Genomic DNA, 70,542 nt, shown 5'->3' on the forward strand with positions numbered 1-70,542 from the left:
TGGTACAGTATTGTGTGCAGCTTGCTAGAATTCTAGGAATGGTACAGGCATTTTGTCCACAGGAAGGGAATGTCCACAGGCATGTCTCTGACCCACATTTAAGCCCACATTCCTGGAAACCCAGGGAAGACCTCTCTGCCCCGGATGGCCCTACTTTCTGTGACCCCGGGGATCATTCATTATATACCCAGGGGAGGAGTGTGCTATATCTGTCTAGTACCAAGTCTTCCTCAAAATCATGAAATGATGGCAGTGCTATGCAAACAATAACCCTAACAGCAACCACCATCGCCATGGCAATGTATGCTTTCATCGCCAGTCTTATTGGTTGTTACTCTGTGAAGGAGGTATTGTGGTCAGACGGTTTTTTATGTTCGCAGCTAAAACACAGGGTTCCCTTTGATTAATCAGCATATAATTTTATACGTCATGTGCAGTCATGTCCTTGATGATGCACATGTTTTTATTTTCGCCATAGCTGTTTTTGTGGTCAATGTAGTATTGCAGATACACCCCTACATTTAAAATTTGTATTGAGGTAAATTGGAATGGCCGAGAAAAACCCGTTGTTTTGAATAGCGGGGGAGGGGGGGGGCATTGTTTTTCTCAAGCAGATGCTAGGTGTGGGTCGGTAATTAGAACCAGTTCCGGGTTGTCTGTTCTTAACGTATGGGGCTGTTTTTCAAATGTAGGTCGCAGCAAAAAATATATAGTCGTGTCCAGAAGTGGTATTTGTCTAGAGGTGCATGGTCACTTTGTTTGTTTGTTTATTACGATCTCCATTAGTATGGTTAATTCCATACTATTCTTCCTGGAGTCCACAGAAAATTTAAAAAAAAATGCAAATAATAAAAACATAATAATAATAATTACTTTTAGCAATAATCATAATAAATAAAACATACAAAATTATGTTCAAATTATGACAAACTTGCACAAGTTTGACTCTATACATGTACGTCATGAACATACATGCACTAAGTACATCAACCACTGACTGCTATACCCCCTCCCTTCCCCTCAGGGCTCCCCAGCCATCAGTAGACCACAGTCCAGCCAGTCCACGTCAGCGCTGGCCCCTGCAGCTAAGGGCTCCCCTGCACAGCAGAAAAAGTCAGCCACCATGGACCTACTGGGCGATCTGGGAGGAGACCCCTTCGCTTCAGCTGCACCACCTGTTCCACAACAGTCTCTTATACCAGGTAATTATTGTGATAACCACCTATACCACAACAGTCTCTCATACCATGTAATTATTGATACAGTGTATAACCACCTGTACCACAACAGTCTCTCATACCAGGTAATTATTGATACAGTGTATAACCACCTGTACCACAACAGTCTCTCATACCAGGTAATTATTGATACAGTGTATAACCACCTGTACCACAACAGTCTCTCATACCAGGTAATTATTGTTATGTCCTACCTGGGCCGCGCTTACGTTCGATACGGGTGTTCCGGCCCATGTGGTAACTAGCGGTACGGCCCGGGGGTTCTTTACGCGTACGGCTTGGGCCTTCCAAATGTTCCATGCCTTCCAAATGTTCCATTTTAGACCGCTTCGAACGCGTTTCGGCCTAACCGTGTGCACCGATTTCAATTTCGAAATTCGAATACAGAATCCGGACGTTGGAATTGATGTTGTCGCATTTTTTGGGTTTAGGGACCAAAATTTTTTCTCATTTCGCTTGAAAGGCGTGTTTCTTGGGTGGGTATGACATAAATAAAATATAACACGGACTGGTGGTTATAGAATACAACACGGTGTATACCGTATCCCCCTCGGTCCCAGCCCTCCCGCGGATCGGATCTCCCTCCGGCCTTCGGGCGATCCGACTCGCGGTCGGGCTGGTACCTCGGGCGATACGGTATACACCGTGTTGTATTCTATAACCACCAGTCCTGTACCACAGCAGTCTCTATACCAGGTAATTATTGATATAACCACCTGTACCACAGCAGTCTCTTATACCAGGACTGGTGATGAAATAACCACCTGTACAGGATTACCTGGTATCAGAGTTTGTTACATACATGGAAGATTGATATTTGACACTCCTTTTTAGTAAGGGGGATAGAGTGAAATCTGCTGCATTCGCTCCCAAGCAATGTTGTTCTTTCTCATGATCCTGTGTTTGTTGTTATTGTCAGGAATGGGAACTGCTGCACCACCACCGGCTGTAGGAGGAGGAGCTGGGGGTATGAATGGGGGTTTTGCCAACTTCGACCAGGCTTTCTCCTCGGGCTCTGCACCTGGGTTTGCTGCTCAGCCAAATGCAGGTACTTTACTAGCCTAGCTGTATTCTAATAACAATGAATCAACTGTATACAGGGCTTGAAATACCAACATGCAACTTGTAATTTGCATGTGATTTGCAGGTGAAACTATATATTCTTTAGGCCTAATTTTTCTTTACGCCTAGGAAAAAAGAATGTTGTGTTTCCTGTTTCAGTCCTGAAAAAATTAGGGTGGTATGTAGGATCATCAACATGGAAGTTCATCTGAGTTGATGAATTATATTATGAAAAATTTAAACTGTTCTCCAACTCAAAATTTGACTCACCGGAATTTTCAACTGAATCACTCAGTCTTCCTCAGCTATCTGACCCAAATGCTGTAGACATGTGATTTTTCCCACGTGTGACGTCAGCAAAGGGTCAAAGGTTGTCTGAAGTTGATATCGCCCCCCGTCCCGGTTGAGCTTCAGACAACCTTTGACGCTTTACTGATGTCACACGTGGGGAAAAATCACATGTCTACAGCATTTGGGTCAGATAGCTGAGGAAGACTGAGTGATTCAGTCGAAAATTCCGGTGAGTCAAATTTTGAGTTGGAGAACAGTTTAAATTTTTCATAAGGACTAGGATAATCTTTTTTTTCTTTCTTTTTTTTAGACTTTGGCCAGATCTCTGTATAGTGATTTAATTTATACAATACAGTTAACAAAGTGAAACTTGCAACAGGACACGCATAAGGCTTTCGAACCATGATCAATGCTTTACAAATGTTACCTTAAAGTTTCTAGATTTGTATGTTTCATCAATCTGTGATGTAATGTGTTGACAGGAGGCCTGCCCCCCGCTATGAGTAGTGCAGGCTCCATGGGTTCTGGAGACTTTGGTGCATTCACCTCCTCCACCCCCGCAGCAGCCTCCAGTGGACCGGCCCAGGGGTCAACAGGGTCAGACAAGTACGCGGCGCTGGCTGACCTGTTCAGTACAGACTCCACCAATCAGACCAGGTGGGTGGTGAAATCTGTAAGGTTTTCATACTGTAGGTCAAATATGTGATATTATTTGTTATATTAGGCCCCACCAATTTAATTTCTTGGTTAAAGAATTTTTCTAGAAAAATAATGGAGCGGGCAGGAGAAAAAAATAAAAACAGGCCTAGGCATCCTATTATGGCCCAAAATGGTACGATAGGAGCCATGAAGTCAACACACCAGGCTGGTTCAAAATTTAAACAATGAATTTTGAACTTTTAATAATACCACTGCATTGAAAGATGGTATAACTGTAACAACTAGGGGAAAAAAGGACTATTTTCAACTGTTCAGGGCATTTAATATGAGCATTTTGCAGTTGATTCTGAATTTTTTTTTTTGCAAATCGGAAAAAAATTAAGCGGGCAAATCCATTAACCAAGAAATTAAATTGGTGTGGCCTTATTTGAAATTCTGACGATAAGCAATCTCACATTTAGGCCACACCAATTTAATTTGTTGGTTCTCGGATTTGCCTCAGTCTTCATTTTTTTCTGATTTGAAAAAAAAAAGATTCTGGTTCTGAATCAACTGAAAAAATGCTCATATTTTGCCCCCAACAGTTAAGGAAAGTCCTTTCCTTCCTACAGTTTTTCCATCTATCAATGCAGTGGTTTGATTAAAAGCTCAAAATTTATTGTTTGAATTTTAACCCAGCCTTTTGTGTTGACTTCATGGCTCCTATCATCGCATTTGGGGCTATATTAAGATGCCTAGACTGTTTTTTTTTATTCTTTTGCCCTGTCGCTTCATATTTTTTCTGAAAAAATCTGAGAACCAACAAATTAAATTGGTGTGGCCTTGGTGGTGTTTCACACAGAATGCATTCTTTTTGTTTACTTGTGCCTGTTTTTAACTCCATATTCCACCACTAACTCAGTCTGTAGATGTTTTCCATCTTGGTGTGTTTTGAATTGTAAGATCATATTAACATGCATCACTTCCACTCAATTAGTGTTGTTTCACTGTGCAAAGATCTAATGTCAGGCTAGACCAAGCATATGCTAAAGAAACAATAAACTGTAACTGTTACAGTTTAACTGTAGAACATATGGAAATTATGGATTCACAGGGTTTGAAATGCCACCTGAAATTTATGTACAGTCATGTACATGTAGATCATAGAAGCTGCATTATGTAACATTGGGCCAATACAAAAAGTCAATTATTTTAAGTCATTTCTTTACAAAGTACTTTGAATCAACCCTACGCCATTGCAAATAAGTGCCATTCTGGAAGTGGAGGGTCCAAAATATGACACCTTACAAGTTTGTTTAAAAGCTGGAAACACAGCTGTCACCCATGTTTGTTTACATTTGGTGTCAAATTAATGTATTCCAGCTTTTATGTTTACCCTCATACCCTTATAAAAAAAAAGTCCAAGATAATTGTACTTGTAAGGGTTTCTCCCCATATCAGTCGGTCCAATATAATACTAGTAACAAAATTAATATTCGGTTCATTCTAGCAAAAACAAAAATGGGTGTCTCAATGTTTCTAGTTTTATGAAGTTAAATGTACAACTGTTGTACAATGTACCTGCTCAGCTGATCATCGGAATACATTGTATTCCGATGTATTCCAGCTTTTATGTTTATCCCGAATGCCCTTAAAGTAAAAGATAGTTGTACTTGAGAAGAAGGGTTTCTGCCCATGTTAGTCAGCCAATTAATCTCTCTTTAATAACAAATATTGAGATTATCCTAGCAAAGGAAAAATGTTTCTAGTTTTATGAAGATTTACTTGTTCAGTTCATTGTATTCCAATGTATTCCAGCTTTTATGTTTACCCTGATGCGCTTAAAGTAAAAAATAATTGTATTTGAGGCGTAGGGTTTTCTCCCTATGTACTAGTAAGTCAGTCCAGTATCTCATGTGCCTGGTTTCACACCATTAGCCTTGTGTCTGGATCCCCAAACTTTGGGGCCACCTTTTCTGGACAACCTGAGGGGTTGCAGGCTGCCTCCAGACCCTCTTCTAACCCCTACAAGTATGTTTTGTATGTCTTCATCTAGTCTAGCCATGGAACATCTCACAGGAGGTGGTAAATGTCAACAAAATCAACAAAATTCCAGCTTCAATTGATGTTTTGCTTAATTAAAGTCACCTAAAGTAATTTCAGGGCATTAAAACTGGATTTTCTAGGTCAATTTTAAGGTCTATTTTTAATGTATATCTGTGACGTTGCTAACAGAAAATGGTTGCTTGTAGGCTTGGTTTATTTATTGGTGGTACCAAAAAATAAAGGGAGTCCTCACCGTACCTTGTTTTGAGCTATTTTAAACACTTAAAGTATAAAACTATGATTATGAATAAAGGATGCAAAAAAACGGCAATAAATGCCAATATCAGACAGATTTTCTTATGCAAAAAAAAAATTTCGTTGCTGCCCTGAAATTGCATCAGATGACTTTAAATGCAATGTACATAATTATTGTACAGTAACTAAGCTCAGAGTACCATGATTGCAAACCAGTCTTGTCTGTCATGTGATGTTTTGCCATGTGTTAACCAACTACATGTAGAGCGGTGTACCTTACATTGTATTCAATGTACATTTATACCTGTAAAATTATTTAGGTACAGGTCCAGACCTGAATATCTAGTGTACCTGTACCAGTGAATAAAACACAATGCTAGTGGACACCACTTTTTAAACTCAAGATAAAAATATTTTCAAGTGACATTGTCAGAATGACATTTGACTAGTACATGACTTGTCTAATTCTGCCAAACTTGTTAAATGTACATTATCAAGTAGAAATACCCTATAACTGCTGTACATGTACAAGTACCTGTTCCTCTTCTTGAAATTTGTTTTACAGTATTGAAAAGGTACACAGCTGTACTCTAAATGTGTACATTACCAACATTATACATTGCAAATAGTGGAAGCTGAGCTGTTCGCCTGGCATGCAGCACACATTTTTTCAGGAGGGCCAACCAAGACAAGTTTGGTCACAGTGCTTCAAGTTTCTAACACTACACAAAACACATTTACCACTATGTAGTACATACACTAGAGTAGCTTGTAACATACAATCTCTGTAAACATTGTTGCAAAAAATGACTGTATTTTGTGTGGTAATTCTTGTAGCCTGGACTGGGGCTCTGGAGGGGGTTCTGCAGGCCAGCCGGCACTTGGTGGAAGCTCCAGTACAGGCATGAGCTGGGGACAGACATCCTCTACCACATCCTCCATGGCCAGGACAGTAGCTGCTCCAGGTATGTCCCTGTCACATGTATAACCTGTCATCACTACTCTCCAAGAGCACATTTGCAGAATGTACTGTGCTTGATTGAAACTGTGAAATCTGGAATATACATGTATTGTCACAAAAGATATTGTGAGGTTGTTGCATACATGCATTTAGGGATGGCATCTCGTTATAGTTTTCAAATGTTGTGTCAGAAAAGATGTCATCTGCAACAGGCAAAATTGTGAAGCACAAACACAGATGAAAAATCTGGCTTTTGTGCAGGTGCAGTACATTCCGCCGATGCAATTTTTTTTGTCGATGAAAAAACGGTTTATTTATTTATTTCATCTTATAAACACCTAGCCTGGGTTCCAGACCCATAGCACACTGGACACAAATATCTCAGTGAGCCTGGGTCTGGTAGGGTCAGATAGACCTGCCACTCCAACGCTCAGTATTTGAGCGTAAGGCCCAATTGGTGGCACAGCAGGAAGCAATTCTACACCTCTGCTATGATTGGTTAAAAACTCCCAGCTGGATCTTTGAATCTTCACCAGCAGATGAGATAAAACTGTAGATAAGGTGTATTTTGTCCTAATGTGTTAGAGGACTGTTACCTAAACAAACAGGAAAGCCTGGGCTGTACACTACTTCTACTATTAGACTAAGTTCTGCTGTTATTTTGGAAAATAAACTCCAAAAACATTTAGAAAATTGACTGGTTAATGATTAACTGTTGAGGCCAAGATTGTCTCCTGCTGACCAATGGTGGTACCATGTAACAGGCTACCTGTGGTGTGAGGGGTCATCAATCACAGCTTCTCCACCCTTTGCTCGAGAGCCTTTCCTAAGAGACCCTACCAGACCCTTGCACACTGAGATATTTTGTGTCCAGTGTGCTTTGGGTCTGGCATCCAGGGTAATAAACACCTAGGTGGCCTCTTCAACAGAAAATTGTTGATTTCCAAGAGGGCCCAGTTACTTGTTTTGTAGGCAGGTTCTAGCTATTTATTGGTGGTACCAAAAAGTAGCAACATTTTGGGTTCTTGCAAACTCTTCATTTACGAAATGTGATAAGAAATGGCAGTAAATGTTCATTTCAAATCAGATTTCCCCATAATCTTTTAGTTTTGCCGGCCCCAAATTGCGTGGGATGCCTTAAGATGATAATTGAACGAGTAGAATCTGTTAAACCAAGAAATTAAATTGAATTGTGGCCAGTCATAATTGCAATTGTTAGAATTATACACAAGACAAATGTTTTTGCCCCCCTCCCCAGGACCTGCCAACCCCTTCCTCAGTAGTACAGCCCCTGCAGCAGCACCTGGGACTAATCCATTCTTCGGAGGCGGCGGGGGTGGACAGCCTAACGGGGCGTTTGGAACACAGCCACAGACAAGCATGGGGGGTAAGTCTAGATCTGTAGGATGACTTTGTGTAAAAAGCTGTGTAACATGTGGTTGAAGTCCTGCAAAAGATGTGTAAACCATTGTGTGGCTATCTTTATAGCACATAACCACACACAATTACACAAACTTCTACACGTTTTACATGAAAATAAATCCAACAAAGAGTAAGTTGCTTTTGCACTTGGTTTAATCAAATTGAATTTTACATATTTGAATAGTACTAAAAGGTTTTTTTAATGATTTTTCATTGCAATTTGCAGACTTTAGACAATATATTAAGTAGAACTTTATTGCATGACAATTGCACATTGTACAATGTATGGCAAAGTACAAAAACATGTATAACAAATAAGTAAAATTATTTATATGTATTGAATAAGACCTAAATATAGAATAAAATCTAACATATCCTAATTACTTCAACAATAAGGACTAGCACAAGTCTTTGTTAAAGTGTTACAATCGAGTGGGCTAATCACGAGTTTCAGTATTTTTTCTAATAATGAATGAATATTTACATACTTTTGCATTGTGGGAATCATTTAGATGGGATATTATTTGAGATCTGTATGGTGATTTGATTTTGACTAATTTTTTTTAAAATGTATAATCTTACCTCCATACAGGTGGATTTGGCCAGCAGGCACAGAGTGCTGTTGGTGGTAATTTTGGGAGTTTCGGCGGTGTTCCTACCAGTTCAGCAGGGTTTGGTGTTCCGCTGAGTCAGACCGGATTTGGCGGGAGTCAGGCAGGCTTTGCTGGCGCCACGAGTGGAGCGGCCCCGCCCAGTTACAACGCAGCGGTATATGGGGGAGTCGGACTGCAGCAGGGGGCCCAGCCCGTGTCTAACGGAGGGTGGGGCAACTTCAGCCAGGGGGGAGGGGTGCCGGCACAGATGGGATACGGTGGACAACAACAACAACAGATGAACCCATATGGTAAAGATAATTTGACTGACTAACAGAAGAAGTTCAATACAGATCTTGATTAACCTCACTTCGTACATGTTTCACATGCAGTTTTGTCTTGTGCAAAAGTCACGTACAAGTAAATTGTAGTTAAATTAAATTGAAAGCCATGTAAAAGCAACACACATGGTTAAAACTTGTGCAAAAGCCATGCACATGTAGACCACGTGCACTCATTCAAGTGTGGCTGCATGTATCTATAATGCACAACTCTATATTACACAAACATCTACATGTTTTACACAGGAAATGAATGCAATTTTAATTTTGTACAATTTTGTCCCTGATTTGCACATAATCTACATTGTACATGTAGATGGGAAGATATTCCAGATCTGTTCTGTAACTGACTGATATAGTTGCTTGATGATATGATGAAATTTAATCATGCATTGCTTGCATAATTGTTTCAGAATAATGCATGTTACACTTTCCACGATTTGTTCTTACTATGTTTTCAGTGGTCTCACATAAAAGTCAATGAAAATGCCAATCGCAACCACCCTGCATGGTGAAACAAGACAGTGAATAGTTATAAAAATAGCCACAAGATCTGCATCTGGGATACTTTGTTATTATATTTCAGTCCATACCATGGTATGGATGAAATATATTGTGTTCTCTGATGTTTCTTCTTCTCCTCCTTCTCCTCCTCCTCCTCCTGCCACACAGTCAAAGGGATTCAACTCTGTCATTTTTTAGTCAAATGACCTGAAATTTGGCATGGAGGTAGAGTGGGCCAATACCCCCAGGTGTTTTTTTTTCATTTTTTGATAAATGCCTTATTTTGAAATTTTTTTATGTAGTTTTTTTTAGGCATTTTTCGACAAAAAATTGGACTTTTGGATCCTGAGCCCTGGTATTACAACCAAATGATCTGAAATTCGATATAAGGGTACCTTGAACGTGTGTCTACAGAATAGCAGACACATATTTGGCATACACCATTGGCAAATGACTAATTTTTTCATTTATATTTACATTTACATTGTATTAGTCTATAGGATTCTCAACCTAAAATTTCCATGTACTAGGTGCACAGGAAGCCATGTTGATTGTGTTTGTGTTGTTATCAGGTGCAGGTGGTTTTGGTGGTGCAGGGATGCCGGGTGGTCCACAGGGCGGGGCCATGCCACAGGGCGGGGCCTACACCCAACAACAACAACAACAACAACAGTTCACAGGCTGGGGACAGAAACAAGCAGCTGGAAACCCATTCATGGTCAGTACAGCTTGTGATTTGCCATGTTGATTTGATTATATGGATGACATACGCACGTGCATGAATTTTCGGCTGTTCAAAAAAAAAGTTTTCAACCATACTGTAAATCGTACAAAACAGTTGCAAAATGAGCAAATATATACCGTGAGTTTAAAAAAAAATTTGAATAAGATACTAATGTCGTAGAATGCCAAAATTAAATGAAAAAGACGAAAATGTAAAGAAATGAATTTTTTTGAAGACTAGATTATTTGCCAAACCATACTGTGTCATTTGTTCAACCCTCAAAACCATGATTGTAGATTTCATAATGAAAGCAACTTTTTGGGGGGCCAAACTTTTTTTTATTCGCACGCTTGCATCAGTTTTGGTGTTCCAAGAGGATGTCAATCCACATATTAATTATTTAAATCAACATGGCCTTATCAACAACGTTAACAGGGCTCTATTATAAGCAGAACCTGTTTTTCTGTTTTTGAACGACGACCTTTATTGCACATATTTTCCCCACTACGCTACATATAAGTGTAGGTCACAACAAAAAATGACTAACAAATAAGGTTCGGCCACACCGACTTAATTTTTTGGATGACATCCGTGCGCACATTGATTTTTGCATGTTCTAAAAAAAAAACTTCTGAGGCTCTATAGTTAGCGACAATATAGAGGTGGTACATGTAACTCTGGAGGATGGCACCCAGGCTACCAATGCTTTACGACTTTAACTCAGTACATACATGTACATGTACGTACAGTGCCGATTCATAAATTCTGCACAAAGCCAGCATGTGCCAGCTTGTCATATACATTGTTGTGTACTGCCGCTAATTCATTTATACTAGCTTTGTATTCCTGTATACATTGTAGTTTAGTACCTTTTTTATTTTTGGCCGGAATTTTTTTTTTTTTCACTAGTTTGGGGGTCTTCAGGGGATGTCGCCCATAAAATTAAGTCGGTGTGGCCCTAACAGATACAAAATGGAACAAATAATAGTATGATTATCTAAATTCATATTCTCCTTTGTTGAAGAGATTCATTTGTCACGTATAGATACAGTTCCTAGTGAATTCTTTCATCAGTGACAACTTTGGAAGGATAAGGATACTAACCTCCAAATTTTCGATGGCTATCAGTCCATCTTGTTCACGGAGTGGCCTAATCTCGCGAGAGCGCATGTCTCGAGAGATGCAAGTCTCAGGCCTAGTCTCGCGCTCTCGCGAGATTAGGCCACTCCGTGAACAAGATGGACTGATAGCCATCCAAAATTTGGAGATTAGTATCCTTATCCTTCCAAAGTTGTCACTGATGAAAGAATTCACTTGGAACCATATTCTCCTTGTTTTTCAGTTATTGTAGAGCTACCAGTTAGCAGAAGTACAAATGTACATGTACAAATTGTACATGCCAGAAATTTCTAGTTTACAAGTTTTGATCCAAAGTTCTTGTTGTTTTCCCTGACAGGGAGCTGCACCACAAGCCAACCCCAGCAATCCCTTCTTGTAGCAGCAGGACTCAACAGAACCCGCGCTGACTGCCGACAACCAACCGTTCCCCCTATAGCAGAACAATTTTACAAGTTGTACATAGAAGTCCTACAGTATGATACAGGTATATCAATAAGCTGCAGTATATAACATCAAGTAAAACTCAACCAATAGAGTGGAGTAATGACTAAAAAAGAAGCAGAACTATACATGTACATTCATCAATAGCAAACCATAAGGCCAAAAACAGGCATGTACATGTACATGTAGGTACAATACTGATATTCATGTACATGTCAGGAATAGTTTTCTTCCTGTAGAATGTAGGTACAAAAATGTTACCCTTGGTTTTATAGTCTTTGAATAGCAGCTACTATAAAATGCAGCAGGCTTGCTTGTCAAATTTGAACTTCATTTAAGCTTTTCTTCTTAATCTATTGGACTATTCCAGTATGATTTTCCCCATTCATTATGATATAGGAAATTCATCAATATATCCCAAATGTAGACATTTTTTGTCCTTCATATAGCTTTGTAGTACACGTGAAAAAGTAGTTTGTCCATTTTTTGTTTTTTTCCTTAGCACTTAATGACAACAACTGACATATTTTGTGAGTTGATAATTTGACATGAACCTTGGACACACTGTTTTGATAACTTTCCAACCCCGTGAAGAAAAACTAACAAGAAGAATAAAAGAGTAAGACCAAAATTGACTGGCGTACGATATGAGATCCACCTGTGTGCACTGTATATACTGTAGCAACTACCATCAAAGAAAACTGTTTGAAAATGTATAAATCTCCTTGAGTATATTTGTGAGTCGTTGCCACCCAATATATTGTTGGAAAACACGTTTAGTGAATTAAAATATCACCTTGTACTTTTGTTTTGGAATCCTAGGCAAGTCCCGAAAAAATTAATTCATTGATCTGGTAGTGCAGCTTTACAAAATTTCATTCTCTTTGGAAATGTTTATAATTTTTGTAGTCATGCTGAAATTAAAGTTGAATTGCCCTGTCTTTTGTGCCCACATTCCGGTTTATCGTATGTTGTTTACCGTCTCTCATTATTTGAATATCTGTTTATCCCCAAAATGTTTAGATTTGAAGCTAAGGTCACACCAAATTATTTTCTTGGTTTAGGGACAATTTTAAACAAAATTTCAGAAAGATACCAACTAAAATGAATATAGATTCTTGAGAAAAAACTTCTCGCACTACATTCACTCTTGATACTAAGTAAATTAATTCTAATGTACAAACTATTCTGCAACAATAATATTGTCCTTTTGTATTGATATTATATCTATCATATTCCTGTTTTTCGATATGAGAATCAAGAAATCAAGTTGGTGTGGCCTAACAGTGGTGAGAAAAACAAATTTACAGAACTTTTGTAGTGCTATATTTTTGTGCTTTATCAATAACTCACTATTCACAAAGTATGTTAGACCCTTCATTTTATAAGCATAGCACTTATAGACTTTCTGTTACTTACAATACATATTGCTTTTATACATGCATTGAATATGATTATATTGCCTTTAAAAATAAAGCTCAGCATTTTTGTGTCACAATGTCACTTTCAAAGTATTGATTTTGAAAATATCCATGCAACCCTCTCATAATGTGGTCTTTGGGAACCAAACTTCTGTCAGTTTTGAGGTTATTTACTAAGGCCACACCAATTTAATTTCTTGGTTAACGGATTTTTCTAGGAAATAATGGAGCGGGTGGGCGAAAAAAAAATAAAAATAAAAACAGGCCAAGGCATCGTATTATGGCCCAACATGGTACGATAGGAGCCATGAAGTCAACACACCAGGCTGGTTCAAAATTTAAACAATGAATTTTGAACTTTTAATGATACCATTGCATTGAAAGATGGGATAACTGTAACAACTAGGATGAAAAGGACTGTTTTCAACTGTTCAGGGCAAATATGAGCATTTTACAGTTGATTCTGGATTTTTATTTTTATTTGCAAATCAGAAAAAAATGAAGCGGCGAATCCGTTAACCAAGAAATTAAATTGGTGTGGCCTAAGAAGAAGGTTGAAAACTCATTTATTGTAGTATTGGTCCCTTAATCTAAGAATATATTGTCTAAAATAATTTTGTGCTTCAAAGTGATCATCTTTCTCTTTCCAACAAAAGTTATTTTGAAATCATTGCTTAGAGGAGCTTCTCTTGTTATGTTACAGGCTTGCATTTTCTTGTTTGCTAAGGCCACACCAATTTAATTTCTTGGTTAATGGATTTGCCCGCTTCATTTTTTCTGATTTGCAAATAAAAATAAAAATTCAGAATCAACTGCAAAATGCTCATATTTTGCCCTGAACAGTTGAAAACAGTCCCTTTTCATCCTAGTTGTTACAGTTATTCCATCTTTCATTGCGGTGGTTTCATTAAAAGTTCAAAATTCATTGTTTAAATTTTTGACCAGCCTGATGTGTTGACTTCAGGGCTCCTATCGTACCATTTTGGGCCATAATAGGATGCCTAGGCCTGTTTTTTTTTTTGCCCGCCCGCTCCATTATTTTTCTAGAAAAATCCATTAACCAAGAAATTAAATTGGTGTGGCCTAAGAACTGAAAAGTAAAACGAAGTGATGATTTTCACTTGTTAACATTTCTAGTGACCTCAATGTTACCATGTGAAGAAATGTGTCTCAGAAATGAACCATGGTTTAGAATTTCCCATCAATGTAATGTTAATATATGCTTAATATTTTAATGTGTATGGAGCTTATTTTACTTTACTTAATGGCTTACTGAATAAATGCCAGAAGACTCCACTGTTATCAAAATGTACTTTATTGTTAAGGTTTAGTTACAGTTAGGCCACACCAATTTAATTCGCTGTTTCTCAGATTTGCCCTGTCCTTTTTCTTCTGATTTGCAAAAAAAAATTGTTCTAAATCAACTGCGAAATGCTTGATGAAAGACATATTTTGGCCCCAAGGGTTAAAGAAAGTCCTCTTCTTTGTAGTTGTTAAAGTTTTTCAATGTAACAATGCAGTTTTGTTTCGTTTCAAGTTCAAAATCTATTGTTTTAATTATAAACCAGCCTGGTGTGTTCACTTCATGGCTCATATCGTAACATGGGGTGCCTTGGCCTGTTTTATTATTTTTTTATTTCGCCCTGTCGCTCCATATTTTTTCTGGAAAAAAATCCGAGAAACAACAAATTAAATTGGTGTGGCCTTTTAAACATTTGAGGCACCCAAAACAATTTGAGGGCTGTAGAATTGGATTTTCATTTTTCTAGTCATATTTTAAATGTAGTAAGTTAAATCAATCCTTTTCCATATTATTCTGATATCTCAGGCAAGAATCAGGTGTCACTGACAGAAAATATTAATGTTACATGTTTTGTACCGTAGGCAATTTATTAGTGGTACCTAAACAGAAGGGACTCTTAACATACTTTTATCTTGTTTTGGGACTATTTTTAATGCTTAAAGTATGATAATATTTCATAGATTTCCTCATCCAGAATATTTCGTTTTGCTGCCCTGAAATTGCATTGGATGCCTTTAGTTGTTTTGCATGTAACATTATTGTTCAGGCCACATCAATTTAATTTGTTGGTTCTCGGATTCGCCTCTTCGTTTTTTTCTGATTGCACCCACAACAAGATTCTGGTTCTGAATCAACCTAATTATGCTCATGTTTTGCCCCCAACAGTTAAGGAAAGTCCTTTTCTTCCTTTAAAGTTAGTTTTTACAGTTTTTCCATCTATCAATGCAGTGGTTTGAAAAGTCATTGTTTAAATATTAACCCAGCCTTTTGTGTTGACTTCATGGCTCCTGTTGTAGCATTTGGGGCTATTATAGGATGCCTAGACCTGTTTTTTTTCGCCCTGTCACTTCATATGTTTTTCTGAAAAAATCCGAGAACAAACAAATTAAGATGCTGTGGTCTTAGGGCATAATTTTACCACTTCTCTGACTTGGCCTCAACCCCACCGTAAAATGATGTCATTCAGCCTTTTTACATGCATACAATGTCTTCGTCCAATATGTACGTATACAGAATATTTGTATATCTTGTGTCTTGGAAAATGCTTTAAAGCTGTACTTACCTTATACCGAGTGAAAAGTAAGTTGATTTTCAAACATTTAAGTTAGTAGTTCTGTTAGTTGATGCCCCTGAAATATGACTTTGAAGCATGCATATTCTCTTAACTCACGACACTACATGTGGAAAAACAAACCTTGATTGATAATGACCATGTGTGTTCAATAAAGTTTCAGCTCCGTATAAAAGGAATCGGATTATGTATTTTCATTACCAGGAGGCAATCTGCAGTCCTGGTTTTCCTATACTTTCCGCCAGGGGGCAGCTAATGTCAGGTGAATGAACGTACATAAGGAGTATGCAGTGATTTTTACGGAATACAGTGTAATTTTACGGAATACAGCGCAATTTTACGGAAAACAGTACAATCGTATCAGTACACTGCAATTTTTTATGGAATACATTGCAATTCTCATTTTGCCATTGGTATACAGTGCAGTTTTACGGAATACAGTAATCGTATTAGTATACAGTGCAATTTTACGGAATAGAGTGCAATCGTATAAGTATGCAAAATTGCACTGTATACTAATACCATTGTACTGAATTTGTAAAATTGCACTGGATACTAGTAACAATTGCACTGTACTCCATAAAATTGCACTGTATACTCTGGCACCCCTGTACATGTAAATCATCCACAGAAAGGGTAGATGCGGTGTGTGTATGTGTCTGTGTGTGTTTGTGCGTGTGCGCGCGTGCCCATGTGTGTGCCTCTCTCGCTGCGCCAGTTAACTGTAACGCTTTTGCCGCCAAACATCTGCTTGGGGATTAATTCTTGGTACAGACGTGAATGTGCGGTATTAAGTCAACGACGGCCATAGATCTTTTTTCGTCTATAAGAATCTAAAATAGTCTCGCAAAAATACTTCCAAAAATACAATTGCCGATGCCTAGAGATGGAAAAAACTATAGCCTCCACCAGGCCTTCTTGCAGGTTGAATAGCTAGTAGAAATCAGCCTAAAAGGAATGTAAGTGGCTAGGGGAGTCCTTTTTAAGCTGATTTCTACTATTCATTTAGCCTGCAAAGGCGTCTGCTGTAGACTAGAAAAACTAGTACGTGCAATGGTTTAAGCGTTCGCCAATGTCAATGATTAACTATAAGGAAGTATACAATGCATTACGCACAGTAGTTAGAAACACACAAAGCGTTTGTCAATGATTAACAGGTGAGTGCATTAGCTTTATATCAAAATGGCCGCTACTCGGCCATTGTAAACCCTTGAACAAAAAGGACACGTCATAACTAATAGCGATAACAGGTTGAATGTCCACTTCAATACTGGACTCATTGTGCTAAGCATCATCTTGAAGCCCAGCAAGATTTCGAAGTCTCAAATGGAGATGAACTGTTTGGACATTTCTTATGGCGTATTGGAATGCAGTTCGGCTGTCGTCAACTCTTGTCTACTGGTAAGGAAGTTACTAGTAATCTGGCAATACATGTGCTCTTTTTAATACGTAGTGACTGAGCTGTTCTGTAAAATATTAAGATGACGTAAAAGCTACATAATTTTACTAGAATTGATTAAAAGCAAAGTTACTCATTCGGCAACTAGATAGAGTTTGAACCTGACGTTTCAAGAAGAATCTTCTACTGCTATTCGCCAGTGACTGACGAAATAACAATGAGTGAAAGACCTTCTTTATTGTACGCTAATGCTCTTACAAGCTAATTACATGTCATAAATAAACAGAACACAAAATTACAGTAATATCTTACTTAAACAATACATATATATATATATATACTAATGTGAACTACTATTTACTTGCTTCTTGAGGCAGTTGTAAATGTACGAACATATGAAGCTAATGATACATGGTTTGTCAACTTTCATAAGGATTTATCTGGTTCATCTAGAAGTCTACAGGTGGGGAGCTCATCTTATATAAGTATAGATGGAATCCCTCTCATTTTTATATCATGTACAATCAACTACAAAATGACTCTCTTCCTCATTTTTTCCATCTTTTTCTGTTTAGGAAGGCATGCGGTTATAATTATGTCTGCTTTTTCTATGTGGAGTTTGTGTGAACTATTTCGGACTTTTGTGATGGCTGTTCTGTGTCGAAGTTTTGCAGATTTCTTCTTTCCAGCTACATCACTGACGAGAAGTAGCAAATGCTACTAGAAACGTTTGGCTGTTTCCAACTCTAAACTCTATTTGTTTAAGTAAGTGTTTCTTGCTTATCTGATCACCTGAATGTCTAACCTTCTCCGATTTTACTAGCATCTGAGTCGGTAAAATACATAGTAAGAATTAAACTGGGAATTCTTGACTTAGAGAACAGTTTGATTCTTATGAAATAAAGACTAAGCTTCCAACAGATAGACTACAGAAATGGGACTTACCCCAAATTTTCGAATGACTCCATCAACCTTGTTCACGGATTGGGGTACGGGTAAGTCCCATTTCTGTAGTCTAAGTGTTGGAAGTTAAAGCTTAGTCTTTATTTCATATTGACTTGTACCAACACAGATGAACTTTCATGCCAAGTTTAATTCTTATTATACCTTCTCCAATTTCTTATTCCTAAGTTTGCTGGTACTGCTTTATTTGGTGTTGGAGCATGGGTAAATGGAAAACAGCCAGGATTGTTCCGTCAGGACGCCGACAGTCCGCAGTCTGTAGTACTGTGTTCCTGGGCCCTCCTCACCACCGGGACCCTCACCATGGCTGTCGGACTGCTGGGCTGCTGGGGGACCGTCCGGGGAAACAGACGTGTGCTGACTGTGGTAAGTATACAATTTCGTTTCATTTTTACCTCCATGAAAAATGGAGGTATTGTTTTTGGTGTGTTTGTCTGTGTGTGTGTGTTTCCGCACATTTCTAAACAGCATAACTTCAGAACGCCTTTATGGACTGTGATAATATTTGGTATGTTGGTAGGTCATAGGAAGACAAAGGTCAAGGTCAAATATGGGCCTCCTGGTCATTGACCTTGGTACTGCAGCAGAACTTTTTGTTTTTGTACATGTACATATTTCATGGAGGTATGATATCTCCGGATTCTTGTTATTTATTCATCCAGGGGCAGCATATCGCCAATGGCGGTTTCCAACGCTCTCTGCTCAGAACAATACATAATATTATAACAGAAAAGTAAAAAAAAAAAAAACTAACTAAGATACAATTTACAATCATAATCGTCGTGTAAAAGAAACAAAGAAACAGGACAAATTATTACGTACAGAAAACAGACTAAATAAATATGACAAGTGATGCAAATGATGTTGACAATGGAACTGAATTTGCATATTAATGTTTATGTACAAAAATGCAAAAATTAACAAAGAAATCATATTAACTGCAAAGTGATGAAAATGTGGTACTTGAATTACTTGGTTTTTAAATATCTTATTGGACTGGCTGGATGGTTTGCACCGAGAACAACTGAATATTCAAAACAGTCCGCCCTGGTTTGTACATATATTTTAGCAATTGTTGACAGTCTCTAGATCTAGGATAGATAATTGGATGAAGACTTCTAACCCTATCTCCCCCACTCTCTCTGTGTATGTATGTTTTCCTCATAGGATACAGTACAGTGCCCTTAATGCCCATGTCAACAGTGTTATGGCATTGGTCAGGATGTCATTTATAACTACACATACCGTAATTATGGATGTCAAGGCATGACGCCCCCCTCCCACTCGGATGATCTTTATTTTTGAGTTTATAGACGTTTCTCTTTTGTTATACTATTTGTTTTGTGACCTCTAGAAGACTGCGACATCCTGAATTGGAATCTAGTATATGGAATTTTCTTATTTAGAGACTACTTTTGAGGAAAACCCCCAGTGAAGCTTTTGAAATATGTTCTCAGCCAACATTACACTCTCTGCGATCGTTATCATCGTCTTCAGTTACAAAACCTTCAAAGCTGATGCAACTTCACCCGAGGATGTGATCTTGGACGCAGTTAGTTTCTCTGACAAGACTTTGTTCCGTACTATGGGTGTCTCATACTGTGCCTTAGTGGAGTCCATCACTCGTTCGTCGACCCGGAAGTCTGCTACCCTCCCAAGCTTCTGTAGACAACGACTTGTCCTCTTGTATCTTGCCAGCATTTTACTAAGTAATTCCTACGCACCAGAACCCAACCCAGGCCCCGAGGAAGCTGTACACGGAGCTCCTGTTGGCTCCCAGACTCACTCATCTTGGATGTGTGGAACTTGTGACCGGACAGTGGGCTGGGACGACAGAGGACTGGCTTGTGACACCTGTGGACAGTGGTTTCATGCCCACTGCCAGAGCATGGATACAGAACTTTACCAGCACCATGAGGATCTCGGAGACAACTTCTCCTGGCACTGTGCCATCTGTGGGAACCCGAACAGTAAGACAGTTTTTGACTTATATGGAGTAGAGCAAGAATCACAGTCAGGGATGACACATTCAGATGCCTCCATAAATTCTTGTTGGACTCCTACCGAGCTTCAAATGAAACGCCCACTTCACTCATCTACTCCAACAAGAATAAATCAACAGGATAAACAAATGAAAAGGCCTCTTAGATTGGTGAACTTAAACCTGCAGTCATCACCTGGTAAGAAAGCGGACATCCTGAACATGATTGACAGTGTGAGACCTGACATTATCATTGCCACTGAGACTTGGTTAGACGCTACTGTGTATGATTCTGAGATACTTCCGGACACATTATAGGGCAGTATCGTAGGGATCGTAACAAGAATGGTGGTGGGGGTAATCGTGGCAGTACGCACAACGCTCAAAAGCAGTGATGTACCAGAGCTGCAGGTGGATAACTGTGAGGTAATTTGGGTTAGGGTGAAGTTACAAGGTCGCAAGACCCTGTATGTCTGTGCCTATTACAGGCCTGATGTATCAGATCGAGCCAGTCTAGAAGGTTTTAACGCCTCAGTCAGCAAAGCAGCGCAGATCCCTAACGCTCACCTCTTGATTGGAGGGGATATGAACTTACCTTGGTTGGGATTGGACAACGATGCAGATGAAGCCGAACCCCCGATACCCTGGACTTCATAATATGTTCATCGACATACTTGGTGATCACGGCTTGGAGCAACTGGTGGACATGCCAACAAGGGGAGAGAACATTCTGGATTTGATCGTTACCACAACCTCAGTTGATCCCACGAGTAGAGGTCTTACCAGGTCTTTCCGACCACGACGCAGTCTTCTGTGAGGTGATCGTCCACCCCCAGAAGAGGAAACAGAATCCAAGACTCCTACCCCTCTACAAGAAGGCAGACTGGGATAGTATCAGGAAGTCTATGGCCGATCTAACTGACAGGATGGAGCTAATGAAAGACAATGCTACAACTGAAGAGTTGTGGTCCACCTTCAAAGACAGTCTTCAGACAGCCGTCCAAGAGTTTATCCCCCATAAGCTGGTCCGGATGAAGGAAAATAAGCCCTGGATAACTCCAGCTCTCCACCGCCTTATCAAGAGAAGGGATCGCATCTACAAGAAGATGCGTAAACGTGGAACACAAGATCTTAAGAACCAGTATAAGAAACTCCGTAGAGAAGTGCAGCGGCAGTTGCGAAGAGCTTACTGGTCCTACCTGGATAGCATCTTTTTAGAAGACGAATCTGGTCAGGGGGATAAAAACAAGAAGTTCTGGACGTATATAAAACATCAGAAATCGTCTAATGTTGGCATCGCTGCCTTAAGGGACGGAGGTCGTCTTGTATCCGACCCTAAAGAGCAAGCAGACATATTGAACAGACAGTTTCATTCAGTATTCGGAGATGGCAAGGCTTACTCCAAGGAGGAATTTCAGGACAAGTGTGATATGCCACCTGCAGATTATCCTATACTTGACAAGGTTAAGATCTCGGTTGAGGGGGTAAAAGCACTGTTACTGAATCTTAATCCTTCGAAGGCACCTGGGCCGGATAACATCTCCCCGAGGATCCTAAAGGAACTTGCAACTGTGATCGCAGAGCCACTCACCATGATTTTCCAGACATCAGTTAGCACAGGCACTCTGCCTACTGACTGGAAATCAGCACACATCAAACCGGTGTTCAAGAAGGGGGAACAATATGATGCCGGTAATTACCGTCCTGTGTCACTAACGAGTGTGTGTTGCAAGGTGCTAGAACATATTTTAACTAGCACTATGATGGATCACTTAGAAGGGCATGGTATTCTCTGTAATCAACAACATGGCTTCAGAAGAGGAAGATCGTGCGAAACACAACTACTTGAGTTTACTGAAGAGTTGTTTGAGAACATGGTAAGCGGTCAGCAGACGGACATTCTAGTGATGGACTTTGCCAAAAGCGTTCGACAAAGTCAACCATAGCCTCCTACAACATAAACTTCACTACTATGGCATCCGGGGGGAAGTCAACGTTTGGATCACAGCTTTCCTTACAGACAGAACTCAAGCGGTGGTAGTTAATGGGGAATGCTCAGACTTTGTCAGCGTAAAATCGGGGGTGCCCCAAGGCTCAGTCCTGGGGCCCTCGTTATTTTTGATATACATCAACGATTTGCCATCAGCACTGACTTCATCGGCACGACTATTTGCCGATGACACGGCTGCGTATAACACCATCACTTCCGTGCAAGACCAGGCCCTGTTACAACAAGACCTGGAGAGACTTGCTGAGTGGGAGCGGAAGTGGGATATGTCGTTCCATCCAGGGAAGTGTCAGACCCTGCGGGTGACCCGTAGTAGGAGACCCCTTCAGTACGACTACCAGCTCCATGGTCATACCCTCAAGACGGTTCCCAGTGTTAAATACTTGGGTGTAGCTATAACAAAAGACCTTACCTGGAAAGAACACATTAACAACCTTTGTAACAAAGCCAACAAGACCTTGGGCTTTTTAAAGAGGAACCTGAAGATCAGCTCCAGGCGCATTAAAGAATTGGCCTACAAGACCTATGTACGCCCCATACTTGAATATGCGGCGACAGTCTGGGACCCTCATTCCCAACAAGACATTGATAGGCTAGAGGCAGTTCAGCGCAGAGCAGCACGTTTCGTGATGAGACGTTACAGGCAAACGTCAAGTCCCACAGAAATGCTAGAGGACCTGAACTGGCCCAGTCTTCAGGCCCGAAGAAAGACAGCCCGACTTGCCATGCTATACCGCATACAGCATAATATCGTCTGCACAGATGGTCTTAGGGGTAAACTACAGCCTGCCCCAGTACGTGAGAGAAGGGTGCACGGCCAACAGTTTGTACAGCCAGGTGGTAGGACCCAGTACCGTATGGCCTCATTTTTGCCACGTACTGTCAAAGAATGGAATGCTCTGCCTCAGACAACGGTGGAAGCCACATCCGTTGACACCTTTGTGTCTAGGGCTTCCAAACTACATCAGTCTTAGGTTGGTGACCTCTCGCCTCCTTCAACTAAAAGTGACAGAATGATCAACTTGATGATAGCGGTCACTTCAACTGGAAGAGGAAGAGGAATTAAATGTACCCGATGATACTACAACTAGTGTATTTTACGCCCTACAGACCAGCATTGCAGCGGGTGTATTATCCATGTCTGTGGTGATGAACTCCTGCTATAGAAATGTAAGTTCATCTATTTCAACTTTAAACAGTCTTATAGCACTTCTACAATACTGATTTACGTACTCCTAGTAAATTTAAATGGTATCCATTACACAGTTGCAGACATGTTTCCATTTAAATTGAAAAATTGGATGTTAATGACCCGCCCAAAGTTAAATATGGTGTCAGTTGCTATAACCTTCGAATTAAAATTCCGAATTAAAAAAGGTACTTACAGCAATTCACAAGGCCTTCCATATACACTAAAATAGGTATGTCGTATAGCATGGAAATATTTTAAGGTTTTTAAACTAAATGCATCACATGCACATATTTCCTGTCCTTGTGATTGTTTTACGTGTTCTATTTGGGGTCAGCAACGGTCATTTGAACAGAATGCGTGTTCCATTTGGTCGCAGTGTTTATGGCAACCGATAAGGTCACGACGTCATAACCAATATGAAACGGCGACTTCTAATTGACCGGCGTTATCTGGCTATATGCTAATTATGTTTACCGAAGGAAAACATTGCTTTTGCTCTGTTTCTTCCTCTTATTCTTCTCCAGTGACCTCTGACCTGACCAATGACATGATTTGTTGACGTCTGTCACCATGGTGACTGGTGTTGGGTTACATAATGTTGCAATTTCATGGTCTGCTCTGCTCCTGTCACCATATACTAGTAGAAGTACAATGTATGTAAATGTGTTTGAGCAAGGGCGTTCTATGGTTTGAGTAAGAATTAATGGAGCAGACCATGTCTGAACATTATGCATTTGCTTTGCAAATGTTACTTCTCTAGTTCTTCCTTACTTCCAGTTTGACCTCTCATGGCGGGACGTTCCCTGGCAGGCTATCTCCATCGCTGTCGGAATCATGACGTTCACCTACAACTATCGCGAGACCAAGAAGAAAGAAACACGGCGGAACAAACTCAACCACATCAACGAGCAGCTCTCTAAGCTGTACGGACCTCTCTACGGGAACAGACTGTCTAATCGTAAGAGCTATCTTGAGGCAATCGAAGGCCAAAAAAATCTCCGAGACTATCTACATGTTGCTAAGTCAAAATGGCAGAACCCACAAACTAAGGATGAAGGTATAAGGATGTTGACTAGGTGGCGAAAGTTTCTGTTCTACATCACACACCCACTCGATCTTAAAGCAGAGGAGACCATAAGAGACAACGCACATCTCTTTGAGTATGGGGTAGAGGAAGCGGAACTCTTTCAGAATTTCATCTTTCACGTCAACTATGAGAAACTCATCGTAGCAAGTTGGAGGGAAGGGGAAGACGTTTTTGGTGTCAAACACGCTTTCAGCGAGGAGGATTTTGTTCGCGAAAACAACGCGGGGAAATCGGACGATAAGACGTCAAAAATGCTGACAGACTTGGTGGAACATGTCCGGGAGACATACGCTACGCTTGTCGCTAGGCAACAGAAGTTAATGAGGGAGATGGACGAGGCCTCGGGGTGAATTTAGCCTCTGGCAGTTGAACATATTTCCGCTAGGAGCCGCTGTTTATTGGTTAAATCATATTAGGCCACAGCACGTAAATTTTATGGATGACATCCTCCGCAGACTCCAAATCTAATGCGAGCGGGCGAAAAAAATCAAGACGGCCCGAATAAAACAAGGTTCCTACATTTTAAAATTTTGACTCAATCATGGTACAAATGGTTTTGATTCAGTGGGAACATCACATATACAGCCAGCATCACATATCACTGCATCAAAGTAAGAAACAAAACATTAAATCAGAGCCTTTTCTTGTCTCCTCTCTTCGTAGCTATCTGCCATCCACCTTCTGGCATGGCAAGAGACATCTTTGCCCATTTTCAGCATGGTGACCACTGTCAGAAGGCAACAAAATTTATTGTTTTTTATCCCCAAAATCAGGCAAAAATTAATGCGCGCGCTGATTTCATCCATAAAATTACTTGCTGTGGCCTTACTATCACGGTACGGTACAGTATGGTGGTGTAGGATTGGTTACAAGTGCTTTGCTGCTTTTATGTGTAACTGCTGTATCGTCGGCTATGATCATGCACAAAAACTAAGCACATTTAGTTACGACTCCTGTTTTTAGAAGCTAACATCATGGCAGTCTGTAATCTAGGCAGGGCTTACAAGCAAATATATACCAGTGTTCAATGACTTATGACGAAATAATGCTAATGCCTTATGGCAAAATATTTCTGTGTGGTGCTAACAGGTATAATTCGATCGTGATTCAACATGATTAGGAAGAAAGTAATAACGCAAATCATGCGATTCTGTAACGCCATATTATAATTATTATGATAAAGACACTAGATAATCTGAGCAGTCAACTGTTAGGACATTAACTCTACAGGCAAATGCAAATCTGGTGGTGCTCTTTCTAATTAGTTGAGGATATTGATATAATTTTCTTCAATTTCAATAGACCGAGCAAAATTATATATAAAGCTAAAAACTTACCAACGGCATGGTTTGGAGAGTTTTGTCATTTCAGATATCCGTGTTTTGTACTCTTAGTCATGGGCAGGTTTGTACCTAGAAAAAAAGTATAGCCGGTATAATACAGTACAACCAATTAGGCAACAACAGAACTTCATAAAACTGATGACAGTAAATAATTAAATATACAAATCAATCATTAGAGCTGTTTTTATCATATAGACAATTACTTTTATACGATGAAGGTCGATTGTAAAGTACTGATATCGATGCTTCTGTATATACATGTATTTAGATACAGACAAATTCATACTTATACAGGCAGCAACCCAAATACTAGCTAAAAACAGGTCCCAGTTGCAAAGAAACAGATCTATAACAATGCACCATCAGAGCTGTTTGTTCCATATTGGACAATGACTTGCTGATTAGCAAGCCTTCCCTCGTCTCTGACGTATGGATATCAGTGTCCATTGTTGTGCAAAAATTTACCAATGAATCCCTTTTTTCTTTTACATTATATTACTAATGAGTTTTAAATTGCCGATTTAAAATACTCAATAATAAAGGGTAACATACATAGCTAATCACAGGTCCCGGTTGCACAGAAACGTTCGAAACAGAATAATGCACCATCAGAGCTGTTTGTACCATAGAGGACAATAACTTGTCAATTAATAAGCTTTCCTTCGTCTCTGACGTGGATAAAAAATCAGAGTTCATTGAAAAACAAAAAATGTAAGAATAAGTCATTAGAGCTGTTTGTACCATAGTGGACAATGACTTGTCAATTAATAAGCTGTCCTTCGTCTCTGACGTGGATAAAAAATCAGAGTCCATTGAAAAACAAAAAATGTAAGAATAAGTCATTAGAGCTGTTTGTACCATAGAGGACAATAACTTGTCAATTAATAAGCTTTCCTTCGTCTCTGACGTGGATAAAAAATCAAAGTCCATTGCAAAACAAAAAATGTAAGAATAAGTCATTAGAGCTGTTTGTACCATAGTGGACAATGACTTGTCAATAAATAAGCTTTCCTTCGTCTCTGACGTGGATAGAAAATCAAAGTCCATTGAAAAACAAAAATGTAAGAATAAGTCATTAGAGCTGTTTGTACCATAGTGGACAATGACTTGTCAATTAATAAGCTTTCCTTCGTCTCTGACGTGGATAAAAAATCAAAGTCCATTGAAAAACAAAAAATGTAAGAATAAGTCATTAGAGCTGTTTGTACCATAGTGGACAATGACTTGTCAATTAATAAGCTTTCCTTCGTCTCTGACGTGGATAAAAAATCAGAGTCCATTGAAAAACTAAAAAAATGTAAAAAGAATAAATCATTAGAGCTGTTTGTACCATAGTGGACAATGACTTGTCAATTAATAAGCTTTCCGTCGTCTCTGACGTGGATAAAAAATCAGAGTTCATTGAAAAACAAAAAATGTAAGAATAAGTCATTAGAGCTGTTTGTACCATAGTGGACAATGACTTGTCAATTAATAAGCTTTCCTTCGTCTCTGACGTGAATAAAAAATCAGAGTCCATTGAAAAACAAAAAATGTAAGAATAAGTCATTAGAGCTGTTTGTACCATAGTGGACAATGACTTGTCAATTAATAAGCTTTCCTTCGTCTCTGACGTGGATAAAAAATCAGAGTTCATTGAAAAACAAAAAATGTAAGAATAAGTCATTAGAGCTGTTTGTACCATAGTGGACAATGACTTGTCAATTAATAAGCTGTCATTCGTCTCTGACGTGGATAAAAAATCAGAGTCCATTAAAAAACAAAAAATGTAAGAATGAATCATTTGAGGTGTTTGTACATTTGTGGACAATGACTTGCTGATTTTGCAAGCTTTTCTTCATTGCTGACGTATGAGAATCATCAGTGTGAATTAACGTAAAAATGTAACAAAGAATCATTTGAGCTGTTTTTATGGCTTAACCACACCACGAAGGGCCATGGATCCTGTCAATCAACATGTTTCAACAGCAGAAGGCATTGGAAGATTCTATTGCTGCATGGGTAACACTCCACATTTGGACAGGGGTGATTTATGAGCAATCTATTTGTGTGGGAGGGGGACAGGTTCATATTTAGTACGGGGGGTGTGGTGAAGCCATTTGCTGCATTTGCTCCAAAGCAAATGTCGGCCTTTCTAGTTTTAACTTATTTTTCGATAGGAGGTATAACCGCTCTCGGCGTGATGCACCATGTGGATTGAGGACGAACAGACAAACCCTGCGGTGTCAAATCTCCTGAGCTACGCATTAAATCTCTAGGCTTCCGCTTTAGTGTGTTATTACACGTATGTAAGTCACCATATTGGGACGGACTCACTTAGGCCACGTTGATTTTATTATATGGATGACATCCTCTGGGAACCCCAAAACTGACTCGAGCGTGTGACTAAAAAATGGCGTAAAAATGATTCCTTCATTATGAAATCTACGTGGTCATAAAGGGTGAACAGAGTATAGTATGGGGAATAATAATAGAATCTTTATTTTCATTTCTTCACATTTTCTTCTTTTCCTGAAATGATTTCGGCATTCAAATACATTAGTGTCGTTTTCCAATATTGTTTTTGCAACATACGACAAATATTCGCTTCCATATAATCAAATCAACATGGCCTACAATGTAAATTCCGTAGCCAGTAGCCGTATGTAGACTACCATGCATAGGCAACAACTGTATCGTATATATGTGAATTTTAACAACATGCATGCATTTCGTAAAATACTATTGTTCATTACTGGTATATTTGTACCGTTTTCAAATATTTTGAAAAAAATTTAATGCCGACTTCCAGCTCAAACTTGTTTTTTTATTTATTTTTTATTCCAACATTTCCTGACCAAACATGGCGACGGCACACTCAAGTTATATCAACTTATTTTATGCCGCCACCAACACAGGGAACAAATACAGGACAGGACAATACTCATTTTCACTTGAGTTAAGTGAGGAAAGTCGTGTTAAGTGCCTTTCCCGATGGCACAAGATCGGTGGCATGTCAGGACTCGAACCCGGGACCTCTTGGTTCCGAGTCGCGCACGCTGCCGTTGACAAACTTGACACGACCCCACGACAAACTTGTTTGTACATTGGTTTTTAATTCAGTTTGTTGAGCTGCAACGAACCCAAATAATACTTGCATCTGTATCCATAAACAACCAGTATAGCCGATCACGACACGCGGTTTCACAGAAACAGAACAATGAATCCATCAGAGCTCTTTGTATCATTGTGCACAATGACTTGCTGATTTGCAAGCGTCTCTGACGTAGGAATATCAGTGTCCATTGAAAATGTAACAACGAATCATTAGAGCTGTTTGAATCTTGTGCTAAAATAAGCCTCTAGCTCTTACTAAACTCTGGCTTTCCGCCGATCCTCAGCCAGTGCGATTTCATTCATTCTGGATTCTGGCGGTAGAGCGGCTGATTCAAGCAGGTCCTGCAACTGATGCCGAGCGCCGCCACGTCAATTGAGGCCCAGACTCAGTGCATTTCTAGAGGTAAGGAACAGAAATAATTGCAGATTTGAGAGACCTCGAAGGTTTTTCATTGGATCTGTTGTTTTTTTGTTTGTTTTGTTTTTACCTAGAAGTCAGAATGTATGGAATCAATTCTCAATGTCTAGCATTTCGATTCAAGTGATGCTTCTACTGGAGAAATGGAGATTGGAACACGCTATCTCAAAAATGCTGTGTCAGCTGTCTTGTGCCACTGATTCTTAGAGATTAACTAACTACAGGAAAGGGGATCAAATAGAGCAATGGAGTCACGAAATAGAGATTTAGTCACGTACAAGGGGTAGGTTGGGGAAAATGGAGTCACGGAATAGAGATTGCACCATGAATAGAGGAATCAACTTGACAAATGTAGTCACGAAATTAAAGCTGTGTATAGTGCTTTTTGCAAGGCTATTTGACTTTTGTGATATGTTGTTTTCAAGATATCGGTAGCGTCTCTTAACCATACATGTATATTTCGTTACTAAGAATTAGCTTGCAAGGTAGCACGGTGCTAGAATTGTGATGCTGTGTGATTAGTGATGCTATAGTGCGTCTTGGTAGTTAGTGCGGTGCATTCGGGCATGGGCATTTAATTTCTGTACTGCTCTGTGTAACTGGATGTGAATTCTATCGGATGTTTCGTGGTAGATTCATGACTTTGATGGTCGACAAAAAAAAACAGAGACGTGGGGTATGTTTGTATCCACACTGTTCCAGCATATACCTTATAAAATTTAACCATAGGGATTACAATGTAGCTGCATTAGCATTATCAACCTAGTATCAGGGGGAACTACAATACCACCTCTTTACGAAGATACTGTTGAGCGACCGCTGAACAACAACAACAAAAATCAGAGCATTTGCACGGAAATAGCTTTATGGCACCCGACCTGCACTGGGATTTTCGTATGCTTAAAAAACACAGAACGATCGCGTATATGTGGTCGCCGTTTATGTTCATTGATTAGGATATTTATTAGGAGCAAAATGATTATGAAGAACAGAGAACATATAATTTATATAACCTAAACATGGTGTTTTGAAAAGTCAACAATGTGCAGTACAACAGAAAACCGTGACGCTGATATTGCGTTCCGTAGTTCAGGTCTTATTTTTTATGATAAAAAAAACACATATTGTACAGTAACTATAATTGCTTTATTTGAGCCCGCTTTGAGCTGGAGGGAAATCTACCTCACATTTTGAAGAAAATCCTCTTAAACATAGCATTACCAACTTTTTTGCCCGTTTTCATCTTATTTACATTGAATGGCAAAACGATGATTTTAAATTTACGATCGACTATACAACTGACAGATAATTTTATGATAATGTTCATGTGATTTTTACTTCATGGTAGCCTTCAGGACCAATTATTATCGTCTTGTCTGAGTTTATTACTTCATCGTCGAAGGTAGATGATACAAGACACCTCGATGTGATTTGATTATTAGACTACATAAACAGATATATACAGCCAGGACTGAGGCTAAGCCCTCATTTTTAGTAGTGCGTTTGTGAAGATTAGACGTCCAGGGTAAAAGACTTGAATCATAGTATCATAGTATTTCAGACTTTTCAGTTCAGTTCCGTTCATTCTTTTATATAGACTTTTCAACTAGATAAGGATTTAATATTTAAAACACTCTTTAGAACAACTTGACTTTTTTATATTTTGTTCATTTATAAGCTTGCTTCTCGTTCCGGAAATCCTATGTACATCCACATTTCACTGATGAAAACTGTTGGAATATCACTTGAAACCAAAATTACTACTAGTAAAATCAAGCTAATTAAAAAAAATGCTTCATACAAGATCACGAAGTATGTGTACAGTTGCACCAAACATTTAGTATTATTACATGATACTGCATGCTTTGTGCCCTGGTTATGTTACTAATGAGGACTATCTTTACAATTTTTAAATTCCCTATAAGGAGAGGTTTGGGTTTTGCTTTTTCTTGGCTTTTTTCTTGGAATTTCTTTTTTTATTGCATCTTGGGGGGGGGGGTCGTCGTCACTGAATGACATCCAGTAAATTTCTAGCGGGGACCAATCAGAGGGCTGCTGAATAATTTGAATAGTTTATCAAGGCCCACGGACGCGGTTCTTTCACTTGTAAAGTAGCCAATTATCACCGAGCCGGTGGCACACGATGGGCGAAAACATGTATTTCACACCCATTGTACGTCGACATAAAGCGCTTATACATTACAAACAGAATTTTCGTAGGACTGCCATTACTTTAGTTTGCAGCATGTGTATTGAGAACGAGTATCTTCATAATTCTGCTGGCTGTTTGTAGAAGAACGTTAACGGCACAATAAAACAGTTTTCAATACCAACACGACTTAGCAGATAACACGTAATATAATGAAGCCCACTTTTTACGTCAGATTGTAGCACTACGTAATGTTACACAAACTAACAGTAGATGTTTTAAGGAATTCACAGAAATGACAATGATAGATAATGTAACGCATATACATTATACAGCACAAAATAAAGAGTAACAGTAATGTAGTCGTCTTTGGCCGGGTATGGCAAGTTATAGTACGTACATGTATCGGTTCAATCTTTAACGGGTAAGTTGACAGCAACAAGCAAGATGCATAGGTTCTATTACTTTTGTAGCTCACTTGCGTCTAGATTTGGGACGAACCCATGTTACTTTTTCGCCGCAGTTTTTCATGTAGTGGTTACTTCGACAGCCTTTCCGCTGACGCAAACATAGTTTGAGGTTCCACAGTTCTTACAACGTTAGCGCTTGAAGTGGTGTTTTCCAAGTTTGTTGGTCTGGTGATGTTGTCTTTGTTGGCTTGTTGTCTGTCATTTCCCTCCATTTTTATGTTTGGCGGCCCGTCTTCGATGGGTTGGGTTTGGTTCACAAATCTCGGCTTCGCTTCGCTAAGATCCGTTCGTAGTAGTCGCTTCAATATAGCGCTAGTGCAGCCCCATTTGAATGTGTAAAACTTAATGTCTACAGTCCCGTTTTGATTCGTTTATGAAAGTACATTTTACTAAGGTATGACTTTACTAACTGATTGTGGAAGTACTAGTACTTAGTACTGATGTAAACAAGTACAGATGTAAACAAGAAACAATATACGCGCTCTGGTTGAGTTCATGGCGTTTACATGAAACAAGGTGCTAATAGCCGCTAGTCGGTGACGCGTCAGCAGCCCTATGATTGGTTCCCGCTAGAAATCTACTGGATGTCATATAGTGTACACGGGGGGGGGGGGCAACTTCTGGTATCAACCACACAGCCACGATGTTTGTTGGATTTACTGGCATGGCCTCTGTGGTGTATATTATATCTCTAATATCCAACGATTTATTCTGTTGAGGGGTGGCCTGTCCTGTCTGATCATTTTCAGATTTGCTCACAGGGTTAAGGCTCAGTGGCAACCTGTTCTGTGTTGTAGGTTACGTTTCTAGTATCCAACGACTCATAATGGTCAGTGACAGTCTTGTTGGGTTTTCATGTTTTTATACTGGTGATCATCACCACCGGCCACTGCAGTCGTTTTGTAGCCTATGTTGGACCCAGTGATAGCCAGAGGCTGGTACTGACCTGTCTGATTATGTTGGTTCATATCTTCATACCGATGATCAAGATCACTGGACACTACACAAGCTGTGGTGTTTGTGTTGGACCCAGTGATGATGGCCTGAGTCTGACCCTGCCCTGTCTGATCATTTACAGATTTGTATACTGGATTAGGCTCAGAGGCAGCCTGTTCTGTGTTGTATGTTATGTTTCTAGTATCCAACGACTCATAATGGTCAGTGACGCCCTGTTCTGTCTGATCTTGTTGGGTTTTCATGTTTTTATACTGGTGATCATCACCACAAGCCACTGCAGTCGTTTTGTAGTCTATGTTGGACCTAGTGACAGCCAGAGACAGGCCTTGCTGCGCATGAAGTTGAAGATTTCTAATACTGAAAACAGACTTAGGATCTTCTCCCCTCCTCTTGTAAAAGAGAACATGGATAATGGTAGCAATCAGGGCAACGGCAGTCATAGAACCACAAACGGAGGTAATGACAGCTACCGGGGGCAACCTGGGATCAGATTCATGGAACGTGTTGTTTTCTGGTTTTCTTGGATCGGCAGATAGGGTAGTGAATATGGTGCCTACAGGGCGTCCTGTTAAACCAGCGTTGTTAAAGTGCCAGTGATAGTGTGAGGTGTGGGAAGTGGTGGAATTATACGAGTAATTGTCATTTTCCAAATGGTCATCGTCCTTATTACAAACCAGGTTTTTCGGGTCGATATCTTTAAGCTTGTGTCCAGAGAACATGGCAGGCTGGGAACATACTATTTGGTCTACAAGCGACCGAGACCCATTCATTTGTAGCCTGAAGGGAGCCATCCTACAGTCACATTGCCAGGGGTTCTTTGCAATTTTAACCGTAGAAATGGATGCGAAGATGTCATAAGCTGACTGGGGAAGGACAGATATGTGGTTGGACGTAAGATACAACGTTCTCAGCTTTGGTAGATTTGAGAATGCACTAGGATTGATTTCAGTTATATTGTTGTTGTTTAGGGCCAACTCTGTCAGCTCTGGCAGATTTGAAAACGTACCAGGCTTTATGTCAGTGATCCGGTTGGAGTTTAGGAACAACTTTCGGAGTTTTGGTAGATTTGAGAATGTAGTAGACTTAATGTCTGTTATGCGGTTGAAGTCTACGGAGAAATCTGTGAGCTTTGGTAGATTCAAGATGGTATCAGGCTTAAAGTCAGTTATCAGATTGGAGCTTATGGTCAAATATACGAGATTTGTCAAATTTGAGAACATACCAGGATGAGTGCCTGCTATCTTGTTGACATCTAGGAACAAATGGCTTAGATTTGGTAGATTTGAGAATGTGTCAGGCTTTATGTCAGTGACCAGGTTGGTGGTTAGCGACAACTTTGTGAGCTTTGGTAGACTTGAGAATGCACCAGACTGAATGTCAGTTATCTGGTTGTATTTTAGAAACAATCGTTTCAGGTTTTTGTACCTTATAAACACTAACTGACTTAAAGATGTTATCAAATTATCATTCATATTTAACAGAGATATGGATATTGGCAGGTCCTGATGGATGTGTTTGAGGCCCATTCCCATGCATATGCAGGAAAGGCGTGAGCACTTAGCCCTGCAGCCAGCTTCCGGCATGTTGGGCTCCTTCAGGATAACGAGAAGGAAGATCAGCACGTGTCGCAGATTTCTTCCCATGTTGGTTTGTCCCGTTTAAGAAATTAAAGACTGGAACCAAAAAGGCCAAAGTAAGAATTCAGAGGTATGCGTACATGTAAGTAAAGCATCATTAGCTGTGGATGTATGACAGCAATAACACATTGATACTAGAAGTGCACATGTGTGGCCGGCATTATAATATATATCCCTTGGAAGGGCGTGGCTGTAGCACGCGGTATACATGTATACTCCCTGCGATAGCTATCACCTCTTTTTTTAATTAACTCCGGTCCCCGGTTCAGCATTTATGTTGCGCCGGGGAACGCTTAGCACAGACCACACTCTGTCACGCCGGCCTGCTGCCGCTCCACAAATTTACCCTTCTTCCACCCACCCGACTTCTTGTATCTAATTTTCGCTCTCCCCTGTTCGCTCTTACATGTTAATGAAGTGTCTTATCGTGTTAATCGATTGAACAAATGTGTAGAAAAGTACCTTATAGGTGAAACCTTTGTAAATGTGTAAATAAGTTAGCTTTACAGTTTATGTGTAGAGTAGTTGACTTGTGTGTGTGTGTGTGTGGTAGAACCTTTTTTCTTGTGTAAATAAATTCTCAGTGTTTGAAACTGTTGACAGTGTGATATACCGGCTTTATACAATGGAAGGGTGTGGCTGTTATAAGGAGGCGTGTGGTATATATATGCCCTCTCATGTGTACAGAAAATGAAGAATCTTATTTTTGAAATTGATTCAATCTTACCTCTCAATGATAGGCTAATCGGGGTGTCGTCAGTTGGTCGCTGCCTTGTCAGGTTTGAAATTGTAGCGTGCTTGTAGAGCACGTCTTCTGTGTGGGTCTGCCGCAGTGATCTGCGATAAACAACTCTAAATCAGTCTCGATTTATAATTATGTAAACCCTGTTTTTAAATATTTACATTGAGCTAGTTGTTTACTCTCCATTGATGCATTTTGCATAGTTTGAGAGGTTTCTGAATAGGAGATGTAAGATGTCCTCCCTGGCTAATTTGGCATTTTAACTTTCCATCGTTTTCTCACAAAGAAATTTAGAAAGAACTGTAGTTGTACTGAATATTGATACCTGGGTACAAAAGTGTGAATATGATTTTATGGACCATATGGATGGCGTCATCATATTTTTTTGCCGGAAATGTAATTATATTCAAAGTTATAATGTAGCACTTTGGTACAAGTAACTGAAATAAAAGTATGACTAAAGTTCTTTCTAAATTTCTTTGTGAGAAAACGATGGAAAGTTAAAATGCCAAATTAGCCAGGGAGGACACCTTGTAACAAATACGCCTCGAGAAGACAAAATTGTTGTGGCTATTGGTCATTGAGATGATTTTATTATACTTTTTTATACATACTCGGGGTGTCGTGGCATCAACTCTTCCAGGGTAAGTTAGGTTGAGCACTAAATACTTAGGTGGTTTTTTTAGTTAAAAAAAAGCGCAATTCTGCTTATACGCATGCGTGTCAAAATGTATGCAATGAGTATTGATTTTTTTTTCGTTATTTTTTCTGTAGATTGCATTGAAATACACTATAGTCAAAATACCATAGTGCCATAATATGATATTAAGTTGATATGAACCTCCCTCACATTGGGCTGCTTTACACTCGCTCTCGCTGGATTAAAGTAAAGTGGCAAAAGCAGAAAATCTACTCAAGCCAAGATCGGATGACGCGGGTGATTCAAGGTGCAAATAGTCAGAACTTTAGTATAGCATTTTCAGCAGCAATATGGCCTTTCGATTACTGTGCAAGTGCTTGTTTAAGGCGAATTTTAGGTGAAAAAATACGCTACGTCATTATCTGGCAACTTTGGGGATTTGACGATTTTATAAGCTTCTAGGTATAGCGACCACTGAAATTCGGTTAAAAGCCATCGACAGTGTGATTATGCTTAGGTCACATTTCTAAACTGGGGCCCGGCCGGGCTGTTTGTATGAACGAAAAATTAACAATTCATATCAAGAATATACAAAAATAGTGTCCATAATCATTATTAAAAACCCTTTGTTATGTTATCTTTTACGTCGTACTTTTCGTTCCCAAAAGCTACCCGACCGGGCCCCGTGTGGGCAATGTGACCTAAGTATAATGCTGAGGTCACATTTCCTAAGTGGGGCCCGGCCGGGCAGTCTTATGGAACGAAAAGTATAATATAAAAGACAATAAAAAATGCAACAAATTGATAATGGTAACTATGTGCGTATATTATTGATACAAAGTGTTGATTTTTCGTTAATGGAAACATCCCGGCCGGGGCCCGGTTCGGAAATGTGACCTCAGCATTACGCCTTGAAAGGGTGTGGCCGTACGAGGCATGTGGTATACACATCCTTGAGGTCTACTGAAAACGAAGAATCTTATCTTTGAAATTAATTTAGTCTTACCTTTCAATGAGAGGGTAGTCAGCAAATTTTCAGTTGGTCGACGTCAGGAGGTGTAAAATAAGGACGTTTCGGTCCGTTGTAGGTGTGCTTGTATAACACGTCCTCTGTGGAGCTTTGCCGCAGTGGTGTGAGATAAACAACTCTAAATTAGTCTGGCTTAAAGTTATATTTATTTATTACAACTTTGTCACAAGGACAGGGCATGGGAAACAGGCCGATGCCTTTTCAAGGCCCCCTGTCCCGATAAAACATACATAAATCTAAAATACAAATAATAACAAATACAAATAATCACTAACAATATTCTAAGGTAAGTTAGTTATAAAACAAAAACAAATGTGATAACTACGATAACATAGGTAGAAATAATACTAGAAACAGTAATAATAATAGTAATGGTAGCAGTAGAAAAATATAAAAGAGATTTAACAACAAAGGGTGCACCAACTATAGATGTTTTGCGGATCAAAAGAGTTTAACAGGAGGTGTTGGTAGTGGTTGTGTACGGAATTTTTAAAAGTAACAAAGGATACGTTCGGACATGACTTCACGGATCTGGTGGTGACAAGTATAGCGAGTTCCAAATATGTACTATTCTTTGAATATATTACATATTGATTATGTAAACCCTGCGTTTTAAATATTCACAATGGGCGAGTTGTTTACTCTCTGTTCTTTTCTTTCGCTTGAATCCGGAGATTTCTGAATAAGACATTTATAACAACGAGATTAAAGAGGTCAAAAACAGTGTGACTTCATGCGTAGGTAGCTCGCGTTAGCAAAGAAAGACGCCATTCTGCATTATATATATTTGCATTCGTATCAAAACATATGCAATGACTGAATGAGTATACATTTTTTCTTCATGAATTTGTTTATACATCTACTTGGAGGTTAGGGAGAAAATGCTTTTTTTTCGAGTGGGGAGGAAATATCTTGTACGTCACAGTGAGGTTATCCGATATTTTCTAATATAACACAAGAAAATTACGAATCAGATCGCCCAACGGTCTGAAATAATATATGTAAAGTTGGGTACTTTTACACCAATACCACTAAATACGCATCCGGTTCATATTGGCAAACATACAGATATGCATTTTGCATGTTTACATAGTACGTATCAAAGCGTGTGTAATGTGCACTATTTTCTCTTTAAAAATTTATTTACTCATTTACTATTCAATTATATGATTTGATGTCACATTTCTGACAATGTTTATTTCTAAATTGTCTGCTCGATATGCCATATTTTAAACATTTTATTCCTTTGAACTGTGTATAGGCTTTTGTAAATGTTATATTCATATTGTTTTTCATCATTTTAATTTTTTACACATTTTCCAGCTGTCAACAGATTTTCCGGTGACACATATAATACAAAAAATCCGTGTACAATTATTTGACATTAATAATAATCAGATTGTTATTCAGTAGAGTGGAACTCGCTATCATCAAGTACAGTAGGGACATTATCATTACATAGCCCTAAACAATGTTTAGAGTTAGATGTTCAAGGGTAAGGGGTAACAAGTCAAAGATTGGTCACAAGGTTTCTTCGTCTTCTGTAAGTGGCTAGTCCCATCATGAGTTTCGGGGATTTTGGTGACATCCAGTATTAGCCTCTTTCACTCCCTTCTGTATCTGGCCCTGTGAGAACACTCTGCCAATGAAATGCCCATCCAGTCACGATACACTGCACAAAATTCGTCCTTTACGCATACTTTAATGTGTGTGTAAAGGTTCCTTTTCTTCACGTGCACTATAACACAGACTTTAAGATGTGCTTAAATATAGGATTTCATGCAGTGAATGAATGGTATAAACTACAACAAAACGTTTTGTGTGTGTGTGTGTCATATTCTACAGGCATTACAAGCGTCCTCGCTGATTACTGGATGAAGATCTAAAAGATGATATCGGCCTGGGTATATCTCGTGGTCGCCGTCCTCGCAAGTACGTTTTTTGTTTTAGCATATTTACATTCTGCATTGGCAAAAATGTATTTTTCATTCCTTTGTTATTTCTAAAAAAACGGGAAAAGCGTGACTGATAAATAGGTGGGCGCCTTTTTTTTTAAATTAACAACCGACTACGTGGATCATTGACAAAATCATCATAATTTCTGTTGATAACATTGTGTGTGAAGATAATAACGGGAATTTAACAATTATCTCCAATTCATCGTACTGTCATTTAAATATCCATCTATGTTTTATTAAAGAGAAGACAAAAGACACAAGATCTGAGTTGTAAAAGCGCAACAGAAATGCGTACACGGCAACTTTTTTTTTTTAGGCACGTTAACTTTCTTTTAGAAAATATATAATAACAATTGCACACAAAACATCCTATATTAAGATTCTATAAGTCAACCAAGATCCTAGCTCGTAAATAATTTCATCAGCTTGCTGAGATGATTCAATAGCAAAGTTCCTTATTCACGAGCACTTGTTTAACAAAAGTGCAAGTCTCTATCAAATTAAATAAAATGTTTCTTTGACGGCCTGTCATCCATATCCGGGCAATTATGACTGCTTCACTGTGCACTGAATAGAAAAAAATACCTAGGTTCAGTGTACAGTGGAACAGTCATAATTCCCGTAATGAAGATGACAGACGGCCATCTAAATGATCGTATCTAGCTGGTCGAACGTAGTGAATAAAGAGCTATTTTATCTCTAAGTTGAGAGAACTCATGAAAAGATTAATAAAAACGACATCACTCTACTGTATCTAATTTTGAAAAAAATGTTTCTTACCTACAGTCATCATCACAGTGACTCTGAGTGGCTGTCTTCTCACTATCGCTGCCATCTGGACACGCCCAGTTCTGAAGAAGCTGGTCAACGTCCCTCTGGTCAGCCTCAGCTGTGCAGACGGCCTCTACTCCATCTTTGGCCCCGCCCTTTGGATCCCGGTTTTCCTGCACCCCCAATGGGAACCGCCAGGGGCGCTGTGTTGGTTTCAGGGATACCTGAATCCTGTTCTATGGGGGGTATCAGTAAGCCACATGATGTGTATCGCTCTCCAGCGTTACTTCATGGTGTGTACCAACAGCACACGTCTGAAGTCCAAAAGTGTCCTCTTTGGCATGCTTTTCCTCACATGGTTGGTCTCTATCATTGCATACTTACCTCTTCACATCATGGAAGAAGTAAAGCTCGACCCAAAGTTCAAACGATGCAGTCTGGGATCAACTCCTAACATTTTGGGAAAGTTTATCCCCATGTTTCTTACCATCATCATCCCGTACATAACGGCCCTCACTTGCTATGTTCTCATCTACAACCATGTGAGGAAGAGTAAGAAACGGGTCCAAAATAACGTCCTGCGCCCTTCTGACCGTTTGGCTGTGAAATACTCAAATGGGGAGGGGGGTAGCGCTGGGCCTTCTGTAAGCACTGTGTCTGCCAGGCTGCCGAATACTTCAACTAATCTGGATAATCGTGGTGTTTGGATGGGGGATGATAATTCATCATCAGGTGATGAGGAAGATCAAAGAAAAACCGATAATCAGCCAGGTAAACCCAAACAAATTATGGTTGCCTCAAAATCTTCGACTAACTTGAATGATGGTGGTGTTTGGATGGGGTATGATAATCCATCATCAAGTAATGACGGAAATGGAATTAAAGCCGACAACAAGCCAGGTCTGAACAAACACATAATGGTTGCTGCAAAGCCAGATCAGATCGGAACTAAAGAACAGAATCAGGTTGGTCAGGACAAAACAGATTCCTCATTGAACAACAAGAAACAAAATAGAGATGACTACAAAGAGCCAGGTAAACGTAAAGGTGCTTTACAAGTTACTACACTGGCAGGTACCGAGATAGTACAACCAAAGCAGCAAGGTCATGGAGGAAATGCTCCCCAAAACAATAAAGCGGAGAGGCAGATCACAAAAATGATGTTGACGTTGTTCGTTGTGTACACTGCCTGCTGCATGCCGGTGACGATTATGGTGTTAATCTCCAGTAAAGTCCCGTCTGAAGCCTTTCTTGTTGGCCAGGTACTGATGGCACTGAACGGTGCCCTGAACCCTATCGTGTACGGCCTGATGAACAAAAATATCCGACAGGGATACAAGCATATCTTGAGCAAGGTGGTCAGTTGCATAACTCGCGAACGGTAAGCTACAGACAGGCGTTTGTTGGCAATTCGCTACAAGAACAACAAAATAATTGACAACATTGAGTGAAACACAACATTCGATCTAGAAAGATATGAATTTGCGCGACAACAGGCCGGATGATCATATTTATGAATCGTAACGAACTTTACACCAAAACATGAAACCAAATGAACTCAACCTAGAAAGCATTGGGCTCCTTCGTTGGTAGTACAGTATTTTCTACTACTTTTCATACTCAAATATCGATATTTCTATCCATCGATGAATTTATAGATTTCAAGACAAATTATAAAGACAACAGATAATTCCGAGAAATCTTGTGTACTTGGTGTCAGGCTTTTGACAAGCTATAGAGTCACCACAGTAATATACACAGGAGAGGTGAAACATTACGCTTTCTATCAGTGTTTGGCTTCACATCATTTTGTAATACGACTTTACTACCACTGCTACTACTGTCAGTCAGTCTTATAAGACTTTGACTTAACTGCGCAAACAACAGAATGGGTCAGTTCCACGTTTTACAAATCAAATTTGAGCTTTAATCTTGCATAACACCAGCGTTAATATAACTCTGAGTCATGGGTACAGCCCAGAGCAAGAAACTTGACGATACAAGAAAATGTTTAGAACGATATCTACAACATATCACTGAGAAACTTTCTTAACAAACAAACAAACAAACAACTCTTTCCCATCCATTTCGTCAATAGTGTGACGACGCAGATTCACATGTTGTTCGTAGTAAGGAACCTGCTGGGAGAATAATTTAGTGGTTACTCACTACGAAAATGCAGATTTGGAGACGTTGGTCTCACAGGGTCTTCTCTGGTGCCCGCCATTAAGAACAAAGAATCTTTTTTTTAAAATATTTTTTGGACGTCTGTTTATTCAAATCATGGAAACAAGTATATATACATACACAAATACTTTTAACAAAAACTTTTACAGCCATATCCCCAAACTACACGGATGATGTCTAATCATGAAATCAAACAAGATGATGTCTAAATCATTTAGATACAACAGGTCTTTAGACTGCCACAGATATCACAGATGAAGTTTCTTGACATTGTTGTAGAATGAAGCTTAACTCTCTAAGTATGTACAATAAAGGTTTGTTTAATCCATACCCTATTAAAGCCCATATAAATACTCATGTTAATCATGTTCACTTAAAGAGTCTTAAGGAGACATTAATTTCAGATATTTTCAGATTCCAGTAATGTTATGAATACCAGAAACCTCTGTCTTTCTTTGATATTCAACATGCTAGGATACATACATCACATACAATCTAAAAACATAAACAATCATCATTACATCATTACATCAGCTGTCCAAGAACAAAGAATCTACTATACATTTACCGGAGTAGAAACATGTTATTCTGGGTGGAAGATTATGACAAAAACAAACTACCCAGAATTGTTTGAAATCTATGAAAGGTTTCAAATATGGTGCCGATTTTACGGTTTCCTGATCATAACGATGATATCGTTTGATTCAAAGAATACCTGAAGTAATTATTTGCAGCTACCCTTTCTTGCTTTGAAAGTCTGAGATTTTCCTGCCTTGAGTTGAACATGATCTGTGAATTCTAAACGCTTCAGCGGTAAAATTACAAATTATCTGCAAAATAAATTCGAATTTAGGCCGGACGAAACGCCCGAATATGATTTAGGTAAGCCCAGACAGGGATACTGTATCCGCGCGTCTTCCGACCGAAGTGACCAATCAGCACCCAAAAAAAACACGCGGTCGGGGATGAGTTTACCCGAAGTTTGTGGCCAGGGTCCCTGATTGTGGCACAGGAAATCTTTAGCTGGCTGGGCTCTGAATGTCAGCTTGGAACTATTACTTAAAGAGTCCCGGGTTCGAGTCCTGACATGCCACCGATCTTGTTCCTTTGGGGAAGGCACTTTACACGACTTTCCTCACTTAGCTCAGGTGTAAATGAGTATTGTCCTGTCGTGTATGTGTTCGTGGCGGCATTAATATAAGTTGAAAAAACTTGAGTGTGTCGTGATCACCACGTCTGGTGATTACATGTTGGAATAAAAAAAAAAAATATCAGCTTGTACCGAGTTTTCGTCACCTTGTACCGAGTTTTCTCATGTTTTTTTTCATCTGATAAAGGACCCATTCGTTTTCCCACCAAGAATAGAGTCGTTGTCAGTGATGGATCAGTTTATTTTATAATGTAAAAGCCGGGAAGGCAGGCATCAATTCATTTTCGTGGAAAAAGAAAATATACATGCACAGCGCACGGTACGTTATGTTATGGGGCCGAATTTTTTTTTTTTTTTGGTGCCAGGTGTGCGGATGAGAAATTATGAACTCATGATTGATAAACGGAAAAAAGTCAATTCAAAAGTAAACTAATGTTTAAAACTACCCTTTTCTTAGACAATTTGGGATCAACTTCGAAACTCTGCCATGTAAGTTTAGTGTGCAGAAGAAAAGCTTTATGAAGAAACAGCTACCTCATCACCATGCTATTGCAGAGGTCATCATTATCATAGTCTTTGGAATATACGGTGATACATGTATATAGTGTATAGTTACCATACGGAATTATACCGAGAAAGGTGTTTTGTCGTTGTTATTTTCGTTGTCATTACTGTTGCTAGTCTTGTGTCAGTCTGTGCAAATTATTATAACGGATGATTTGCCATAAATGTCATTTTAAAATATGTCAAAAGGAATGTGATGTTGCATATTAAGTACCGATGGAGAAGTAGTGTTTAACTTAATAGAAGTGATTGTTGATCTTTGTACAAGTTAGTGAGGTAGGTAATTTTTACTGGTTGATTCGGGTACGGGATACAATAATGCTGGCATCAATTCAGTTGTTAAAGTCTAGGTCACATACATAGTGCAATGCACTTACGACGATTCCATATGTGCATGTACGTCGTACGTTTTGGTAAGCGATGGATGCAGAACTATTGCATCCATTTATGATCCAACCTACATTATATACGGGGACATAATATTATTGTTGCGAAAAAAAAAATCACAAAAATCAGCCGTTCACCGATGCATATGACAGGGGTTTAAGCACAAAGCAGCGGAATTATCAAAACGGAAGTAAATGCAACCTTCCTTACTCAGTACATAAATATAATGCAAGTCAGTATGATGCAATATGTAAATCAAGTAAATGGTATAGTTATGTACAATAAAACATTTCGGATTGATATGATCGGAATGATATTTCGTGACATCAGCTCTTTAACTCAAAACACGATCAAAATAAAATGTATAGCTGTGACGTAGTTCATTCAGTGTTTTTCTTGGTATGGACATTATTATAAGTTTATTCATATTCTAGTCATTTGTGGCATTGAAGCTGTTGTACAGAGACCAAACGAATGGTTTTCAATGTTTAGCATAAAAATTGTTGAATGGTGGAAACAGTGAGAAGTCAAGTAAAACACTCTATATAGAAAATAGAAATACTGGCACCTGTTTGAATATTTTGCCTTTGTGCGTTCTGTTTGAATTGGTACAACTATGTTGGGATTTTTCCCAAGAGATTCTCTTCATAACATACATCTGCGGAGGAATCAGAACGACTTGGACGATTACCAAGAGCATGCCTTTGTCAGACTGCTGTTCCTCACGAGGACAGGTTCGCTGTCACCGAGGACAATGCTGTCAAACAAACCAGTGGAGACAAGAACACACAGCAATCTTACATGACATTGGACGTGACATTGTCAGCTGTTCCCCCAGTCCCCAGTTGGACGATTACCAACCGCTTGTCTTTGTCAGACTGCTGTTCCTCACGAGGATAGGTTCGCTGTCACCAAGGACAATGCTGTCACACAAACCAGTGGAGACGAGAACATACAGCAATCGTACATGACCTTGGACGTGACATTGTCAGCTGTCCCCCAGTTGAACTATTACCAACCACATGTCTTTATCTGGCTGCTGTTCCTCACGAGGACAGGTTTGCTGCCAACAAGGACAACGCTGTCAAACAAACAGGTGGAGACAAGAACACACAGCAATCTTACATGACTGTTCCCCCAGTTTCTTAATGAGACAATATCGAACCGTTGACTTTCAAGTTTTTGAAGGTATTGGGCCTAGTCGACCAGTGTGTTGGGCTGAGTTGGTAACGGTCCGAGTCGTTCGACACTCGTCTGTGTATAACATCAAGGCTCAGCCTGATAGATACTTCTAGACATCAGACAATACCACCGATTGTACATACCATATTGACTATTGCTTAAACATTTTTTGTGCTTGTGCTTGATGTACACTTTGTATGTGAAACGATAGTTTTTATGCACGACAGATCACGTGCTTGGGTTGAAATAAACTACCACTATTAAATTTAACAATTTGATGTTTTATCGTGTTTTATACCATTCGAGATAGTCGGCAAACATTTTGAACGGCTCTCTCACGACAAAGTAGATAAAAAGCAAAGAAAGGTCCATAATACTAGTACTCCAACAGGTATTATAGAATTTGAACTAAAATAGTAAGATGTTAGTTAACCTTCGCATGGCTTGCTTACCCATTTATGGGGGATGACTCTTATATTGCAGACTTTTATATATTACTACTGGCAGCTATAGAGTCGTATTAACGGGGGCTTTAAATTTTTTAGCCCGTATGTAAGGATAAAATTTAAAAATGATTCACTTCACACACTCTCACCTTGCAAACCTCTTGTCTCATGTCCGTGTACAGCGTAATTAAATTTTGTAAAATTTAATAGCGTCAGACAGTGCAGTTTAGACTCTTTTAATTATATGCGTGTTTGTCTGTCTCCCTCTTCGTCACAAAGATAACTAAACAACATCTAAATGGTTTGGTTTCCTATCTAATCTTTTGTGACAAAAAATTAAAGATATTTTCCATGTTAATGCAGTTCGCCTTCAACATGTACAACATTCTGATTTTGAAATGCATATTTTGTACATCATTAAACATCTTTTAAAATTGTTAAAACAACCTTTTACTAAGAGAACGGGGCAGTACAAGTGCAAATATTGTTTTAACAAATGACAAATGATGTAGCCTTTATCCCCCTGAACCCAACAAGCCAATATATTGGCTTGACGCTTGAACCCGAGGCGCCACTATTTCACATTCAAATCTCCCGCGAAATCTTGTGCCCAATAGGAAATTAACCAATCAAATAGCTTATAACTAATGGCATTGGCCAATCAGAAGACAGATAACATGTAGGACCTTGTGGGTCACGGCATTTTGAAAAGTTTGGTGAATTTTGGCTGACGTTTGCTGAAGTTGTGTGTGCAAAAATGAGTTATTTATCAGAAGATTTGTTAGAGTTTGAGGAAGTCGAGGTGGACAGTGAAGACTCTGTAATGACTAGCCCCTGCTAGTCATTCCAGATGACTACCTCTCATTAGATGAGACCCTTTACCCGATGTGAACGCAGGTGAGCTTCAAACAATTCAACCCTGGCAAACCGGCTAAGCATGGCTTTCTGTTTAAATCCATCAATGCTGTCAGATACCCTTACACATTCACTGTGGCACCGTACAGTGGTAAACCAGCTGCTGAAGCTGGGGGTACTACGTGCAAGGGCGTGATGCATATAGCTGTATATTGTGCGATATGGCTTAGGTCTTGTCAACGTTATGGATGATTTTGTGACCAAGCATGCATGTTACATGTATTTAAGATTTCCTAGATTGGCATAAGCTTGCTTCATTTGAGAAACCAACCAAGTTAAAACCCTGAGTGTGGCTTCATGATTTTACCAGATTCAATGTATACAGTTCAATTGACAGGGATATACGTGTATTTTGACGTTGCCATTTGAAATATTTGGTTATCATTGACTTTGTGCATGTCTTACAATATGGGCTCAGTAGTAAATGCCAGTGTATGTCTTACAACACCAGGCTTTATTTCAGGGGCCAGTTGTTGAACAAGAAGTAGAGGTAACAAGGGCCTGGGAGGGTCAGGATGGATGGACAGTTTATGTTTAACCCATTGACAGCAAATGATCAAATGCACCTTGCAGGTCAGTTAAACCTCCCTGTAGTAAAACCCCATAATATGGATCAAAGGAATGTCCCTCTGGAGCCACCTCGTTCTAGTGATCTTGTCAGCATTGACAAAGATGGGAACTGTTTTTATAGAGCTATAAGTTACCATCTGTGGCACCGAAGAATATCATTGTAAAGCGCATGATTGACTTTATGTCAACATTGTCTGAGGATGTTTACAGGTCTTGGTTCGACGGAGGACTAACCATGGACCAGTACCTGGCTCGTGCGGATTGGGCTCACAATGGGAAACGTCCAGGAGACTTTGGTGCATGGGCCATAGAGGTAGAAATGGATATCCGGATACAATGGCTTTATTCTCGGGAATACGCATCTTTTTGTACAGTACGTACAGGAACAAGTGGACATGGTTTGAATACCCATAAAAGAGAATGGAAGACGAGTAGGGGTACAAGGCCCAATGTCAGTTAAAAGTAGCACAAAATAAAGGTGAAGTTGTGTTGGGAGTTAGTAGTAGGGGATGCTCATCAGGTACACTATGTAATATGTCCTACAGGGTGGAGTAGTTGCAGGGAGAGTACAACTGTGTCAGCAGGGTTTAGCAGGGGAGAGACTGCTAGTTGTAGGAAGGTTAGAGGTAAAGCTAAGAGGAGGGGGAGTGTATATTGTCCGATATGGCATGTAAAATGTATTTCAAATTTCCTAGGTAGGCTTAAGCTTGCTTAACCAACCTAGTTAAAACCCCGAGTGTGGCTTATTCATGATTTTACCAAATTCAATGTATACAGTTCAATTGACAGGGATATACTGAAACTTACTTGTTTTATGAACAGATGGACGCTTCTAAGAAAGGACGGCAGGAGAGTAAGCACTCAGACTTGGGCCGGGCTGGTACGAGTTTCAGTATCGGTCAGTCAATGGAGAATGGTTCCACCATCCAAATATGGTAAATACGTCTGCACCATTTCTTATCAACTTTTAGCTGTAGTCTTTTCAAGTCAGCTCTAATAATACAGCTTTGCATTTGGTAAGCTCGTCATCCCAATGCTATAGTTTAGTACGTATATGTATTTACTACCTTCAACTTAAATCTATCTTGAGAGTAAGGTAGAATTTTCGGTAAGACCGTAAAGAATTAAAATCAAGTACCAGTATTCATGACCATCCTCATGATTGCCGGATACAAGATCAGAAGATCAAAGCAGAAGAAGAAGGAGCAGAAGCAGGAGCAAAGGGATAAGAAGAAAAAAAGAAGCAGGAGAAGGAGCAGAAGGAGAAGAAGTAGCAGAAGGAGCAGACGAAGAAGACGGTACAATTGTACCCGGAGGTTGATCAGCCCAGTCAGCTGTGTCACGATGTCCAGGGCCAGCAGCCACCTGATGACCTTCCGGCAGCCACTACAGCCCTGACAACAACATTTACACAAACCCACTTGGACATCATCAATCTCGCCCTGTTTACCTTATCCATGCTGTGGTCTGTAAACGCAATTTGTTCACTAATCATGTCCTTGTATCGTGCACAAAAGTCCCGCCATCTTTCCCTCACAACTACCAATAACACCGCTGCCAGTCATACTTTCCGAGTATTGTCCATTTTCTTCCTGGGATTGGTAACTTGTATATTTGAAAGTTTTGCATTAAAGCATGAAAATTATATAGGAGGACAAGACCACGTATACTTAAGACCACGTATCAACAATAAATGACATGGCCTCTGGACTCCAACTCATGGACCCTGTACAACAATTCACGAGAGATACAACGGTTGACATTGAATCCAACACCTTTGCAAAGATTCTTAACCAGCAGTTTTTAGTGGACAATTTCGATAGCGTCGGCTGGGCAATCACACACTACGGTGGATTACCTCTTGTAAATTCACAGCCCCCGGATCATACCAATATTGGGCCACAGTGATGCCTCTTCAATGCGTTTCTAGTACCAGCTAAAACTGTGAAGTTTAGTAGTGGTGCGATCAGGCCAGTTACAGTCATATGTATGAAATTCTAATCCTGGGCTGCCTTTACCCAACAGAGTGTCTAAAGTTACAGTGAGACAACAATACCTGTACATTCTATCAAGGAGCTTCCATCTGGCAAACTATGTCACCCTCTCTCATGGCACTTTTTTCCCTTTATACTGGGTGTTCCTGCATGTGGGTACCAACAACCTCCCCATGCACCGTCCACTCAGCCGGACTGTTGAGTGACTTAAGTTACGCTTCCGTCTGCCTCTGTTGTTACTCGTATTACCAGTATTTTGCGTCGTTTCCATTCTGAGGGCAATGACGGGAGACGCTCTGAGTTGAATTATCTTTTGGTTAACCTATGTTCACTTGAGGGTGTGTTTTTCTTTGATAATGGCGGCCAGGCTCGCAGAGAGATGTATGCACGTGATGGATTGCATCTTAGTCGTGATGGCAACAATAGTTTTGCTAGCTATCTCTCTCTTCCCCTCAACAACATGGTCGAGCTACACCGGCGGAGCTGTCAGCCACCCCGCCGGTTTGTGTTGAGGAATGAGAAAGAGTTGCATCAGCAGAGGACCAGGAGAAGAGGACGGAGGCAGTAATGGAGAAAAAGAGGATGCCAGGGATGTGGGCCAGGAGAGGGAGGGGAGGAGGTGGTCAGTCCAGGGGGGGGGGGTCTATGAAGGTAGTGGGTAATGAAATGTGTGACATTCTCACTGGAAACAAAAGCGAAACCCCCGCACTTAAAGTTACTGTGCCGACCTGTCATTTAAATTCTGTACTGCCGACGATACAGATCAACTTCGCCGCCACTTCTATTCAAGGGGGAACGTTCAAATTCGGCGGCACCTGTGCATCCTCCAGTGCACAGGCGACTCAACAAACTCACAGTGTCAATGACTGTTCGAAGTTGTGTGTGTGTGGGTGGGGGGGGTACTAATTGGGTACACTATGTAATATGTCCTACAGGGTGGAGTAGTTGTAAGCATAGGAAGGGCAGGGAGAGTACAGCTGTGTCAGGAGGCCAGGGGGACAGACTATATATAGGTGTAGGGAGGTTAGTGGTAATGCTTACAGGAGGGGGAAGTGGCCAAATTAGATGTTGTATGTATTATACCTTGCATGACTAACTGGGCCATACAAGGACAAGGTCAACATTTTGAACAATTATGATATTATATACTAGTATGTAACACAATTATGACAATGTACTGATCATACTTTTGGTATAAAAATGATGCTCATTTGAGTGTCTATATGATGAACACAAATACAGCAATAAATGTTTCCCCTTTGTACTGCATCGAGTCATAGCACATCTCCAGTTATTAAATGCAAATGAATAATCACTACTGCAACTCCTTTCCATTTCAGCATCAAGTGCTTCAAGTGTGGCAAATATGGCCACAAGGCCTACAAATGCACCACGTACACACGTTGCATACAGAATCAGAAAAGTTTAGATACCTCACATGGGCAAAGTAACCCAATAGAGAACCACAACAGAAGTGGTACCAATAGCTTCCCTGTCGTAAATAAAAGAGTTGTCAGGAGGTTTAGGGAGTATATTTACATCACATCGGCCATTGCATAGGAAAACCTGGCAGAGGACTAACGATGGTGATCTTATAGACTGTTTAAAACCACATATAAGGAAGAAAAATATCTCAGTAACGAAAATATAAGGGTGAGAAATGCTGTCACAAGACTTAGAATAAGCTGCCACAGATTACATATTGAAATCGGAAGACATACCCGCACTCCCCTTGAACACAGATTATGTAAATATTGTAACTTGAACAAAATAGAAGACGAACGCCATTTTGTAACAGAGTGTGGATTGTATAGCAAAGAGAGAAATGAACTGTATATGTTTGTACAACACCTATTCCCCTATTTCACGCACTTAAGTAGTGTAGAAAAATTCATATTCCTTATGCGACTAGATAAACCACCCATCGAAAAACAGATCTGTACGTTTATTTCTGCAATAACTGAAAAGCGAGAAGTTGAATTTATATAACGATACTTAGTTAATTTTGTATCTGTTAACCGTGTCCATTCATCTTGTTTTGTTGTGACCTGTACTTAGCCAAGTGTGGCATAAAGGTCTTCATTCATTAATTATTATTAAATAATATTAGCTCTTTAATTTTATGATAGGCTAATTGGAGTACCAATAAATAACCATAAAATTAGTGTTTTTTTTAACATTAAAAGACAACGAGTCTTCAAATTGCCGCTATCAAATGCTCAGTAATAAACAATAACATACATAGCTAATCACAGGTCCCGGTTGCACAGAAACAGAACAATGCACCATCAGAACTGATGTACCATAGTGGACAATAACTTGCTGATTTAATAGCAAGCCTTCCCTCGTCTCTGATGTATGAATATCAGTGTCCATTGACGCGCGAAAATGTAGCAATGAATAACCATAGATGTCTTTTCACATTATGTGGACAATAAGTTTTCAAATTGCCGATATCAAATGCTCAGTAATAAACAATAACCTACATAGCTTATCGCAGGTCCCGGTTGCACAGAAACAGAACAATGCACCATCAGAGCTGTTTGTACCATAGTGGACAATATACTTGCTGATTAGCATGTTTTCGCTCGTCTCTGACGTGTCCAATGACGTGCAAAAATGTAAGAATCAACCTGGCCAAAATATAATCCTGGTAGGTGGATGTGAAGATAGTCAAAGAGCAGCAATGGGAAAAAAACAAGGACTTGAAAGATCTTGAGTGTCTCTGTTCAGATCTCTCAGAGACAACACAAGACTACATACCAGTGGGAGGTGGTGCAGAGCGCTGCTTGCCCGCCATTTTGAGGAAATTCTGATTTAAGGGCCGAAATTTCCGTCGAAGGGTGGAATCAGCTGATGATCCCACTGGTGAGGCCACGAGACTTTTATGGTCAAGTGTGTATTTTTAAACTGCTACAAGGGAGTGTACATGTAGGTCAACTTCCCTGACACCGATGTACCCGTCCTCTGCACACCATTTTGCAGTTAACTAGATTGTAACGAGCTTTGGCTCCGGACAGGGGTAAAGGATAATGTAATGTATAGTTTAGCTTAGAAGAGGAGAAGCTACAGCAAAGAAACAGAGACTGCGAAAGGCTGCAGCACTAATTGCACCTTTAACTACACAACACACTTGCAGAGTATGCAGCAGGGTCTGCAAAACTAAGGCCGTGACTTTCGAGCCACAAAAGAAGTCACCAGAGGCCCGCACAAGATAGTCTGCAATAGACTGAACTGCCAAAGAAGTTTAGCCATTGAAATAGAATACAGCATAACATCAGTAGCATCGAGTGTGTTGGCGGGAAATGTAATCAAAGAAGCCTAGGTTCTGTACCGGAGACGTGGACGCTCAAACCTGTTGACATACATCAATCAAATTCAAATAAGATGAAAAATATTATGCAGTTATCTTCGGGCACAGTTATTAGTACTATATTCAGTCACGGATTTTATTTCCTTGTAACTAAATGCTAAATTGGAAGCAATTTTGAAGAGTCTTCTGTTGGTAATACAGACTTACTATTCCCCTTGCGGAATGCATTTCCTGCACCCAAGTGTTACCTCGTTAGAGGGCGTCTCTAGTCTAATTGAATTTAGGCTTTTTAAAACTAAAATTACATTCGCCCTAAAAGACAAGGACTTACTAGGACAGAGAGAACGTCTATATCAATTTTATTTGCATGGTTAATGAAAGTCTATTGCAAAATCCGTGCCCGGAGGTTATTAGTAATTACAAAACATAAAATAACATTGAAACAGAGTATAAAAGTCTACACGATGAAGGTAGCTGTCTAGAACTATAACTATGTCTAAAACTATGTCAAAAGGGTTTGAATTATCTTCTTTAAAACATGGGAGCCGTAATGTCCTACCTTTGCCAAAATTTGTGGGTTTTGTGAAGATAAAAGAATAATAGTGTTTTCTTTGTCTGTAAGTTTAGAGAAATTGGGATAAATCGTAGAAGTTTGAATAGTCTACTAATTTCGAGCGCTGTTACGGAATGAACAGTTTGAAATAAAATGTATTTCGTCTTCCACAGCCTTTGCACTACAATATTTACGTTCTTTTACATGAAGGCAATCTTCTATACCGGTCTCTCTCTATTTCCAGAGGATGGACGCTAACTCTATTTACAATGATGCTGTAAAATTAAAGTAGTAAATGGTGGGATTTTTTTTACTTGTAGCGATTGCGAGTAGAGTAAATTAAGGGAATATTACTGGACTAATACCAAGCAAACCAGGGGGTTATTTTCATAATAATGTTACAGCGACCTTCTTTGTTAGTATGTATACGATTTTCTTTCATAAGGAAAGTCATAATCTGATATGATGGTTTATGTAAATTACCAATACAGCACGATGTAAAAAGACCTTATTTATATTTCTAATATTTTTGCTTTGCAAAACAATGTTATACTTTTCAAAGTATAATATTATTTAGCAAACCTATGAGGTAATCCTCTTGTGTTAACCTGAGTTGAGTCTGGACATAGGTATAAAGTGCCTCTCCCTCGCACTATACTAGGCTCTTCTAGGGATTAGAACCCAGAACCTTCCGATTCTAAGTCAACAAACAGACAGCTGCAAATGAACAGTGTATAGCAATGTGTCAGGCAGGGCTGAGCCTCATATTTATTGTACAGGACAGTTCAGCTCACCTAATCCTTGTACGGAACAGAAAAATTAATGTCTCACTTGCAACACACCTATTTGTTTTGCCTTCCACCCATTTTCTCACAAACCTACTATCAGTGTGTATTAAACTACAACTTTCGAGCATGAATAACCAGATTCTTATCCGTAAATTTGTAATCGCCTGACAAAAGTAGGACATCTCGTTCCATTTTCTCGACGTCATTCAAGAATTCCTCGTGTTTGTCTGGTGGTAAGTAGCAAAGATGGCGGAAAACAGCACTCATAGTTTTCTTCCATTGTTCCCTAGATGTGAAAGAGTACTGTTGTTCTTTGAGATGACAGGAGAGAACCTCAAAACCACACTCTTCTAGAAGATAGCTACTGTGGCTTTCTTTTACGAGGTCGCTGGAAGGCCAAGGAAACAAATTCGGTTCAAAATCCTTCAAGTAGACTTTCCATTTGGGGTGGGAAGCCATACCCGGGCTGATTTTGCCCCATTTGTTTACATCGATGCCAACCCAAAATAAAATTTCTCCATGAGGCTTCAGGCAAGAATGCAGCACTTTCAGCGCAGCAGCCTTGTCTTTCACCCAGTGTAGCACTTGGAAAGAGACTACCTTACTGAAGGCGCCTTGCCACTCTGGCTTAATGGTTGACGCATCGGAGATATCGGACACATCATAGAGAACGTTTGGGGAGGAGTTCTGTTGACTGGAATACCTGTGGAAAATAGAAGCAGTCTTTAGTATTATTACAATTCGGTCCATAATGCTTATTGTGGCTAATTTAGGAACAGCTCTCCTTTAGGTGCCCGACCATATTTCACAGCTATTCTTCTAGCAGGGCGTGGCGTACAAAAAACAACAACAAAAAACAAACAACATATATCAACATCAAAGTTTGCTAAAAATCCACAAACCCAGCTTTAGGTATCGGAATTCCACAGATTTCAAGTCTCACGTTACGAGCACCATACTGTGCTGATCGATTTTAGAAATATACATTTTCTATCAAAGTTTTATACGCGAATTGCAAAAAAAAAGGAAATACCTAACGAAGTCAGGTGACACATCTAAGCCCACCACAGAAGAGACCCCTGGCTGTTGGGAGATGTACTTGCAGATTTCCCCCGTACCACACCCCGCGTCCAGAACTGTGTCGCCTTCCTCCCACCTCATGTACTGCTGCAGCAGCTCAACTCCGAGGTCGTGCTGAAAGGAGCGGTTCTGAGAATAGTACCTAGGATTCGTTGTGTCCATTTTCTGTGTTGAGATAAAATAGAATAACACTTCAACCGTAAATACGAGAACAAAGGAAACAACAAAATATGAAATAGTAAGAATAATCTTTTAGCAGACACCGCTGGCCATTATGGATATTAATTACCTCGCAAGGGCTGAAGGGAAGACTAAGCGATGATTGCGTAACAGTACGTTGACCCCTGATCAATGATTGGCGCGACGGTGCAGCTAATAACCCTGATGTTCACTTTTAGTCAACTTCCAAAGTATTAATATAATAAATTCCATCCATTTTCAAATTTAATTATGAATTAAGATTTTAAACCTAAAAGCTTAACTGCAATGTCTTGATCTGTTGAAATTTTGGCCAATTAATCTGATTATTTTTATATCTTTTACGTACCCACATACCACATTTTATGACAACGTACAGGTCTGCTCGAGTAATAATGGTCACATTAACGATACACACGAACAATACCAAAAATTAACGTCGAATTTTTTAACGGACTCCGAGGTATTTAGCGATCTGTAATTGGTTATTGAGTCTAAACAAGGCCGATCAGTCTGGCAACGTTAGAAGTGTGTAGAAGGTAAAGTAAATAAGTCAAATATTACGGACCTGTTGCAAAAGTATCAACGCCACGTGCAAAGCGACAACGCCCCGTTAGTGATACTATCAAATCGTAGTCTTGTCATCTGTTATTGAATTGAATTGAATTGAATTGAATTGTTATCTACAGAGCACGGCTACAGCCTTTGGATCGGACTGCCACGCTGTCACACTGAAATGGTCAATTTCGGACTTTGCACTGGAAGGATCACATTTGACTTCCCAAAGTCGGTTAGAGGTCGCATTAGCCTGTGTTAACACAAGCTGTCTGCCGGAGGCCAATGACCCCGGGCGACAACCTACGGGCGGCGGCCGCCAGGAGCGCAGTTTAGTCAGGCTAAAGTCTAATACGCTGGTTTCGCTGTGTCATTGGGAATAATGATATAATTTAAAAAGAAATAGGATATAAGGTCTGCTAAGACTTATGTTACCCATAGTAACAACATTAATGCCTAAAGGACGTCATGCATATTTAAGCGATCGGCCATCTTGACTTGTACCCAGCTTGTTTTGTACCCTGCTTTTTATATCACATATAAAACGGAACATCTAGTGCTCAGGACTCTGCTGGGCAGCTCTACAAATCAATCAACAGGCATTTCGAAGGCACAAACAACATCCCATTTGGCACAGCCAGGACAAAAGTTCCGGAGGCGAAGGTTCAACTGAAAAAAGAGCCGACAAACAGTAGGAAAAGAGAGGTACAGTAAGAAAATGTGCACGGAGTACAGAGGAGAAATGGGCAAAACAGATGTAGCAAATCTCTTAAGTACAAGAGAGAGCTACAGCAAACGACAACAACGAAGGATGATGCAGTATTATGAAACACGAGAGGAGGCCCAAACAAGATGAAAGTCACCCTGTCTGAGAACGACATCGATCGTGCTCATCTTCTCCCGGGACGCATGGAACCTGATAGTAGTCGTAAGCTACAGATCGAGTTTGTGCCTCACAGCGCTCGCAACAACCTGTTCTCTGCAAAGTCCGTCGGAGGGATCGGGTCTGTACATCACTGAGTACCTCAGTCAGGAAAATACTCAGCTACTCCGCGAAGCACTTGCAAAGCTAGAGTTTTTTTGTAACATATAAATCATATAATACTTCTCTTGTTGATATATTGCTGTATGTATAGGGGTTTAGTTTTCAGCGTACTACTTTATGTTTATGACTATTTGTATGATTATTGTATTTATGTTAAATGTTAAGTGGGGCTGTAAAATAAGTTGTACACTTGAGTTCAGTGCCACTTCGTCCTTGTATTTGTATTGCTTTTTTCAATAAAAAAAAAAGCTAGAGAATGCTTGGTCCTTCAACGGACGGATCTTCGGTCTCGTGGATAAAGAAGAGGATAACTTCCTTAGGCAGGTCACACAGCAGATGAGGTGAGATACTGGATGTTCTGCCAGAAGCACCAGAGCAGTGAAGCTTTGCCTCCGTCAAGCAACAGCCTTCAGCACCACATAGAGAGAGCCAACTACCAAACATTCATTTGGAAAAGTTGCAAACGGCATGCAAGCGAAACGACCTCTGTCCATGTAAAGGCCATGAGATGTCATGCACTAAGTCATCTTGGACGTGAACTTTTTTATGTGTGACGAAGTCTCGATGTTAAGCTAAACAGCTAGAGCGGTAACGTGTTGGCAACTGGATATATAAAAACATGCTGCTGAAAATTGAATTAAACCAATGTAAATGCCAAGTAAAAAAAAAAAAAACCTCAAGACGAGAAAGACGTCAGTTGTTTTATTTATAGCAACTGACGCTGCAGACGTTTCACCATTTCTCTAACGTGGAGAAGGTCATTCGTTGAGTCCACAGATGCCCTTCTAGTGGGGCGGTTTCCCCGTCCAGGAGCACGGAAGGCAGGCATAATACTAGTAGTCTATGGCCGTATCGGCGGCTAGTGGGATGGATCAGGGAGACGGATCGGGTGGCGGTGGAGGAGATGGCCCGGGGGCGGCCGTGGTAGAACTGACGGTTACGCTGCGGGAAGCGTACATCAAGAGGGGCTATTGCGTCCTGAAAATTAACATTTCTATGTGATTCAACCGATGTAGCGTAATAAAAAAATAATATGCTCTGAATGTAAATCCAATATCGAGCAAGCAAACCACACTGTAACTAGACTAAGTACACATGCTATTCTAATGTGCCTATCTCCAACTAACGTTCAAATGTAAACAGTGTCACCAAAGCATACTATTAGAATAAGGCTGTCAGAGGTAAAACAACGTTAACCCAACCACACACGTGAAGGTTTTTCATGTATAGATTATGTTATAGATTAGGTAAGACTAGATGTGAAGCTGGGTGCAGTTAGGAGGACCCCACCCTCTACAGGCCAGTAGACTTTGCCAGTACAAAGCGGCTGGGTATCCTAGTAGGTGTGTTCCTATGTAACAGGCATCGAGACAAAGGCCGCGGCCGCTCAGGGGTTGGAAAAACCTGCGTGTGCACAGGTATTGTGCCTGGAGAACACTCAAAGAAATTCGAAAAACTTCCCGACTGACTGCTGGCAACATTTCACAGTCTTGGATATAAAGGTTCCCCCCGGCATGGGTATGCGTGACGTGTCGGAAACATCTGGACAGACTACCTACCATCACCACTAACATCCACTACAAACAACCACGGAAAACAGTAAGTAAACATTATCACTTTATTTTTCTTAGGTGTTGATTTTTTGTATAAATGCAATCTACTATACTCCTGCTCAATATATAACTAGAAATACGTAACTAGAATATACTCCTATCATTATAGTACTCCTATTATTATAGTAAGTGATTTAGTAAGAGACTACCTGTGTTTACACATGGGTTTTGATCTATTCTATTATGTTGCTCCTCAATAAATTGTCCTCAACAAATGCATGGCACTCCATAGGTACATGTCAATACATCATCATACTTCCGCCAGCCACTTCTGGCCGCCAACAAGAGAGGTTCCTGGCACGTCTCTGTGCGGTAACCACCACCCGCACACGCAGTTAGTCTTCCATCATGAAGCCACAACTTTGTTACTCCCAGTCTCAAGACGAATTGTTAAAATGACCATATAGTAAAACATCGTGTGACGTTCTGCTTACACGTGTACTCATTGCAAGGGGTGTTTTTGCAGAAAACCCCTTATTGAGGCGATGAATAAATCAAACGTATTTTAAAGGTACACAGATTCAGATAATCTTTCCTTAATCATATTTTTAAGAATGGCTTCAAAGTTGAAACGACGCTGTTGGTCAGAAGACGACATGGCCGCAGCATTTGATGTCGTCAAGAAGAAAGAGCTAAGTCTGGGTCAAGCCTCCATGGCGTTTCACGCACGAGTCGGATAGTGAAGAAAAGAGCGATGCAGGTGACCAGAGTGAAGTAGGAGAAGGAGTGGTCCACGAGTAAGATGGTGAGGGAAAGAGCGATGCAGTCCACGAGTAAGATGGTGAGGGAAAGAGCGATGCAGTCCACGAGTCGGATGGTGAGGGAAAGAGCGATGCAGTCCACGAGTCGGATGAAGAGGGAAAGAGCGATGCAGTCCATGAGTCGGATGGTGAGGGAAAGAGCGATGCAGTCCACGAGTCGGATGGTGAGGAAAAGAGCGATGCAGCCCACGAGTCGGATGGTGAGGGAAAGAGAGATGCAGTCCACGAGTCTGATGGTGAGGAAAAGAGAGATGCAGCCCACGAGTCGGATGGTGAGGGAAAGAGCGATGCAGTCCTGGAGTCTGATGGTGAGGAGAAGAGAGATGCAGCCCACGAGTCGGATGGTGAGGCTATTCGCGCAAGGTTTAATAACAAGAGAGCATGGGTTTCTCGCGCACATAGCTGCGCCAGAACTAGCTCTGCTTGCGCGTGATGCTGTTACTTCTTATTCCACTTCAGTGTCACTTGCAATGTACAGGATTGCACATAAAGTGAATCTAATATGGGCACCCACTACCATCTGATCTTTTCACAATAAAATACTGTCTGAACATGTTTACTATGGCTGAGAAGGCAGGATTGTCTGGCCGAAAAGGTAATCACACTGCACGGAAAACCATGATGCAGACCCTCGTTGCCGCCGACCTTCCCCCACGCGATTCTTTACAACTCTCTAGTCAAGAAAAATCTTCCGTCGGTTAACTACTACTCATGTGCCAGAGAAGAGCAACAGAATGGATTTTTGCTTCTTGACAGACAGCAGCTAAATTCTGAGAGGGATGTCTTTGAATAATCTGGTAAAGAAATGAAGTGAAGTCACGATCACCATTTGTGAAAAGCTTTTTGTAAACATTTGTACTGATGAAAGGTACCGGATGGTACTTGAAACGTTTACGTATTAGAATTTAGTTAGAAAAGATTCAACGGCTTTATCAATTTATTTTTATCCTGGATGATTAACCTTCACCAACGTACTTTTTTTATAAACAGTTTGGATGTGCAGGATGCACCGTAAATCATAAAATAGTTTCAGCTCACGGTATATGAGCTAATTCAGATTAGGAAGTGTAATTGTGGAAACGTCAGCACAAAAAAAACACTAAGTTTGACTTTTATTCTGTTACATGTATGTCTGTTGTGATTGCCATGCTATCTGCTGTTAGTCAAATGTTAATTGTATGTATTACTTAAACATGATAAACCCAACTTTTTATGTAGCATCTATACCTAAGTCAAGATCATTTTTTTTGTCAATTCTCCAAAAGGTATGATAATATTCATTTTGCTGTATGCATTTCCATATTATATATACATATATTACATACAATATGTAGTAAGTGTTTATGGACCGATGTCTGGCCAATCACACAAAAATTGCTACTGTAACGCCGTAGACAGTACAGCCAGCGACGTGCACATGTCTTAGTTGTACGAATCCAAACCGCCCAAAGTTTGGTTTCGGAAGCCAGGAGCATGTTTAGAAATCCTGTACTGGAGATAACCCAGTCTCCATACAGGATGCCAAATTCACCGCTATCCATTTTAATGTAGCATCTTTCCTTCCATTTATTCCATCATTTTTTAAGTCACGATCCAAAATATAGTCCATTCTTAAAGAAGCATATTCATTTTCCTGTATGCATCAATTCCATACATGCAAAACTGTAGTAGAATTGTTTATGGACCGATGTCTGGCCAATCTGATAACACCAAAGATTGCTATTGTAACGCCGTAGACAGTACAGCCAGTGACGTGCACGTGTCTTGGATATGACTCCAGCCTGCCCAAGGTTTGGTTTCAGAAGCCAGGACAATGTTCCTGAGCTGAAAATCACCCATTTCCTGACAGGAGGCCTCAGGTCCCAATAATTGTCATCAGTGACTCACCACCTTTCACCATTATTTGTAGCACTGACTGCATTTCATTTGATTGTGACATCCTGCAAGTTGAGATTGTTAGGATTTCTGATTATTGCATTTTCCACAAAAACTTAAATCATTGGTAAAAATAGCACAAAAACACTCAATACATGACCATTTCGGGTTCAGAAGCCATTGACATTAAAAAGACAAAGCAAATCTGATATCAGTCATTGAAAAAGGACTCCAACCAAGAAGCAAAAATTGTAATAATTATTGTAAAGTTCCAAAATTTAGAGCTTATTGGCAAAGTAGCACATTTTTGTATCATTCCTATTATTATTTTATCTGTAAAATGTAACATGAAACATGTGGACTTTAACACGGATCAAAAGGGCAACTCGTGACAATCCTACTCCAGTTAACCGGACCAGACAGTACTACACTGCAGCTGGGTGGGGAAGGGGCGGGCGTGGTCAACCCCACAGACCGTCCACACTTGGACCTCCACCTCCTCTTACTGCACCATCTGGCGGATATGACTCTGTAGTCTAGAGAGTTGACGTCCAGAATTGGGTCCCATCCTCCCTGGACCCCATGCGGATATGACTCTGTAGTCTAGAGAGTTGACGTCCGGAATTGGGTCCCATCCTCCCTGGACCCCATGCGGATATGACTCTGTAGTCTAGAGAGTTGACGTCGGGAATTGGGTCCCATCCTCCCTGGACCCCATGCGGATATGACTCTGAAGTCTAGAGAGTTGACGTCGGGAATTGGGTCCCATCCTCCCTGGACCCCATGCACATTCATGTCCGCTTGTCAGCAGCAGGGCTAGTCCGCGGGGCCTTGTGTCTGTGTTGTCTGTGTGGGGAGATCTTGTACCGATCTGGAACCGCCCTGGCTGAAGTGGAGAATCTGATGTACTGTGTGGCCCTGTCCGAATGAAGTGAGTTTGCCTCATGTGCCATCTGTGACGAAGCATTTTCATGTAGCATATTTTCTTCTTTTTTTCCCTCTTTTTCTTTTTGTTGTCACTAGCCAAGTAGGATCTTTTCGTTTCCCAAAAGCAAACATAATAATGTGCATTTTCATATGCAAATGTATGTAACTCGAACTCTGCAGTACATTTGTTTCTAGCATTCTGGTCAATCTGATAACACATAGGCCATAATAATAAGGAAATAGGAATCAGAAACAGCGTTTGTGTGCCTGTGTCAGCAATAGTGGCTATCTTCTCGGAAGCCAACAGTTCAGATACGTTTTGCTGGCGCCACAATTTAGAGGGGGCGGGGTTGGGTTACATGGGACTTTAGCGGATCTCTTCCCGAAGTGTGCGAATTGTTGAATAAAGTTGTCACCGCTACCTTTTGCTTTCTAACTGCAATCAGACATTCCTTTCAAGACCATCTTTGGACAGACGGTATTTTGAAAAAGTCAATCTACTGCTCGCCTGTTTGAAAATGATCTCCCCGTACAACCTGACTATGTATACATGGATTGACCAGAAAAGGAACATAATATGCGAGAACATTATCTTCTGCCTTCTACAAATCCTTTATTAATAGATGGAATGGCGAGAATGACATATATTCCTCTATGAATCTTAATGTAATAAATTGAATATCTTTCCGCGATGCCCTTCGTTCGCGACGAACAGCGGGAGAGAGTAAAGGCTGTGTTACTAGGTGAAGGTAATACAGTACGACTAAGAGGAGGACTGCTCGAGAGTTCTGACAGGTTTCCTGAAGGGGTTTTCCTGACGGGGTTTAGGACACAAAGGAAATAAGTTTGGCAACAAGCAAATAAAAATACAATCTTCTATACCTTTTTCGGTTTCAGAGGCCAAGAAGCTAGCTTGCAAGTTGCTGAATATAAATGAGGATGAGCGGCCGACTCTGAAGCAGGTCAGTTCGCTACGCTGGCTGAAGAACGCCGCCTTGTCCCCCGACAGACTTGAGGATCTTGTGCGGCTGCACAAGGAAAAGCACGAGTTTCAGTCCCTGGCAAGAGACCGCCAGGGCCACTTCAAAAATGAAGCCATAAGACTCTTTTGTTTGGAAAGTGGTTTGTGCAGTCAGCCATTTCACCTTAAAAGTTCTCAATAAAGCGGTGGAGAATGACATCATTCTGCTTGGCCTACCAACCCATACCATACACTTCCTGCCACCATTGGATGTGGGCATTTGCTGCCCACTTAATAGGAAATGCCAGAAAAATCTACCCCAAGACAAGATTTATAATAGGCTGCACAGAGATAAAGATATCGACTTCTATCTCAAATGTGCTCAATTAGCTATACGATATTTAAGATATGTTGTAGGAATTATAACACCATGCATGTGGTGTGGTGTCAGCTGTGAGCATCAGAAGTACACATAGAAAAAAAAGTACCTACAGAAAATTAAAGTACGCACAGAACATGAAACTTAATTAAAAATAAACAGTGTATTTAACGGGCCACCGTGATAAATACAGAGCAATGTTTGCTACTGAAAGAGTTGTATTCGGGTACTTCATGCTGTTAGAGGGAGTCGGCACGACGATTCACAGCGTTTTAGTTTAGGACTTGGTCAGATTGAGGCCAGTCAAATATAAAACACAAATAGGTGGAGATGAAGAATCCTTCCGACGTATTTAGAACGTAAAAGTTAGTGTGTGTGACAAAATCATGTTAAGAGCGTCTATATATCCTCGACAAAGTAGAATGCCCACTGAATAACTGTACAGAATAATTGTCTTCCCTTTGGATGTGTTAGGTTGGTGTTCGCTGGGGACTTTTTCCAGCTACCTCCAGTAGATCTGAGACACGATTTCACCCCGCATTATTGTTTTCTTGCCGATTCCTGGCAGAGAGGTATCGATATCTGCCCATTTTTTAGTTGGGTGTTTAGGCAAGAAGATTCTAAATTCCTTGAAATGATGGAAAATGAGAATGGGCCGCCGAACACCCGATGTCTACATTCGTTTGAAAAGCTTCAAGCTGACAAGGTCATTGTCCCAAGTGGACGTTAGACTATATTCACCTCAAAGAAAGCGCAATTGCACGTCTACAACCAGGAACGTCGAGATGAACTGGATAGAAATTAAGAGGTTTGGTGCCCAGGACATGGGGAGGAATAAGGAAAGACTTGAGAAGCTATGCCAAGCTCCCAGTATGTTGAGTCTCAAGACAGGTGATGCTCTTATTTATCATTTCCCAAACTTAATTAATGGTCTGATGGGAGTGGTGACTGCTTTTGTATGGATTACGACGCCGATGAATGATTTGTACTTTTACAGGTACTGTTTGTATCCACATCTTACATTTTGGGTATGTTTCTGTTGATTCTGTATGCTCATTGACAAGTAGATTTTTGGAAACCGAATCTGTATTGGTTACAGATGTATTAATGCAGTGTAAAGACCGTGGGTGAATATTATATTCACAGTTAAGAAAACTATATACTTGTACATGTTGCAAATGTACATGTACATTTTTCTTTTACTTTCAACATGACCAGGTGGAGAGAACTTCGTGAAACACCTGCCCCAGCATACCATACAACAAGCAAGGAAGTACTGCAGACCTCCTGGCAGTTATGTGGGGGATGAGCTCCTGCACAGGTATTTAGATGAAATGCTGACAGTTATGCAGAGGAGGATGCCAGACACTTGGGAAGAGGCTTCGAGTTTGTACAGAGACCTGTTAGATGCTGCAACTGAATATTTGGTGCTAGTAAGGTTCTATACATGCATTTTTGAAGAAAAGTAATCTTAAACTAAGTACTAAGAAGGAAAGTGGTGGCAGTAATTATTAATTCTCTGTCATAAAAACTTTCATGGATGTTGTGGTAAAATTGCCAACAGTTATGGCTTGAGACACCTGGACGTTTTTCGTAATTCTATGTATATCGTTACGACTACCAATCCAGTGTGTTTTGTGCTGTTGTAGAGGTCATGTATTTTAGGCTCAGCTTCCTGGTTAAATGGCCAACAAGGGGGGACTAATATACACAAGACAATGCCCATGAACTTTACAATGAACTTCCAAAAAAGAGTTACTGCCATCATTGACTGTTTTGAATTTCTTATATTATATTCATTAAATGAATGACACAGAGAGCACACACTTGGTCCACCTATAAGCACCATAACGCAATAAAATATTTGACATATTTAACACCACAAGAGGTGATGTCCTGTATATCTGAGAGGTATGGCGGAAGGGGTAGTGACAGATATATCTCGCTGAAGACAGTAGTATATAGTCGCATGTATGGTGCGACTCCTTTATGTTTTCATCTAGTGAAGATGAAGCCAAAACAGAGGGAAAAGTTGGAGGAGTTGTGGAGCCGGGGAGTCTAAAATTGACTGATTCCGTTTGTGACTCATCAAACGTCAATACAAAATATGAAAAAAAGTACATCTTTAAAGAACTTTCTCTTTTCACTTCTTTGCCACTAGCAATATACGCTCACACTCCATATATGGAATATAATACGCCTGATTAGTATTATCACCTAGCCACTACTGACTTAAAATGCAAAATTGTAGACAACAAAAATACGTTGGGAGGTTTTATATTTTCACCCAATCAGCGATCTTAACGCAACAATGATGAGGTTGGACGTACAGCACCATAAGTAAAGCTTCATTTCCGACTGCGTAAATCCCCGCGAAAGGATACATAATGCCTTACTCCCAGGGTCTATATCAAGAATTTTTGTTGAGTAAGAAGTATTGAACAGACCAAAAAATGCCTAGTGTAATGTTTAAAATGATGGACTGGGAAAGTGTAAGATATATGATACGAAACATCTATACCCAAGTAAGAACTAGAATGTTTGTTGTGCATGTAACTTTCCGATCTTCCTAACGATCGTTATATTCCTGGAGTCATAAAAGTCGTACTGTCAATATGAACATAATGCATATTGAAACACGCACCCGCTCATTGTCAAATTGTTCATTGTTGAAAAAATAAAACTTGTTTTGTGGTCTATATTTATCCAGTTTTAATATGTTTAGAGCGGAGTAGAGTAGAGTAGAGTAGAGTAGAGTAGAGTAGAGTAGAGTAGAGTAGAATACAGTAGATTGAGTTATTTGAATGTGTAGGCAATGTAATAGGTAACGCTCTACTGAGCGCACGTGTCCTTACGAGTTGGAGCAGGGATACGTAGAAAAAAACAAAAGAAACATCGACGAGGTGGGTTTTTTTTGAAAAAAATAACAATGCTTCACATTTTTTTGTTGTTCGTTATTTTGTTATTGTATCATGTTGATGGTTTATTACTTTTTTGCCAAATGTTCCATTGCTTTATACAGTTTGTTAAGTTTGTCCATAGGTTAGTACTGCAAGATTGCCAAAAAGCAATGGTGGTAACAAACAACCACCTGTAGGAATAAGTGACCACGAGGAAGCAGACACAAGGATATTTCGTCACCCACGGAGTGGTTAATTATCATTCATAAGTCCCCGTTAATTAGAATAAAGGACCTCTTGTTAGAAAAAAGAACCACTTGATCGAACAATTTTGAAGGCGGGTAGACTCGTTTCGCTAACATTTGTAGCGTGATTCTTCGCTTGAAGATTGATTACCCTCTTGACATTAGAGAATTCTTGAAGTAACTTAAGACAGAAGAAAATAAAACCTATATCATACAATTTTGAGCGTAAAGAAATATAACATAATACGCGCCACCCCTCAGAGAGGGGGGTGGACGGAAGGATAGGCCTAAACTGGTGAGAAGCGGATAGCTTTAAAGTACAATGCCCCAGCAGAATGAAGTTCTTTGCTTTGTGCTGACTGCATTTCATGCCACAGGTTAGGAGCACACATGCTTCAGCAGAAGGGAATACTTCATATAATACTTTAATCGTTGTCGCAACTGTTTAGTGGCCAAGTCCATTTCAACGGACCAGTAACATTCAATCTCAAGTGGTTATCGTGGCAGTATGTTACCATTTTTTTTCATGTCACCCAGGCAATTAACTGACGAGCTCACAGGTGAGGCACACGAACAAGATCATGTTAAGACATTTATGCATTCTTTATATGCCCTCTAAATCAAAGCCCACAAGATTCAACGAAAAGAAAAAGAGGAAGTTAGCGTGTAATTATAACAACACGGTGAACAATGGATAGTGGAAGCCAGTGTTGGCTATCAAACCAAGGATATGGCATCACTAAGTAAAATTCAGCAAAAATGCAACATCACCAAACCAAGGTGCAATAAGTACCGCATCAAAGATTGTTATAATAGTGCAGCAGCATCCACGGAACCCCCAAAACAATAAGAGGGAAACACTCTATCCCAATCGGTTCGGAGAAAAAAGAACGCTTCACAACAAATCATTCACTTTGGGCAGACTGTCCCGAATAAAACAACTTCCAACAGAAGTATTGATCAATGGAAATATTTCTAAACATGAACGTTCAGGACGCTATTCGCTTGACACAACAAGGCAACTGAGTCACCGCCTGTGTTATGGTGTAGGGTGTTGGCGGAGGAATATAATCAGAGAAACCTCTCGTCAGTACTCTACCAGACCGAGACGTAGACGCTCAAATCTGTTACCAAACATGTAGTCAAATTCAAATAAGTCAACAAATTTTATGTAGTCGTATTCGCGTACAGTTAGTACCGCTATAATCAGTCATAAATCCTATTTCCCTTAGCTGGAAAATAAATTGGAAACAATTTTAACGTGTTAAGTGCTTGTAATGCAGACTTACTATCCCCGCGCGGGAAACTTGGTAACCTGATCTCAGCCGCATCACCAGCCAAGACTTCCCGGTGTTTCTAGTTTCCTTTCGCGAGAGAAAATAGTCCGTTCCATGTTTGTTTTTTTTTTTTGGGGGGGGGTGCTCATGACATGCCCTACAAGGACGCTTGTCGTTGATGAGTGCCACCAACAAAAGTCTTTTATACCATTCTTAGTCAGGAGCTTGTGTTGAATGCTACCACAGTCCCCGACCCTCCAGAAGAGGAAGGGACAAGGTGAAGGTGAAATCAGGAAATACAAAATGTATTACATATTATTGCACCATTGTATATAACTGTATATTTCACTAAGGCCCACTTTACACTTGCACATTGAAACTGTCGTACTACACATCGTAGTCTACTTCTGTAGTAGACTACAGATTAGCGCCCACTTTACACTTACTGAAAGAAAGTCTCGCAGGACCCCTGCTGTTCCCTGATTGCCATGGAACTGTAGTGACCTAATCTGACCTATAGTGACCTTTGACACATCGCGGGTGGATTTTTAGCACGGCTGTGATATGCTGGCATCCTTGCATATGGTGTAAACTTGTAATTGACCGTAGATAACCCAATGACCCAAATAGAATAGAACACACGTTCGGATCGAATTACGTCGGATCGAACAGGATCGAAAACTTTATGATTGCATCACTTTCATCCTTTCTGTGGTTCCAAAAGACCACAATGGCAGGAGAGGCAGGAGCTCTTATGCTCTTTTTCTTGTTCATGATCAAAGTCTTTATGAACCAAAGGCGCCAAGAACGTGTGCAGCGTAGGAGGAGGCTGAGGGGGAGACGCGTACCAGGACGCAACCCTGCAATCTTGCCGCCGCGATTGCAATCGCGGGTGGCGGGCCAGTTGATAGAGGAATCTGGGGCCCCATCTGGGCTAGGGAGCGGAGTCAACACTGGTGGCAGCGCATCGTTCTGGAGACGTACACTGACCAGGAGTTCTACAGACGTTTCAGGATGCGGAGGGGAACCTTCCACTTTCTTGTTACCGATCTGCACGATGCACTCTACCACACAGACACAAGGCTGCGACGCGCCATACCAGCACCACAGCGGCTTGCTATAGCCTTATATTGGCTTGCCTCTGGAGATCTGCTACGGTCCGTAGCAGATCTTTTTGGAGTCAGTGAAGCCTCTGTGTGTAATATTGTGCTTAACGTTTGCCAAGCGCTTGTGGACGTCCTTTTGCCAACATACCTGACCTTCCCCTCGGGACAAATGCTGAGAGAAACAGTACAAGGCTATAAGGAGAAGTGGGGGTTTCCCCAATGTGCAGGCGCAGTAGACGGCTCACACATTGCTATCAAAGCTCCGTCCAACGGTCGCACCGATTTCTACAACAGGAAGGGGTTTTTCGCCTTCGAAGTGTAGTCTGCTACAGTTTCGCTTTACACTCAGCTCAAAGTCTCGTAGAACCTCCGCTGAAGTGTAGTACTACAGCCTCGGAGGGTGTAGTGGACTTCTGTAGTAGACTACAATTCTTTTCTCCTTTACACCCAGAAAAAAGCTGTAGTCTACTACAGAAGTAGACTACGATGTGTAGTACTACAGTTTAAAAAGCAAGTGTAAAGTGGGCCTAAGTATGTAATTTGTAATATGTATTCCTATGTATGTCTAACAATTTTCATCTTTCCCCTAGGATGTCCCTTAGTAAAAATCTTTGACTAGTTCGGACACTCTGGCTTCTTTGTAAGCCGAATGAATGAATGAATAAATAAATAAATAAAAAGAGACTGTTTGTCCTCATGCTTTCATGTAATCCACACCAATCCACAGCCACACGAGCTCCGAACTTCAACAGCTATTTATATGGTAACTGCATTGCTCAACCTCCTAGATTGCAGTGCTGTGCCGAAGAACTTGTAACGTTACCTTTACACGATCGCACACCAAAAGAACAGTGCCTTGGTAGGATCCATCCCCTCGGCGCAGAGAAGACGGTCAAACAGACCACAGAGACCTTTAACCGCACAGTGCAACAGGCACTACAGGATTTCAGGTCAGAATCTTAGCCTGAGGACAGGTGTATCGCACTTACATATGTGTTTTTTTACTAGTAACGGTGTGGGGGGGGGGTCCAAATTCCGTTAGATGTAATATTGTCTACATGTGTCCAGTTTGTAAAGTCCAGTCTTACTTAGTCCTGAGCTTTTGACCCATAAGTTACAATGTGGAGATTCTGAAGCACATGCGACTTAACAGGAAATTGGCAAGTCAAACAAACGTTAAAAGTTAGGCCATGTTGATTTGATTATATGGATGACATCCTCTGGGAACCCCAAAATTGATGCGAGCGAGCGAAAAAAAAAAAGTTTGGCAAAAAAAAAAAGTTGTCTTTATTATGAAATGTATTTGATCCGGAAGGTTGAATAAATGACTAAACACACAGAGTATGGTGTACCAAACAAGAACTTCTTTATTTTCATTTTCTTTACATCTGCAGCCGTCATCCTCCCAGGGACCTGAAGAAACACAACATGAAAAGCAGCTGTTAGATATCAACCCTTCTAATGTATTAATTTGTTATCGTTAGAAATGTAGTTTCCAAGGAGTTGGTAGATATGATATATGGGCACAAATATGGATGGAAGGGGATGAATACTTAATTTAAATGGATTGGTGCTGATGGGATTATGCTTTTCAACTTAGCACTTTGTTAGAACTGTATTGACAAAGCGCATAAAATAAAAGACACCTTAGTTAATAGTTCGGTGTCTTTATTTACTGACTCGATAGCTTGAACATCCTGTCAATTGCCTTGGCCTTTAAAAACACTGCTGTAGTCGTTTATGCTTGCAAAATTCTCAATTTTTTATCTGCCCCCTCCCCTAGGCCTATATTTCATATATACTAAAAAATCCATGACTGACTAAAAATTAAAATTTAGTCACCTCAAAAGCAGACTTGGGGCGCGGAACTTCAGCTCCTTCACTGGCCGCCGTCTTGTCCACCTCAATGCGGACGAAATGCCCGAACTGCCGGCAGGCATGGCCGACCTGCAGGCCAGCGTACACCTCCACACCCCTTCCGACTCTCCCTTCATTGCAGAAAAATTGCGCACTGGCCGTTCTTGAAAGGATATCTCTGAAGTTCACCGGCCTGAACTCACTTGCTGTGACCAGTTTCTC

The 70,542-nt window shown here is 40.2% G+C and overlaps 4 protein-coding genes across 4 annotated transcripts in view; 3 read left to right on the forward strand and 1 right to left on the reverse strand.

The window, feature by feature from the left end:
- The window catches only part of LOC109463721 (arf-GAP domain and FG repeat-containing protein 2-like), a 19,426-nt gene extending 6,212 nt beyond the window's left edge, over positions 1-13,214 (forward strand). Inside the window, exons 4-12 of the mRNA XM_019760569.1 lie at positions 1,025-1,202; positions 2,158-2,286; positions 3,074-3,248; positions 5,169-5,261; positions 6,369-6,496; positions 7,751-7,879; positions 8,507-8,818; positions 9,925-10,070; positions 11,533-13,214. Of these exons, the coding sequence (XP_019616128.1) occupies positions 1,025-1,202; positions 2,158-2,286; positions 3,074-3,248; positions 5,169-5,261; positions 6,369-6,496; positions 7,751-7,879; positions 8,507-8,818; positions 9,925-10,070; positions 11,533-11,574 (1,332 nt within the window). The 3' untranslated portion in view covers positions 11,575-13,214. The remainder of the gene's footprint in view (positions 1-1,024; positions 1,203-2,157; positions 2,287-3,073; positions 3,249-5,168; positions 5,262-6,368; positions 6,497-7,750; positions 7,880-8,506; positions 8,819-9,924; positions 10,071-11,532) is intronic.
- Positions 13,215-23,138: 9,924 nt separating this feature from the next.
- Positions 23,139-24,732, forward strand: LOC109463820. Its single transcript, XM_019760692.1, has 2 exons — positions 23,139-23,172; positions 23,972-24,732. Exons 1-2 carry the CDS (start codon positions 23,140-23,142, stop codon positions 24,629-24,631), a joined length of 693 nt encoding a protein of 230 aa, XP_019616251.1. The 5' UTR covers position 23,139; the 3' UTR covers positions 24,632-24,732.
- Positions 24,733-38,652: 13,920 nt separating this feature from the next.
- LOC109463722 (melatonin receptor type 1B-like) lies at positions 38,653-40,877 on the forward strand. Its single transcript, XM_019760570.1, has 2 exons — positions 38,653-38,695; positions 39,508-40,877. Exons 1-2 carry the CDS (start codon positions 38,653-38,655, stop codon positions 40,875-40,877), a joined length of 1,413 nt encoding a protein of 470 aa, XP_019616129.1.
- A 12,775-nt stretch (positions 40,878-53,652) lies between these two features.
- Positions 53,653-54,783, reverse strand: LOC109463814 (juvenile hormone acid O-methyltransferase-like). Its single transcript, XM_019760682.1, has 2 exons — positions 54,575-54,783; positions 53,653-54,244 (listed from the first exon to the last, which is right to left on the reverse strand). The coding sequence occupies exons 1-2, from the start codon at positions 54,781-54,783 to the stop codon at positions 53,653-53,655; spliced, it is 801 nt and encodes a 266-aa protein (XP_019616241.1).
- Between the last annotated feature and the right edge of the window lie 15,759 nt (positions 54,784-70,542).

Source organism: Branchiostoma belcheri, unplaced genomic scaffold (genome assembly GCF_001625305.1).
Source record: "Branchiostoma belcheri isolate BF01 breed outbred unplaced genomic scaffold, Haploidv18h27 scaffold13, whole genome shotgun sequence".
Classification (NCBI taxonomy): domain Eukaryota; kingdom Metazoa; phylum Chordata; class Leptocardii; order Amphioxiformes; family Branchiostomatidae; genus Branchiostoma; species Branchiostoma belcheri.

What these genes read in the sequence shown, in the direction of transcription:
- LOC109463814 (XM_019760682.1), bottom strand. Translation starts at nt 54,783, where the DNA reads ATGGACACAACGAATCCTAGGTACTATTCTCAGAACCGCTCCTTTCAG. An exon ending in GTGTCACCTGACTTCGTTAG is followed by an intron (nt 54,245 to 54,574) that starts GTATTTCCTTTT and finishes TATTTTCCACAG; the next exon opens with GTATTCCAGTCAACAGAACT.
- LOC109463722 (XM_019760570.1), top strand. Translation starts at nt 38,653, where the DNA reads ATGATATCGGCCTGGGTATATCTCGTGGTCGCCGTCCTCGCAA. An exon ending in CGTGGTCGCCGTCCTCGCAA is followed by an intron (nt 38,696 to 39,507) that starts GTACGTTTTTTG and finishes TCTTACCTACAG; the next exon opens with TCATCATCACAGTGACTCTG.
- LOC109463820 (XM_019760692.1), top strand. Translation starts at nt 23,140, where the DNA reads ATGTCTGTGGTGATGAACTCCTGCTATAGAAAT. An exon ending in TGAACTCCTGCTATAGAAAT is followed by an intron (nt 23,173 to 23,971) that starts GTAAGTTCATCT and finishes CCTTACTTCCAG; the next exon opens with TTTGACCTCTCATGGCGGGA.